This window comes from Triticum urartu, chromosome 3A (assembly GCF_056163025.1).
Source record: "Triticum urartu cultivar PI428250 chromosome 3A, HENAU_Tu73, whole genome shotgun sequence".
Classification (NCBI taxonomy): domain Eukaryota; kingdom Viridiplantae; phylum Streptophyta; class Magnoliopsida; order Poales; family Poaceae; genus Triticum; species Triticum urartu.
Genome location: NC_141875.1, coordinates 269,482,273 through 269,554,361, shown reverse-complemented (window position 1 = coordinate 269,554,361; position 72,089 = coordinate 269,482,273). Strand labels below are relative to the sequence as shown.

General features: G+C 47.1%; 1 protein-coding gene across 1 annotated transcript; it reads right to left on the bottom strand.

Moving 5' to 3' along the window:
• Positions 1 to 43,362: 43,362 nt before the first annotated feature.
• On the bottom strand, positions 43,363 to 45,958 carry LOC147979424 (uncharacterized). Its single transcript, XM_087515203.1, has 5 exons — positions 45,884 to 45,958; positions 44,875 to 45,006; positions 43,971 to 44,033; positions 43,691 to 43,805; positions 43,363 to 43,601 (listed from the first exon to the last, which is right to left on the bottom strand). Exons 1-5 carry the CDS (start codon positions 45,956 to 45,958, stop codon positions 43,363 to 43,365), a joined length of 624 nt encoding a protein of 207 aa, XP_087371329.1.
• Between the last annotated feature and the right edge of the window lie 26,131 nt (positions 45,959 to 72,089).

The following is a 72,089-nucleotide window of genomic DNA, read 5'->3' as shown; positions in this document are numbered from 1 at the left end:
CGACGTTGGGCGAAGAGACCACTATACACCTCTTTTGGGCCAGTCGCTCCTCGAGCTCCATAGGAAGCGTGGCCAGGCTTAGGCTGCGATACTCTGGAGTGGGCGATGGGGATCTGTGGAAAAGTGGGCGTTTGGCAGTTGTCATCTAAGAAACTCAGGGCGGGCTGCATATGGAGATCGGTGGGTAAGCTGCATGGGAAAACTGGCAGATGTTGACAATGGAGGCCTTGCGGCGGAGGCGGTGGCAGCATCGGCGGGGACCTTGCTAGGGTTTCGAGCGAGGGAGGGTGTGTGTGTGCGCGCACACACCCGAGGAGGTTTTGGTGTGTGCGTGGTGTGTGTGTGTGTGTGTGTGCGTGTGTGGAGGGGGCGCGGGGTGTTTGAGGAAATGACGCGGGTACTGAAAATTTTACTACGCGGGTAGTGAAATGCTGGGCTATTGAAAATTTTGATGATAGTGCATCGCACACGGTCTGGAGATAACAACCGTGTGTTATGAAATAGAAAAACCCTCGAGGCGGGCAAATATTTTCTAGGGATGCAGGCGGGATTGGGAAGAAGAAACCTCGCACATGGTCCGGAGATAACAACCGTGTGTTATGAAATAGAAAAACCCACAAGGCGGGTAGATATTTTCTAGGGATGCAGGTGGGATTGGGAACAAGAAACATCGCACACCGTCCGGAGATAACAACCGTGTGTTATAAAACAGAAAAACCCTCGAGGTAGGCAGATATTTTTTAGAGGGGGAGCCTCATGGAGCCCAATGTACTACGCGGATGTGTGGGTGACAGGGGCACCGGCGTGGCACACGGTTAGTTTGAGTGAACCGTGTTTGTTGCGTCATCCGACTTGTATAATATTCATAAATTTGGCGAAAAATGATGCGGGAGAGGGTCAGAGCATGAACACACTTGCATGTGGACCAAATTTATGTATCAAAAGGGTGGTTTGATTTTTAAATACCAAATACAACTTCGATGTGTCACCTCTCTCGCAAAGTGCACAGTATTGCTTGCCCCCACCCCCTCGTGTTGGCATGAATTGGGAATCCTAAGCTATGAATGCATGCCCCCTCCCCCCCAACTGAGGTTCACCTAGAAAAGTGTGAAGTAGCTAGTAGCCCCCTCCTCCCTCGTGTCGGCATGAAGGGAATCCTAAGCTATGAATGCATGCCCCCCCAACCGAGGTTCACCCTAGCAAAGTGCGAAGTAGCTAGCAGCCCCCTCCTTCGTGTCAGCACGAAGGGGATCCTAATCTATGAATTCATGCCCCCCAACCAAGGTTAACCTAGCAAAGTGCGAAGTAGCTAGCAGCCCCCCTCCCTCGTGTTGGCACGAAGGGAATCCTAAACTATGAATGCATGCCCCGCAACCGAGGTTCACCTAGGAATGTGTGAAGTAGCTAGAATCCCTCCCCCTTATGTCGGCACGAAGGGAATCCTAAGCTATGAATGCATGCCCCCCCCCCCCCAACCGAGGTTCACCTAGCAAAGTGCGAAGTAGCTAGCTACCCCCACCCCCACCCCTCGTGTCGCCACGAAGGGAATCCTAAGCGATGAGTGCATGACCTCAAGAGAGGTTCACCTAGCAAAGTGGGAAGTAGCAATCCTCTTCCCCACTTTCAGTCGGCGGGCCAGAGAGGCATATCTCACCAAGATGGATCATAAAACAGACCAAGAATAATCAACCTTGGCCGTACAACCTTTCTCTTGTTGTTGGTCAAAGTGATGGCCGTCCATGTGATCCCGGAGAAAGGCTAGCTTGCCAATAATCACGCAAGTAGCTAGTCCCTGAAGACAACCACTGCATGCGTGTGGCCCAAACATATGTATGGAGAGGTGTGTTTTTGAGTAATAATGGAACAACTTTGATGTGGCACCGTGATTTCGAACTAGAAATCCCCACACTGGGTGAGGGTTAGGTTGATGATGTAATATGTATGTTACACCACACTTCAAGCCAATGACGGGGATTCATGCATGCATGCATGCATAGTATATGCGCTCAAACTTAAGGTCTGAATCTCACCATGACCTATACTATGATAACACGAACCAAATGAAGAATCTGCCATGGTGACCTCTCTTGTTGTTGGTCAAGGTGATCATGGATGTCCAAGCGGGCCCACGAATATATAGGCTTGTCGCCGATAACCACGTGAGGGAGTGTACCGTTCGAAGGCAACCACTACATGCATATGTATGGAGGTGATGCATGCATGCATGTTTGAATACACAACATTGATGTGGTGCGTGCGTCAAAAATCTTACACTAGCTCCCCACACAGAGCGAGATCGGTTCATTATGTGTCGTTGTACTAGCCACTTTGACTCGATGGGACGGATTCATGCATACACATGCATGTGTGTGTGCTCAAACTGTATCATGCATGTCATCCCAGAGCAAAAATAATAATCCCCTCCTAAGTCAAATTAACCTTTCTTGTTGTCAGGCAAAAAGTAGTGATGGACCAAGCGGGCCCACAGATGGAAAGCATCGATATCGCTAATAACCGCTTAAGTGGGTGCGAGAGGACAACCACCACCACTTTGCATGTGGGCCAAACATATATATGTTGAATACCCAAAATGCACAACTTTGATGTGCGACATGCCTCAAAAACCGTAAACCATGCACCCACACAGAGCGAGGTTCATCAAGCGTACTACATATGATGGTCCCCTTACCCCTTTTTCACCGCATACTATATGCTCTTGCCGTAATATATGTACAACCCAAAAGAATCCTCATCGATGGTGAAATTAATTAACCTCTCCTGATGTAGGTCAAAGTGATGCATGCATGCATCGATGATGGCCTCGTGGGCCCACAGATGGAAGCGTCACATGGGAGTGTCCTAGCTAGGATATGCATGTGGCCCAAAAAGGTGTTGTGTGATGCTTGAATAGCCAATTTCACAATTTTGATGTGGCACGTGCCTCGGAAACCAAAAAGTCTCGACACTGAGTGAGGTGTACTTGTTCACGAACATGTACGTATAGTATATATGCTAGTCCCCTCCCACCTCTTCGACGCGTACTATATACCACCATAACACAAACAAAAAAGATTCTACCTTGCTGGTCAAATTAACCTCACTACCGGTTGTTCGTCAAAGTGATGGACGACGACCTCGCGGGCCCACAGAAAGTGTCACACGCGAGTATCGAGTGTCGTGTAGGACAACCATCGACTGCATGTGGCCAAAACATATATGTATGAAAGGGTTGTGTAATGTTTTAAATAATGATTTCACGACTCTGATGTGGCATCGGCCTACCTAACAAAACAGCCAACCCACACAGTGGCTCACAACTCTTAGTGTACTGCGAGCCACCCGCCACCCCCAGACGCACACACCCACACACACACCGCGAATACACCGCAACTACGATGCATGTTAAATTAATTATCCTGCGGTGAGCATATATATTACCAAAGGAGGGACGTTTTAATTTCAAAACAATCACAGAGATCATTAAGACGTTTTAGTACATTGATTGATTGATTTTCTACGGGTATTATGTGCAGAAATCAAATTTGAGCTACATGCACATGTGACAGTGCACCTAAATGGATTGCAAAAACACATGTGTCTCACTGGGTGCATGTTTATTCCCCATGCAACAAATTTCAAACATTGAGAATCTTGATTTTTAAATTCTACATCCAAAACTCGTTTGAAGTTCATGAAACTCATCATGTTGTCATATGGACACCAATACAAAGTGGCATTGTACTTTTTTGTCAAATTTGAGACCAGTTTTGATGTAATCCTTATCTAATTACAGATGGGAGATTATTAATAATTGGGAACCAATATCCCAAATGGATTATTTATTCGAACCGTGAGCGTTAGACCAACAATGGTTACATGCCATGCTTCAGTTAAGCAATAAAGCAGCAGCATTAATCATCCAAATAGAAAAACAATATATGTGCCGCCGCACGACCCGTGTGCCATGCGAGCAGGCGTGAGTTGACGGGACACATGCGAGCAGTCCGCCGCACAGGCAGACGGGGAGGCGTGCATGCAGGTGTGTGAATTGACGGAGGCGTGCTCACTGCGCAGTGTCATCGGGAGGCAAGCGAGTAGTTGTGTGAAACTTTGGTAGGCATGCCAGCAGTCTTGTGCGCAGGCTCACTGGGAGGCAAGCCATCGGTTTGACTATTGTCGGTGTCAAAACCGGCGGATCTCGGGTAGGGGGTCCCGAACTGTGCGTCTAAGGTCGATGGTAACAGGAGACAAGGGACACGATGTTTACCCAGGTTCAGGCCCTCTCTATGGAGGTAATACCCTACGTCCTGCTTGATTGATATTAATGAATATGAGTGTTACAAGAGTTGATCTACCTTGAGATCGTGATTACTAAACCCTAGAGGTCTAGCTTGTATGGCTTTGATAATGCGTGTCCTATCCGTACTAAGTCCTCCGGTTTATATAGACACCGGGATGATCTAGGGTTACACAAGGTCGGTTACAAGGAAGGGAATGTACATATCCGGTCGTCAAGCTTGCCTTCCACGCCAAGGAGAGTCCCATCCGGACTCAGGTGCAGTCTTCGGTCTTCGTATATTCACAGCCCATCAGTCCAGCCCATGGCTAACAGGACAGACGCACGAGGACCCCTTAGTCCAGGACTCCCTCGGTAGCCCCTGAACCTGGCTTGAATGACAGGGTATTCGGCGCATAGTGCTGTCTTCGGCATTGCAAGACGGGTTCCTCCTTCCGAACTCTAGAATAGTCTTCGGACGAATTGATCGTGTCCGGACATGTAACACACACCACACGCAACCGTAGAGAGAGTATAACAATACACAAGTCCAATCCGCTGACAACTTTTACAACATGACATCACGTCCATCCGGTCATAATTTCAAACCATTTTTTTGCCTGCCGCTCCACGTTTCGAGACGCGGTTGCCATTGGCACGTCTTATCGAAGCAGAGATCGTGTCACCTTATTACGGGATTCTCATCAATACGAGCGTGGGTAACCCAGCCATGCCATTTACACGGCCCTCAGGAGCAGGCGAATTTTGAGGCGAGTGGGGTGGCGTTCAATATTCATTGCCCTTATAAGGAGATAAGATTCCCCTTTCTTCTCCCACTCCTTCTCTCTTCTTATGCCTTTCCACTCTTGAGCTCCAGTGCCCAAGTTCTCATCTGTTTCCCACTCGAGAAAGCACTCAACCATGTCTGGATCCGGAGGTCAAGGCAAGTGGATGGCCACCTCCGTCAAGGAGGAGGACACCGACGAGAGGGTAGTGTTCCTCCCTCATTTCCTCTGCGGGCTAGGGTTTCCACTCCACCCCTTCGTCCGTGGGATAATGTTCTATTACGGGATAGACTTCCACGATCTATCACGAAACTCCTTCCTCAACATCTCGGCGTTTATCGTCGTGTGCTAGGCCTTCCTCCGCATCCATACCCACATCGGGCTATGACTCAAAACCTTTAACGTGAAGCCCAAGGTGGTGGACGGATGACACGCAGAGTGCGGGGGCACCATGGTGAGCAAGTTCACCAATGTCTCTTGGCCGAAAGGCACATTCGTGGAGTCTGTCAAGGAATGGCAGAAACAATGCTTCTACATCACCGAACCCTGCGGCGCCACATGGGCCGCAGCTGCTGCATTCAACTCTGGCACTCCTGTGCGACTTACCTCCTGGGTCGAGAAGAGCCCGAACTGGTGTTCGAGCTGATTGCGCTGCAAACGTGCATTCAAAGCATCATCGATAGGGACATCAAGCTCCCCGACATAATTCAAGTGATGCTGGTGCGCCTGATCCTCCCCTGCCAGAGCCGAAGCCGACCTCTATGGGATTTGAACCCGAAAAAGCACCACACCTTGGAAAGGCTCTTCGAAACAGCTCACGAAGATGCCTGGAAGTTGCTCTTCAAGGGCAACGAGATACTGCCGGCCACAGATTCGGACCATGACCACGACATAAATCACCTCCCCAATGAGGTATGTTATTTTCAACACATCCCCTACTTTCTTGTTTCAAGGGTGACATCTAAGATTTTATTATCATTGCTTTTTCAGTACTGGTTGAAGAAGGCAAAGCAGATCCGGTGTCCGGCTCCCCTGCCTGAAGAACCAGTCATCCCACGCTTAGCGAAGATGCTGGAGCCAGTGCCTTATAAGGCACCAGAGAAGAAGGCCACAGGAAACGCCAAGGGGGCCCGAAGTGGCCCCCGCCGTAAGGGCACTTCGGACGTGAAGTCCGGAGACAAGGCCCATTCCCCTACCGCCGAAGACGATGAGGATGAGGAGGAGGAGAAAAACGACTCTCCTCCCGATGAGGGGAGGAAGAAGAGGGAAGCCTCCACAACTCTGGAGGCGAAGGCGCTCAAGAAGGGGAAGGGCTCCATCGCGGATAACTCCGCCTGGGACGTCGACAATAGTCCGGAGAAACGCCCCCGCGCTAAGCCTCGGGCCGCATCGTAAGTACTAAGAATTGTATTCACCCTAAAGTTTCTCCTCTTTGCTGCAATTAAATGATTGTTTACGTTCTATTGTAGTCCGGCCCACAAAAGCTCCCCGCGATCCTCGTCGGGAGGGTCACTGGATTCCAAGGTGATGGCCAACGATTCGCCCCCAGCCGCTCACTCCCCCAAAGCCAAGGATGATGCAGAGGTGATGTCCCGAAGGACTGTTCAAGGCAGGGGAGAGGCTCGGGAGGCGCCAAAAGGTGAAAATCCCATCACCAGACACCAAGGGGAATCAATCACCATGGAGACTGGTGGGGAGGAGTTCGGCCCTCAGCCGGACTCAATTCCGGAGAACGACACTATTCCAGAACCCGACACGCGACCTCCTTCGGAAGAAGGGAGGATGCCCGTTCCCCCGGTGACCCCTGTCCAACTAGGGGCACCGGATAATCTGCTGGAATCGCTGCGAGGCGCTTCCATTGTGGATGAGCACCGTGTCCTTATGGGCATGGTAATTGAAAGGGTTCAGTCCACCAAGAGTGGACTAACCGAAGCCTGCAGCATCCTGTTAACAGGTTTTGAGGTAAGTGGCGCAAAAAAGGAGAAAATCCCAATATATATAGTAGCCCCTGAGACATGTCCGGTTTTTGAAAGGAAAAACTAGACTGAGGATCAATCTCCTATTAAAGGAAACTTACTAGATCTGTCTGAAATGTGTGCACAGGCGTCGATGTTGGCCGCGGCCTCGCATACTGCCAAAGTCTTTGGACTAAAGTAGAAACTAGCGAAGGCCGAGGAGGAGCTGGGCCAGGTGAAGAGGCAGCTCCACGAAAGACAAGGTAAGTAATAACCTACTATGGATTCGAAAAAAAGAAAAGGGGAAAATATATGCAATGATCGGAATACCATGATGTGAACAGAGGCGACGACCGAGGTCGAGGTACTGAAAGCGGCCCTGGTTGAAGCCGAGGGGAGGGCTGTCAAGGAGTAGGCTGCCCGTAAGAGGCTCAAGTCTCGGGCCAACGAAGTCCAACAGGAGCTCTAGGACGCGGTGACAAAGCCCAGGGCGCCCTCCATGAGATCCAGGAGGCCAGGAAGATCGCGGCGGGTAAGGCATTCAGTATGCAGAGTAGGAGTGTGAAGAGGAAATTTCTTTTACTAACCCGGCTTCGGAGTTCTCCAGGGGCCTTTGCTGATCTGCCGCGCAATGCGACCGACGCTGTTGAGTTCTTCCGAGCTGAAGAAGGGAGCTCCACGGAGAAGCTGTTCTGGTTGCAATATTGCGAGCCGGAACATCCGGTGCCCTTCAGCGATCAGCTGAGACAGCTGGTCGAGCTGCACAGGGTGGCTGAACTGGCCATGAAGGATATAATAGTCCGACTGTGGCCAGCCAAAGCTATTCCCAGCAGCTACTTCGGCCTCGTGAAGAATCTGGTAGATGCCTATCACCGGCTGGATGTCATCAAGCGGTCCGTCTGCATCGAGGGTGCTTATCTAGCCTTCTCTTATTGCAAGGTCTGGTGGGCGAAGCTGGACACTGTCAAGGTGGCGACCGGATGACCGCCGGAGGGCAAGGAGTACCGCACACCTGAGCGATACTTCAGTGATGTCTTAGAGGGGTCCCGCATTGTAGCGGATAATTGTGGGAAGGACACCATCTTTGAATGAATGTATTTCGAGCTCCCTCTGCCTTGTATGATGAAACAAAATGTTTATGCAATATATTGCTTGTTATGTTTTTAAATTTTTACTTCGTGTGCGGCCGTGTTGTATACAATCTGAGGGTTAACCAGTCGTCGGCGTCTGCCCCCACGTAGGTAGTACGGGGGTGTTCGGGATGGAATCTAAAAAATCTTGATCCAATTGGATGGTCCTTGAAGGAGTTGTTTAGCGCAACGAACCAGGCAACCAGACTATGCAGTTGTAACGCCCTCACTTAGCCATAGAAGTGCGCCAATAAAAACATGGGCGCAGCCCCAAGTATCCGAACTAGAGTGCTATAAGCGTCTGATCGGGAAGTACCAATCCTTCGTGTAATGCAGAAGTAATCTCTAACGATTTGCAACCTCCGAATAGCTGACCGACTCTCGCTGCATCATGATAGTCAGTTTGCGGCTTTCTCTACTAAGGTGCTCCTTTGGATAATCCAAGGCACAATCGCAGTAGTTCTCCCTTTACTACCTTATCCGTTGTAGCGGAATGTAAGGTAGCAAGCACAAGAGCTGGGCAACCCAACTATTGACCAAAGACATGATTCGGAGCTAATGCATATAAAGCTAAATTGGGATGCCGAACTATACTTATAAAAAGTGTTCGGACTTTTGTTGTCGTAATGTGGGGTGCTATGAAGCCCCTGGCAAGCATCGAGCGTACCAAAGTGTACGAGTGCTACCTGATAGGATTATCCACAGGGGAGCTGAAAAAAGGGAAAGAAGAAAGAAAATAGAGAAGGTAAAAAAAAGCTGGAGTCCTACAGCTCTAGCCGCAAAATGTTCTCATTGTAATTTAATTAGTACGTCAAGGCACATTGATACAGGTAGTGCGATAAGCAACAGGCTATTTGACATGCCGAAACCAAGGGAGAGCTGCATGTGGGTCCTGAAAAATAGGTAAGGTTATCGTTAACGAAATCACCTAAAAAGTCTCCCATACGTCTACGTTTCTCGCCATCTTGGTGTGTTTATCCTTCAAGAGGACCGAGGATCAGTCCATCAGATGGTGCCTGTGGGATTGAGACCTGAAAGAAAACAAATAAAAATGAAAGTATATGTGTATCCGACGTTGTTTGAGCCGTACTATGGACCACAAGCTAGCTATGCCTCCGTCGATGCCCATGGGATTTTGAGCACGTAGTTATGTATGCGCGGCACGAATGCCACCACTTGATCGGAACTGCGACGGAGGCCGAATTGCTAGTCGAGCTCCTGATGAGCCATGCTCTCCTGCTGTAGGGCAGTTCGGAACCTCTTAACGGTGTCTGTGGGCTCGGCAGCCGAGTTAAGGTTCTGCTTGAGAAGGCCGCTCTGTACTTCTGCTGCTAAGGCAGCTGTGTGCTCTTCTATACGGAGGGAGCGTTCCGTATTTCCCTTGACTGTTATGACACCGTGTGGACTGGGCATCTTGAGCTTGAGATAAGCGTAGTGTGGTACTGCGTTGAATCGAGCGAATGCAGTTCGTCCGAGTAGTGTGTGATAGCCGCTGCAGAATGGAACGATATCGAAGATTAACTCCTCGCTTCGGAAGCTGTCTGGAGATCCGAAGACAACCTTGTGTGTGATCGAGCCCGTACAGCGGGCCTCTACGCCTGGTATGACTCCTTTAAAGGTAGTCCTTGTAGGCTTGATCCTTGATGGGTTAATGCCCATTTTTCATGTTGTATCCTGATAGAGCAGATTAAGACTGCTACCTCCGTCCATGAGGACGTGAGTCAGGTGGAACCCATCAATTATTGGGTCTAAAACCAGTGCGGCTGAGCCACCGTGCCGGATACTGGTCGGATGGTCCCGGCGATCAAAAGTGATCGGGCATGACGACCATGGATTAAATTTTGGGGCGAGTGGCTCTATCACGTAGACGTCCCTGAGCGCACGCTTGCGCTCCCTCTTGAAGATGTGGGTAGCATATATCATGTTCACCATTTTGACTTGAGGGGGAAACTTCTTCTATCCCCCTGTGTTTGGTTGCTGGGGCTCTTCGTCATCGTCCTTGCTTTGCGATCCCTTTTCCCTATTCTCGGCGTTTAATTTGCCAGCCTGTTTAAAACCCCGGCAATCTCTATTTGTATGATTGGGTGGCTTGTTTGGCGTGCCATGAGTATGGCATGGACGATCGAGTATGCGGTCCAAGCTGGATGGGCCTGAATTGTTCTTTTGGAACGACTTCTTCCACTGACCGGACATAGGGCCTCTGAATCCGGAATTAACTGTCGTGTCCTTGATGTTATCACTGTTGTTTCGGCGCTTGTATCTGTTGCGTCGAGATTTTTTTTTGCTATTTTTAGCTTCAGGGGTGCCGGTGTCGCTTGCATTGTTTTTACTACGGGCCAACCAACTGTCCTCTCCCACATAAAAGCGGGTCATGAGTGTCGTGAGGGCTGCCATGGATTTTGGCTTTCCTTGGCCGAGGTGGCAAGCGAGCCATTCGTCGCGGATGCTGTGTTTGAAGGCTGCTAGGGCTTCGGCATTCGGACAGTCAATGATTTGGTTGTTTTTAGTTAAGAACCTAGTCCAGAATTTCCTGGCTTAAGTCATCAGCGTCCGGAGGTCGAACATATGTACCTTGGAAGTTATCGAGGAAAGCCTCTTCCAAGTCCTCCCAGCTGCCCATAGAATTTGCAGGCAGACTATTGAGCCAGTGCCGAGCTGGCCCTTTGAGTTTTGAAGGGAGGTAATTGATGGCGTGGAGGTCGTCGCCATGGGCCATATGAATGTGGAGGATGAATTCTTCGATCCACACCGCGGGGTCCGTGGTTTCATCGTATGATTCTATATTCACACGTTTGAACCCTTCTGGGAATTCATGATCCAGGACCTCATCAGTGAAGCAATGAGGGTGTGCGGCGCCTCAATATCGGGCTGTATTGCGACGTAGCTCGGATGGAGTCCATCTGCGGTTTTCGGCCCATGCGTGACTAATTTTGTCACGTCCGAATAGGTGGCCATCGTCGCGTTTCGTGGCATGCCATCGTGATCCGTAGATTGATCTAGTTTGTCCTGGTTTATTGTTCAGGGTTTGCCGGAGGTCATATGTATGCCCCTGGGCTGTTTTACCTCTGCCTGTGCGCTGGGGCGGGGCTGGCTAGTGTTCGGCATGAGTTGCCATTTTGTCTCGACCACGTGGTGGTCGGTCAGCCGCATTGTACGATGGAGGTATGTACTTCGGCGCCTCCTCGACAAACTGGGGTAGCAGTTTGCACTTTGGGTAGCTTCTGGTTGGGCGCTTGAGGCCGTACTCTTCGACTGCTAGGACATCGGTCCATTTATCATTTAGCAGATCTTGGTCAGCTTGAAGCTGCTGCTGCTTCTTTTTCAGGCTCCGTGCAGTGGCAATTAGCTGGCGCTTGAAGCGCTCCTGCTCAAGGGGTTCCTCAGGCACGATGAAATCCTCGGCGCTGAGCCTCACCTCATCCTCGGAGAGTGGAAGGTAATTATCGTCCTCTGAAACTTCGTGCGTTGCCTGTTTACCGGGGCTAACCTGCCCGCCTTCCCATTCATCTTGTTCATTAGTTGTATCGACAGGGTCTTAGTTGTCTTTGGCACCTTCTGGAGTGTTGTCTTCTCCTGTGCCGGTACTGCTATCTTTGCTGCGGCGTGACTTAGAACGGCACCGCTGACGCCGACGCTTGGACTGTATTTCAGAAGGTTTATCCTCAGCTGGATCTTCCTTGTCCTCGCCGCTGTTTTCCTTTGGTGCATCCACCATGTATACATCGTACGAGGAAGTGGTCGTCCAGCATCCAGTGAACGACGAGTTCTGGACCTTTTCTTCTCCGGCATCGTTGTCCATACCATCGATGTCCTCGGAGTCGTAGTCAAGCTCGTCGGTCAAATCCTCGACCGTGGCTATGAAGTGGGTGGCGGGTGGGAAACAAAATTCTCGCCTGTCAGCCCCTAGTTCGAGCCGGATATAGTTCGGTTGTGAGTCCTCTGTCGAGGACAGGTTTTTTAACGAGTTTAGCACATCGCCAAAAGGCGAGTGCTACAAGATGTCCGCGATGCTGAATTCAAAGATCGATAAACGATCAAGCTCGGCGTCCGTGGGCTCACGTGGTTCGGAACTTACGAACTGATAAGAGTCCGGAGTTCCGCTGACAGAGATGTCATGAGAGGTTAAGTCTGTATGCGGCTCCAACGTCATGGAATCTGTCGCCTCCGTGGTGGGGTTGATCCTCCCGGCCTTGGGTGGCGCAGCTTGCTCCGGATCTAGGGCCAGAGCGGTTACAGGAGCGGTCACCTAGACGCAGCCTGATGATAGATTTAGGTCATGATCATCGGGGTGGCTGGTAGCGGCTACCGTAGTCTCGAATCTGGCAAAGAACAAGTCTCCACGGATGTCTGCAACGTAGTTCAAGCTCCCAAATCTGACCTGATGGCCAAGAGCGTAGCTTTCGATCTGCTCCAGATGGCGAAGCGAATTAGCCCGCAGTGTTAATCCACCAAACATGAAGATCTGTCCGGGGAGGAAAGTTTCTCCTTGGACAGCGTCATTATGGACGATTGAAGGGGCCATCAAACCTTTTGGCCACAGCACAGTGGAACTCTCAATGGAAGCACCAATGTCGGTGTCAAAACCGGCGGATCTCGGGTAGGGGATCCCGAACTGTGCGTCTAAGGTCGATGGTAACAGGAGACAAGGGACACGATGTTTACCCAGGTTCGGGCCCTCTCTATGGAGGTAATACCCTACGTCCTGCTTGATTGATATTAATGAATATGAGTGTTACAAGAGTTGATCTACCTCGAGATCGTGATGACTAAACCCTAGAGGTCCAGCTTGTATGGCTATGATAATGAGTGTCCTATCCGGACTAAGTCCTGCGGTTTATATAGACACCGGGAGGATCTAGGGTTACACAAGGTCGGTTACAAGGAAGGGAATCTACATATCTGTTCGTCAAGATTGCCTTCCAAGCCAAGGAGAGTCCCATCCGGACTTAGGTGCAGTCTTCGGTCTTCATATGTTCACAGCCCATCAATCCGGCCCATGGCTAACAGGCCGGACGCCCGAGGACCCCTTAGTACAGGACTCCCTCAAATGCCGCCCGCTTCTCTCCCACAACTCCAACAACTCCATATTAATGGTGCGCCCGAGCGGCCGCACCCTCCATCCTCGCTACACACACACAATCCTCTCTCTCTGCTTGCATCCTCGATGCCACTCTCTGTCCTCAAAGCCGTCAGTGTATGAGGATGCCGCCGAAGCGCCCCATCAGAGGGAGTGGCGACGACGGGGCTGCTAAAGCACCGGAGCACGGCGTGGATATGGAGACAGAGGTTGCCGTCACTGCCGGCGAGTTATTGCTGCACCCTGACATTGTCGACGGCATCGAGCTTCCACAGCTGGAGGCGGAGTTCCACACCGACTCTGACGACCACTCTGGTGACGACTTCGGCAACGACGGACAGCTGATTAGTCATCTATACCCATTTATGTGTCAAATAGATCATAGGGTTTCTCTGGTTACTCCTGCCTCTCCCTTTTTGGAATAGAAATCATATGGTTATGTTCTCCTAATCCATGAAATCTGAGTAAGTTTCATTAGATCCATGTAGTGTATTGACTGTTTGAATGGTACAGGTCATAAGTGATTAGTTGTTTCATCTGTGCAAATGATTTCTGCTAGTAATCTGACTAGGGTTAGTGTTCATGCTAATAATTCCTAGCCAGGGCTTGACAATTGATTTGGAATGACCTACATATGTTTGTGCCATTATTTTCTTCAAGATTGGTCTGTACATAGACGACTGTGCTTAAAATCAAACTATAATATCTGGATATGTATAAATAAATAGCCATAAATTCCTAATCGTGCTTCACGACATGTAATCATTGATTTGATGCCAAATTTGTTTTACTATTTGTATAGCTTCATGACGTGTATTTAAGTGTTTTGGCGTATGCAGAGAGGACGGGCTGTTGGCCCCTTCAAAGAGAAGTATTCTCGCAGGGTGGCGCACGGCGCGTACGACGAGTACCTGGAGAAGCTTCAAGATCATGTCGGCCGCATGTGAGATGAGATGTGGGATGGATCAAATTATGTACGCTTGAGTATGCTTAATGCGGTTGAACTATGTACTTATGGTTGAACTATGCTTATGTACGTGTACGCTTATTATCTATGTCTGATTATGTTAAATATTTGGTCAAAATTTGGTAAAAATTACAAAGGGGGAACAATAAACCAGGACGGAGGTACTACGTCAATCACACACGGTTCCCAAAATTTGGACCATGTGCAATGACTTTCCTTTTGCCTGTTGCATCAATCACACATGGTTCGCTCTAGCAAACCGTCGCCCCCAAAATTCTTTGTGGGACAGAAAACCCTCACCACCCAATTCAAAAAAGAAAAAATAAAACCCTCACCAGCCCCACGTCACAAAACCCTCACCCAGCCCGCCACCCCTCGGCCCCTCCGGTACGTTCCCCATTCGCACCTGCACAAGCTCCTCCGCATCTATGCCATGGCACCGCCTATCATGGAGGTAAACACTTAGCTCGACACCTGCCGCTGCCGCCAGGCTGCCGGCAAAGCCCACCGCATTTCGCCACTTCTGCTTGTCACCACCTATCGCCATCGACTTTCTCGACGCTGCTCGCGGTCGACCCAAATCCGCTCGTTTGGGGAATCTACCGTACTAATGGTTCTTTCTCATGGAAGACAAGGTAACTAATTTAATGAGATATTATCTCATCTCTTATCCCAGTTCATCTGCCTCCTTTAATCACCCGGCTGAAATCGCCGTGAATTCATTTTTATTCGAGCTGATTTGAGGGTTTTCTTTCATTCATAGAATATATAGTGCGTCGACACTTCAGACCTTTGCGACCTCTGCCAGAGATTCCATCTCACCGTACCAGATAACTTGAGGACGTGCGCGGTATGTTCAATCCCACCCTAAATCGGTTGGCATGGCCTACTTTCCTAAATATATTCTAAATATTGCTACATTTGGATAAATTAAAGGTGCCACATGCACCATATACGTCAAAGGGAATTTTTCCCCTCTTCTTTCTATATTAAGCAAATTAATGATGCATTGTTCTTTCGATTAATCTCATATTTCGATGAAATCATCTTTACCCTATCTGTTTAATTATAGATTTTTGTCCTTCGATTTCAACTGTTGTACAGTTCTTTCAATTTGGGCCCATATTTGCATGTTACCATATTTTCTTTAACAATCCTTCCATTTTCTGCAGAACATCTCTTGCTATACAACAGATTATGTAGTGCACATTCTTCCCTTTACATAGATGAAGGCTCCACGGATGTCATACTACACACAAACCATGGATTTACAATCGTTGCTACTGTAAGACTTGATGAACATGGTGACTCCTATTTTGGCACTGGCTTTTGGAAAGAAATTGCAAAGTTTTATGTACTGAAAGCTTGCACTAAAATTGCACTGCAAAAAAAGGGCCTGGTCATGAGATATATGCTAACTTCCCCTACAAAATCATCCGACCAGACTTTGTTCAAAGTAATTTTTCTTTTCAACTATCTGCATGTTGACTTACCTAGCAATGTCAAATGAATTGTGTGGTGTTATTCCCTTTTCTTACTATATTCCTACCTAATAACTTCTAGTTACCAATAAACTTTTCTATTGCCCTGTTTTAACTAAGTATTCCCTGTACTCCCATTTCTATCAGAAAGCACCGCTGACAAGGAGACTCCAGAGGTGGAGAACGGGGCTGCCAACAAGCGGAGACAGGGCGTGCTAGAACTGCAAGCAACTCCAGCGGTTCTAAACTTCATCAGCAACCTCCCTGATGATATATTGAGAGTCATCATCTCCCTCCTCCCAATCAAATATGGGACATGGACAACCGTCCTTTCCGGGCGGTGGCGCCCCCTATGGAACTCCAGCCCTCTCGACCTCATCGACACCCACGAGCTCTGCCATGGCTATCGCAAAAGCTTGGATGCATTCTCCAAGATCCTCGACATTCACCTTGACCCAACCAAAGGCCTTAGAATGGGCAAGTTTCGTTCCAACAGCAAGGACCGAGCCAAGCCTGACGACTGGTTCCGATCCCCCGCCCTAGATTAGCTTGAGGAGCTCACTTTTGATGATGGGCATATGCGGTCACTGCCAACGTCCGCACTCTGCCTCGCGCCCACGCTGCGCGTCACCAAGTTCAGGAACTGCCATTCCCTCCCCCCTCTTAATGATGCGCCCGCTCTTATTCTACCATGACTGAAGCACCTCGAGCACATCGCCATCTGCCTGTCAAATGGTGACATGGAGTGCCTGCTCCATGGCTGTGCTGTAGTCGAGTACCTTCGTTTTCAGGCGATCAATGGGTTGAGTACCTTCCACATCACCTCCATGACTCTCCGGACTATTTATGTGTGTTGCTGGTGCGGCAGGAAGACAACACAAGATGTGTACCACGGTATGGTCATTGAGGACACACCTACACTTGAGATATTACTTGTAGTTGATCAAGAAGGTCCAACAAGAATCAATATCATTTCTGCGCTGAAATTGGCAGTGGTGGGCTACTCGTCTCACAAATACTTCGAACTTGTTATTGGTTCCACACCCGTTCAGGTACAACAGCCGCCTTCTACCTCTCAGATTAACATTATTTCGAATTTTGAAGATGTTTGTTCGTCTGTCATTCAGAAAATTATTCTGACAAGCTTGACCCCGAAACTGCGCACAGTGAAGAACTTGGCACTAGAATCTATCGGCCCCAACCTGGTGCAAGTTCTAAGTTTCCTGAGATGCTTTCCATGCCTGTAGAAGCTATATATTGAGGTGATGTTCCTTTCCTATTAAATTTTAACCATAAGGGAGTTCAAGTTTTCTTAGTGAACTTTTCATACACTCCAACCTATTGTGAATAAGGCTACATTTTTCTAGAATGTAATCAAATGCCCATGTTAATCATGTCAGATCGAAGATGGCATGTTAGTGCATTTTACAAATCCTGCAAACCAAACAGGCATGTAGTAATGTTCAAAACTGCATGTAGGCACTAATACATTTTCTTCTTTTGTAGATAAGATTAGGCCCAGTGGTTGATAATGTGACACAATATAACAATCGCATCGAATGCCTAGGTCTGCATCTCTCAAAAATTACTTTGAACTCCTACCGAGGGACCTTACTGGAGATTATATTTGCCAGGTTCTTTGTTTTCAGAGCAAGGGTGCTGAAGGAAATGAGTTTTTCCCTAAATTTATTTCACAAAAATGAATGGTTTGTTGATCAGCGCCGGCGCCTTCGGCAGAATGGAGTAGGCTCCAAAAATGCTGAATTTCATTTTGTAACTTCAGATGACAGAGTAATCGGAAGTCATCTTGTCAACCCCATACATGACTTCTCAGTGGCTGACCCCTTTGCAAAAATTGTGAGGTTTTGAAACCAGACTTAGAAGCGGTGATATTAATTTGAACCTGTCTGATATCCATGTTCATCGGATCAACGCGAGCATTTGCAGCTGATGAGCTGAATTTCATTTCTAATATCAGTTTGATCCTTGTAATCTTTGAATTTGATCCATATAACTCTGGAATTTGAACCTTGTAACATTTTGAGATTTTGTGGTACAATCGTTGAGATGACGTCGTATGAGACTCGTATATTGCCAACACTATTTTGTCCTTAATACGCAATGGTCTTAGATTTTATTAACCATTCTCGAATTAGTTTACCTTGTCGATCTCACAGCTCACAATCTGTATAGCTAACTCGACTGCGATCTTCGACATTATTGCACACAGTTGGTTTCTTCCACCATGTGCACTATAGAGCGTAGAATTAATTATTGCACTTGAGTATCCATCATCACCCTTCTGTGTAACTTTGACCTCATCACCCACGGGTAAACTTATAATTGATGTCATTCCACACACTTCGTTTTTACAAAGCTTTTTGCCAATAAACGCCCATGATTTGTCCCTCTTCTACCCTACGCATGGCCAAACTAGCTGGGCGGGAAGCTTGCGCGGTAAACAGCGCGGTAGCGCGGGAACAGGCTCACCAACGATACATTTGGCGCCTCTACGATCCCACACATGCGGTGCGGTGTTGTCAAGATGCACTGGAATACTCCGATATGAACGACGTGACAAGACGTGACGATTATAGGCCGACCGGCCCCCATTTATTATAGCGGCCATTTAACCCTTGTGTCTGTTCAACCTTTCGATCACGCCCCACCATTGCAAGAAGCACACCCACCACACGAAATTCTTAGAGGTATCATGCATCGCTCCAATAGTGCTCTGAGCAGCTGCCGACAACGAGCAGCAGTTCACCATGCGTGCCGTGGTGGACACCCACAGAAGGTTCATGGACCTCTCGGTGGTGTACACCAACGACCCGGTCTGGGTGGAGCACTCCATCCACATCATGGAGTTGTTGCTTGCCGTGGAGAAGTACAAGGTGGTCGGGTTCGACCTCGAGTACACCCGCGCTCATGTCAGGTCTTGTCCCAAGGTCGCTGTTGCCCAGATGTGCGTGCGCCACCACGTCCTCATCTACCACTACTGCCTGGCCACAAGGCCTTGCGAGCGTTTTGCCAGGCTTGTCAATAGCCCCCACTACATGTTTGCTACGGTGGACATCACCAACGATGTAAAGGCGCTTGAGAATTTGGGCATTGCCTGCCAGAATCTTGTCGACATCCAGGACCAATACAAGATCTGGGGCTGCAAGGAGCATGAGAAGGACTCACTGGTTCACCTTGCTGAGGACATCATCGACCCCTACTACAGAGACATAAAGGATTCATGCAACAAGGACAAGCGTGCCTGGAGCCACTACAACAGGAACCCCCCTTCGACAACATATCAATGCGTTGCCGTATGTCCATATATGCATTGGTAACGCCTACACCAACGGATTTGTATGTGTTGCCATAGGTGGCATTAGAAGGATCTACAACAACGTATATGCTTACGTTGGTAAACGGCGTGTAGAAGCGTTGTTGGGTAACAACATGTAAAGCTATAGCCCAACAACACTTGATATGCGTTGGTGGCAACCCTGTACAAAAGGATTTTCTAATGGACACTAAAAATAATTGGAACTACTAAAAGCTTTGATAGATAGCATGAACAATTGATTATATTTTATATATTGCTGTCCATAATTATTAGGTCAATGCCAGTACTGCATAGGAGCCAGAATATAACAAACAGAAAGATATCATATATTATATCACTATGTTGCATTACAAAAAACATGATCCAAAGACTACAGGAGGTTAAACTATATCTTGTAGTGGCCCAATTCTTGACCTTGCAATCAACTATAATGTTTGAAACATTAATCCTAAAATTGGCATTCTAATTATCTTGTAGTAGCTCCAATTCTTAACCTTGCAATCAACATCTGAGCCATGCATCATCATTTTATCTTGGTGACCTACAACAACAATATGAGATGAGTAACTTATAATAGAGAAAATCCGGCTAATAGAGAAGTAAAATTTAAATGAGCACCATAGAAATGTCTGCACACGTTTTGAATATCCATGGCTCATTGAGATAAGAATCAGCATAGAAAAATAGACACCTTTGATGAATCAGATCTGGCTGTTCATTATGAATAACTATCAGCTTGTATTTACTACAAAAAATATCCAAACAATATATTATAATAACTACGAGATGACTTCAGCAACTGAATAATGACAACCAATAGTATCAACTATTACAAAATGGAACATCTCCATTGTAAAGAGGTCTGCACATTACTCCCGTACTACTCATCTTGGGATGATTCATTAGACATTCTTTCTATGGTGTATAAGAAGAAATCTCATTGCCAACAACTTGAAAATCTTTAAATAATCTGCATCATGCAAAATTTCGTAATTACCTGAAAATTACAAAGTCACAAATTATAATTTCCTGATCCATGAATAAAATTCTCAAAACCCGCAGAAGCAACAACACAAAAAAAAGCATCACCAAATTCGGGATAATTTGAGTTATCAACTGATGGCTACATGTTCTCTCCAATAAGACATGGCAAGATGCAACCAAACTGAAATCCTGAACAGAAAGAAAAGTAGATCACCACCCTATCTAATCTAGTGCAGACAACTCTGTATACTATGTTATCTCATAGCTAGGAGATTTCATCTCAACTCTAGCCAAATTTAAGCAAACGATGATACATCTAAACTATTTTCGATAACCAAGGCAATGCCTATGTAATACTGAATGCTTAAACCAAGCCATGTGACACACATAGTTCCCAAATAGCATGCAACATCAAGGGTATTGTTACGTACCGGCTTATTACCCCGCACTAGAAAGTAGCACATGGCTCCATGGACACAACCATGTAGTCATTTCAAAGAAATATTAGGCATACGTGGTTTATAGAATGGTCTGGAGTGCGCGTACAATTAGACGTCTAATATCCAATTGTCGGAAGTGGACAATCTAGATACCAAATATGTAGTTACTCACTAAAACAAAAATTGTGAAAAGCATTAGTGTATTATACAACACATTTCCAAAAAAATACCACGTGTACAATCAAAGGTAGGTGAGCCGTGAGCCAAACACAGATACCATGATTTATTTGTTACAATGCAAGAGGGACAATATCTCCCTATTACAAATATCAATGCAATGAGGCGTGCACATACTGGTCCACATGTGGTTCAAGTTCAACGAGGAAATAAAAGGAGATATAGAATAAAGAAATAAATTAGAGGTAAGACGAAAACAATTGAAAGAACAAAAACTGAAATATCACATATACCTCATTCTATATCCTCTTGTTATAATTTTAAAGAGCGCCTGAAATCAATGAGCTGAGGTAAAGTTATCACATAGGAAAATGAAGAAGCAAAACTGTACGTACAAACTGTAATTAATGGCACTTACGAATTGTTCCATTCCCAATTTAAGTTGCTAGCTCCACATGAATTAGCATGAGTAGGAGGCAAAACAGGGACGTAAATTTTGTGAGGAATCAATTGCTGGGGGCAAAACATTAGAAGATTAGCCCACCAATTATGAAAAAGATGGAAGAGAATCGTTGGTTGGCACTTTGAACCTTCATGAGGACAAGATGGGAGGAAGTACATGTCGGTGAGAGGTTTCAGGGGCTGGGGGCAAGGACATGATTGTGTAGTTGCTGCCGGTGATGCTAGCTTGGGCAAGCGCTTGTAGAGGCTAGAGGGTCTTCTCCTTGTGTTAGACATTCATGCATGGAAATAAGATGTGGATTGGACAGGAACATAGTGCTGTGAGGCTGCACTGCAAGGCAGATGTGATAGGGATGGGGCGGCTATCTCTCCGGCGGTAGCGACGACGACGCAGTGGCCATTTGCTTCTTCTCTCCGGTTCGTCTCCCTTATCTTGCTTCTTCTCTTCTTAAGTTGTAGGCGAGGGTTAGATTGAGACAGTTCCTGATCCCTGTTTCCTGCTACATCCTATCTAGGGCTGTATTGTGAAATTCTCCTCACCGACTAATAGTTGCTGTGGGCATGGATTTGGTTTTTCTGTTTTCAGATTTCTGAAATCGACTTAGTATTGATCAGAGTTGATAACCACACATACTTATTAAGAGTATACTCTGCTTATTAGTAACTATGTAATGCCTTTCCATTGAAGATTTAAATAGGGAAGCAACAAGCAAATAAGCTTTTGCTTTATTATTAAAATAGTCATGGCAAACAAACATGTAGTTGTCTAGTAAAAGCAATGTGATGATGCATTATTGGGATCTAGACGTACACTGGTGCTTGAAAACTGTTGATGATAGGAGACCTGCTTGAAATCTCTGTGTTTTGTTATCTACAATCATGATATAATAATCAATCCCTCTCAAACCTTATATATAACTGACAATATTTATATCAAGGGGAATAGTTGATGCAAGGGATTCAATACCAAAACAGATCTGAGTGAGATGCAGGAATCCACTCAATCCCTGTGTTAATTGGTTCCCTTTGGGGAATAAATCAAACTGAACAAAGCCTTAAGGGATACCAGTAAAGAATTGCAGATGCGGGAGGACAGAATAAGACCTGTTGAACTGCTACAGTTTAGGATGACAGGTGCGTTAGTACGTGCTTCATTCCTAGCTATGCGGACGAACAACGACAACGGTTGCATCTCTGGTCACGCGAAGGAACGACGGCTGGGACGCCTTCTCCGACGCAGGAGGATGGGCGGCGGCAGCGCCTTCCCCGGCATAGGAGGATGGGCGGCCGCGACGCCTTCCCTGGCGCGGGAGGATGGGCAGCCGCGACGCCTTCCCCAGCGCAGGAGGATGGGCAGCGACACAGTCTATTTCACCAGCGAGCGGAGAAAGTGGCGACGGAGGAGGCGGAGGGCGAGGGGGCGGCGGTGGTGGTGGGAACCCTGGCTGCTGGGTGTGTCACCTAATTTTTTCAGAGAGATGTGTCAAGGAAAAAAATGAAGGAATGGATATTTTAGATGTGCGAGATAGAGGGAGGTGGTGGTACAGGGAGGTTAGCGCTAAGTGGGGAGGGTGCGTTCAACCAAACAACACATTGTGTTAACATCGTTGCAAGACATCTATTGTTGTAGGGGGGGTTTTGTTGTAGTGGGCACTCGGTCTGGATGGGGAAACTCAATAAAGCTCACATCGTGTACGCGGCCAAGGAGGCGTACACGTGCTACGACATGTACATGCGGATCATTGACATGAGGAAGTGCCTGCTTCCCCAAAACGACCAGGGATCCAGCCGGAAGCAGAGCAATGGCAAGCGTCGTTGCAACAATAAGTAGATGATTAGATCCTCATTTCTCCTACTTTTGTATGCATGTAATTGCTTACTTTGGTGTGTGAAAATGTTATGTGTGTAGTCACTTGTGTAATTGTATGCTTAATCTGGTTATGAAATGCTGTCTTTTTAAGTATGTATGTTGATGCTCCGTAGAGAGAGCATAGATGTTGTGCGGACAAAGAAAATCACATCGCACACGGACTAAACAATGGAACCCGTCGGTGATGTTTTCATCAATCACTCACAGTTGTATACCAACAATCATTTTCTCATGACACACACGGCTTGTTAGCAGTAATCGTCTGTGCTGTTATCGGTCTTCGCACACATTTCCGATTACAGACCTGTTTGCCTCGTATCACACACATCTTGTTCATTTGAACCATTTCTGCTCTCATTTCTCAATGCAAACTGTTCATCCGAGTGAACCGCATGCCGTATATCACACACACATTTGATCTGGCTGACTATTTCTTTTATGTTGCCTAATCACAAACAGTTCATTCGAGTGAACTGTATGCTGTACATCGCACACACCTTCACCTGGTTGCCCATTTCTTTTGTTCCTCCTCATCGCAAACAGTTAATTGAGCTGAACCGTATGCCCTACATCGCACACGCAAGTAAAATCTGAACCGTGTTTGATGCATCCTCCATCGCAAATGTTTTCCACCTTTTTGACGGTTTTTTACACCACTGTTTGCGATTATGGCATTGCACACAGTTTCGTCGAAGGGTCTCTGATCATAGTGTCGCGTTAGCAGCAACCTGCAGTAGTGTGTAGCTTCACATTTCTCAAGTTATGTTGATTTTCGGAGTGCAAGTGCCTTCGTATTTTTTAAGTTAAATTTCGCCCCGGGTAACTTGAATTTGTGGATCTGCCACTACACACAAATCATACACGTAGGTCAGTACTAATTAAATAAAATGCAGGGACTTACGCTAGCTTGCCGTACAAGCTCACTACAGCTCTGCTTGCACTTGGGATGTTCCATGTACAAGTCCATGTTACCACTTTCTTAGATGTGCAGGCATTGTGCTCCTTGCATCCCCCTCTACCTTTTTTACATAACGAATGGTTGATCAAATGAGAGGAATCTACCTTGCTGTTGTATGGGAGGGAAAGTAGTTACAAGGTTATACCGGTGTGCAGGATGTGTACCAGATCCCGTAACACCGTCATGCTTCGCTAAAAACTGGTTTTGCTTGTTCTAGATGATATCTCCAGAAGAAATAAGAGTTAAAGTCGGAGTTGCATAGCCTGTAGGCTAAGATAGCAGTAGAAGGATATCCAAACATCGTCGGAACAGTGCACAAGGGAGTGATATGTCGATACCTAGTTTGGGTCGGTGTTTGGGCATGCTCACCTAGCTAGAGTGCGGGTCACTTCAGAGCTATTGAGGGTGATGCGCTGGCATTGGTTGTCCATGTACAAATGCAGATCTCGAGCGGCAGCGGAGCACTATGATGCGGTGGACGAGGCCATTGATGAAGCACCAACGGCGTCAGGGGGTGGAGGTGCAACGATGTTCTCAGTGAAGTAGCCCCGGTAAGGTGGGAGACGACATCGGTGAAGTGCACCTAATGTGGTGGCAGTCGGTGTTCGTGAGGCACGTCGGTTGCGGTGGCCGACGTTGTGGGTGGACCACCCAGTGCGGTGGATGAGGGGGTAGATGAGGTAGCTCCGGTGCAGTGGTGAACCACGACAATGGTCTTCGTCATCGTCCGACACAGAGGTGGGGAAAGAGACAATACGAAGGGCGATTCAAATTTTGCTTGGGTTGGTGGCGAATTAGGGATTTGAGAGCTCTAGGCACGGAAGGGGACGGGGGAGAAAGGAGATTTTGCAGGGCTGTAATTAGGGCCGCCAAATATTTCAATCCAAAACGTCGAAGCGTGAAATTTTTTGTCGTCGTTATTTTTTGCGGGGAGGGGGTGGGTGCTAGCATCCGTACGACACACGCGACCACCACGACATGACCCTGGTCTCTACATTTGAGAATGCAAACGAATCTTCTTTCATTGGCAAACAAATCTTGTACTATGTATTACCATGCCCGTGTTTTCCTTACAAATGATTGGTCCTTCGAAACGAGATACTATGAATTAATTAATGAGGAGTTCTTTGAATTAGATTGTGTTTGTCACATAGCGATCTCCCATTCTAACGTGGATTTCGCATTTCACGGTATCCGTGCTACTTTTTTAATACAAATTCATATATGTATAAATGAACACCATGGTAGTGAGAAAACTTTGGATGGATTCAAGCATATGACCACATACATACAAAATACCACAACAATCAAGTCAATATCAACTTTTCCAAACCTAGTATGGCACGAATTCGAAATAAATACGGAAGCCATATGCATGGTCCTCAATTCAAATCTTACAATGTACACTAAATTGAAATGTCAATATTAAGTCTAGTATTATCTACATTCAAATGTTGTTTTTAGGCCCCCCCTTGGCACACACACTACATACTTCCTCTATTGATAATCCTCCTCTCCTAACCACCTTACAAAGCTATTGGTTTCCGCATGTTCATTCTTTCTCTCCATGTTTTGATCTCTAACTCTCACACACCCACCATTGCACTCCATGCCGAGCTCTCTCTCTCTCTCCCCCTCCCACCCTCTCTCGGTAGATACATGCATTGCCTGTCTAGACCCCCCTCCCTCTCATGCGCACGCACACACATTATCTATCTAGGTCACTCTCAATAGACCGTCTCACTCTTTCTTCTGCACAGCGGCCCACATTCTCTTAATCTCTCTCCCTCTTTTTCTAAGTCTCGATTAACCTTGCTTTATCTCACACACAAACGATATATCACCCTATTCGGGCCTTGATCGGCACACTCTATACTCTCTCACGCAGATTGTCTAACTAGATCAGCCTCTGCAAGCCGTTCCACTCTTTCGACCTCATGGCGGCCCACGCTTGCTCAATCTCTCTCTCTCTCTATGCATGTCTCGATTGACCTCGCTCTTGCTCACGCACAAACGATATATCTCCATGTTTGGGCCTAATTCAACATATTCATAGTGTATACTCTCTCACGCACATTGTCTATCTAGGTCACTCTCTCCAACCTATTTCACTCTTTCGATCGCATGACAACCCACACTCACTCAATCGCTCTCTCTCTTTATCTATGTATCGATTGACCTTGCTTCCTACCACGCACAAATGATATCTGTACCTATCTGTGACTGGATCATCTCTCAAGCTCTCTCTTACGGCCCTCACCCTTCCCAAAAGCTCAATCGGACAATATCTATCCACAACATATATAGCTTTTCAACGAATGTCGGGGCACAATCACTTTGTCTCTCTATCTATGTCTTGGTTGACCTCTCTTACGTCTCTTCCACACATTGAAGCTACCTCTCCATCCCTTGCAGAGCTAGAGCTATTTACATTGCAAGGGGGACTCCAACCTTCGATTAATTTGTGAAGGCATTTATTTCGGTGGATTTAGATTATATTTTTGTAGCATTCGCTCCACAACTACTCCAAACACCATTACAACCCCTGCCCCTCCCCCAATTCTTTTCCCTCTGGTTCGGTTACCTCTCTCTTGTATGCCCTTTCTAACCTTCCACGTCGCACCATGGTATTTTTGCAAAAAAAAACTCTGGTGTTCTCTTTAATTATTACAAACAAGCAACAAACTACACACCCGGAGTCCACCTGTAATGGAACAAATTTTGACCAAGAAATTAAAGTGCTACAAACTACACACCGGGGGAGGGGGGGCAACTGTCATGGAGCAAATTTGGACCCATATCTACACCCCTATATAGTGTGCAAATAACTTTGAAAGATGGTCGTTGGATGAAGCCAATCCGATGGTGCAGAGATGGCAAATCTAAGCACCACTGGCCGTTGTATATCTTGTACATTCCACCATATTCTGCCACATGTACAATCTAGAAGACTACATGGTTGAACTTAAGCATAATGCACAGACCTCAGAACACAAGCACTTCTCCTTTATTCTAGAATCTTCTTTATCATAATTGCCCAATTTTTTTCTAAATGAATTGCCATTATTTGTTTTTACTTTATGCTCTACAATGCACAATTCCATGAATCTTAAAATAGATTAACTTTTTTACAAAACTTATTGATTTTGAATGAGATGAAGTATAAGAATTAAACGAACATCTACATCATGCATATATGAATCAAAGCTTACATCCTATGGTGTGGTATTTATTTATAATTTGGTTGCCAAATCTCATGCGTGCAATGCACGTGTACCTTACTAGTATAAATTAAAAATGGGAAAGGACGAGGATCAAACATGCGACAAGGGCATTCAAGCCGCACGTCAATGGGCAAGATAGTAGCAACGTTTGTTGTACCCCCCTTTGTTGATATAATGTTTTTATATTAGCACATCCTATTTAACATGTTTTATATTAACTATAGTATATTAGTGGGAGCGGCTCGTGAGCACGTACTATTCCACTTCACTTACTGGTGGGTTCCATGTCTGCTCTCTCTCTCTCCTCCCCTTCTACGTTTAGATGCACAGGCAAACACGAAGAACGCGCGGGCAGTGTGGCCGTTGACCGTATCTGGACGCGTTCACAAGTTACGGCACCTTTTTCATGTAATACTAGTACTAGTATTATATGTAACAAGTTTAGGAAGAAAAGTGACCGTGACGGACAAGTTATGCTAGTAGTATCTACTAACAATTAAATGTGTGGATAAATAAATGTATCGCCTAGTGCTCGAACAAGGGGACTGCTTGCGCCCTACAAGTATTTGGAACTGACTTCCCTAAAAAATGGAATTGACATGGTATTTAATATGAAATATTTGCGATGAGAAGGAATACATGTCGCTTGATGACGTTTTATATTTAATTTGATGTGGCTCTAGCAGAACATTCATTTGATAAAACCATAGATTTCATTCAGTATGACTATGACTTTACATTCATACCATGATCGAACTAAAATAAAAGCAAATGATAAATCCCAAACATTCGGATTTCCAGCATGGAAATACGAACATTTTTCATGGCATATTTAGATCACGTGGCGGTGGCGGAGGCGTCTTGGAGCGGGAAGTGGCTCCTCCGATGATGTAGGGTGGAACCCTAGATGGCCGATCTTTCACAAAAGGAGCGGATCCCTCAAAGAACACGAGGGGAAACACTAGAGAATCACTCAAACCAACAAGAGCAATCACACATATGCTAGATCCGAGTACACATAGAGATCACACGATCCAAAGTCAACACGGGACGATACAAAGGGTAACCGGTTCTTCTCCGTGAGGAGGTCTTGATGGGGGTCTTCTCCGCGAGGAGGTCTTGAATCCAACATGGATCTTCTCCGAAGAGGGGCCGCGGTCTCTCTCAAGGAGTAGATCCATATGGATGAGCAAAGCTCTATCTCACGTATGAGCTAAACAAATGCTAACCCTAGAAAGAGGGAGGAGGAGTATATATAGTCTAGGTGGGCGAAGGGGTACACGGGCCTTGGCCCTTACACTATGCGCAGACAAGGGATGCCAGATGTCCAGGCGTCGGGCCGGATTTGCAGGCTTTCATGAGGGGCTGGATGTCCCGGCAGGGGCGGCCGGATGTGCTGGCTGGAGGGGCTCGCCTTGATGCTCTCTGGATGGAGGGTGCCAGATTTTTGGGCTTCGGGCCGGATATCTGGGCTGGGCTGAATGTTCGGGCTGGGGCCGAATGTCCGGGGCCTGTAGGTACTTGGCGTCTGGGCGGCTATTGCTCCAGGGCCGGATGTCCGGGGTCATGGCCGGATGTCCAGGGCTTGGAAGTTGTTCCTGACTCCTTCCATTGGTTCTCTTCATCCGTGAATGTGGCGACTTGTCCGTCTTCACCTGCATCTTCGGGAGGGTCCTCTTGGTACCTGATCATGCACAACATTCCAAACTTAGGTAGTAGCCGTGTCTCGAGAGGTCATATGTGATACACTAAGGAAGGGAGTCACCTCGGTCTTGAGAGTTTAGTAGGTTGCTTGCTTGAGGAGTTGGAGTTTCTTGAAGAGGTCGCGGTTGTAGTAGGTTGGCATGAAGCGTGTTCTCATGACATCCTTCATTTGCGCCCAAGTAGTGATGGGTGGTTCACCTCTTGCCACTCGGCGCTCAATGACTTGTTCCCACCAAATGAGGACGTAGTCTTGGAACTCAAGGGATGCCATAGCCATCTTCTTCTCTTCCTCATAGTTGTGCAAGCGGAAGATTTTGTCAACCTTCAATGCCCATGATAGGTACTCCTCGGGATCATTACTTCCATTGAACTTGGGCATGGTGAACTTAAGGTTGTCGTATCTTTGCTCTTCATTCTGTTGGGGTCGGGGATGGTGATGTCCTTGACGAGGAGGACCGTCTCTCTCAACTTGCTCTTGTCATGGAGGATTTCCCATGCCTTCTTGCTCTTGTGAACTTGGGGTTCTTGACGAGGAGGTCATGGAACTTGACGATGCACTCGAGCTTGATAGTTCCTCTCTTGAACTTCTTCACGAAGCGCTTCTTGTTGTTAACGCGCTTGTCGATTGCGCATGGCTACGGCTCGACTTGATTCTCGGAGGGCTTGTTACGCCTCAAGTGCTTGAGCTTCTCGCAATTGTTGTTCTTGACGTTGTGCCTCGGCAGCTTGTGCATCTTGATGTTGTCTCGCTCGTTCTTTCTCTTCTTGATGGCGTAGGCGTTGCCGTTCCCGTGCTTGCGTGAAAGTAGCTTGGTTTTGATGATGTCGCTGTTCTTGAGAGTTGTTGTCCTGTAGAGGGTTGCGGTTTGCTTGACGATCTTGGCGCCCAGCACGTCGAAGAGTATTCGATGTCGTTGTACTTGAGTCGGAGATGGTGTAGTCGGAGTGTCGACTTGAGCGGCTCCTTCTTGAGCAGGACGAAGTGGAAGAAGAGAGGTTGAGCAACAAAGCATGGATATCGTCCATTCTTGCGTCTTTCTCTTGCTTGTGGTCGTCGAGCTTCTTGTCGAAATAGTCTCTTGTAAGTTTCTCAGAGAGTCGCAAGTCGGTAGCGAGGTTGTCGATGCATTCACTCATTGCTTGTTGCTCTTGATGCAAAGCACGTTGTGCACCAAAGAGGTGGCTCTTTGTGACATAGGAGGTCATGTCATCGTCTTGCTCGATGAAGAGTGGGTTGGTAGAAGTACTTGGCCTTTCCATCATTCCAAGCAAATATGTGAGTGGGAGAAGGAGAAGAACCTATACCAAATGTACCTTGACCGATGTTGAAGATGGATCAATGATCACTCAAGTGTGGAACAAGGAAATAGCACAATTGGTACCAATTCTTGTCGGTTTCTCACACCTACACAAGTAAAAGCTTATGGCGGAGATCAGTTAGGATGGTGGCAAAAAATTTGATGCAATTGTTAGTGCGCTTCAATAATGTTGGAAAAGATTCGCAAATTTGCAATGAAATAAGTAGACCAATAGCAAAATATGGTACACGGAAACACACACGTAAAGAGATAAATGGGGTCGTGCAACCAAGGAATGAGCAAAAATGTGGAATCCACGAAAATGCTCTTATTGCATAACACTAGAGAGACGCTAGCATGATTGCACAATAGGCGGATACAAAGACTTGTTCAGAACCTACTAAGCAAAAATGCAACGGCTACTATCCCAAGTATGCTCTATGTATGGTATTCTGATGATATGATCCAAGATGATCTAGTATGACAATCTTAATGTAGTATGATGCTATGGTTCTTGCTTTAAAGCTCTTTGCTTATCTTTCCCTTTTGCTTACAAGCTTGTTTGGCTCTTTCTCGTTTCAGCTCTTTTCTCATGCAATGCTTCACGAACCAACATAGCAATTGTGTATGCGATGAAAACTTTGTGACACAAAAGATGATACCAAGATATGGACCAATGATATGATATGTATGCAATGCGAAGTATGGTCACTAATGTGCAGAAGTGACATTGCGGGCAATACTCAAAGGCTAGTCTCGATGGGTAAGATACGCAAAAATTGGGCTATGGTGGCTATCAAAGTAATGGCAAGAATGATGTATCACGATACCAAGATGAGGTTACTGTTTCTTGCTTACGGTATGGTGTCAAAATGGTGGAGTGGTTGTTGTTGATGATGCATCCGCGGCGTAGATGAGCGGCGGTGATGTTGATGTTGAACCGTACCTAAATAGTCATAACAAAATAGGACACGGAACCGCAACTTAAATGCTCAAGGCAAAACGTGTCAAAATTGTCGAAATTTGTAATGTGTAAGCGATGGTGGTGTATGTGGGAAATGGTGGTGCTATGCGGAAGTGGTGGTGGTATGCGGAAGTACATGTGGGCACCGAGACAAAATTTGACGAGATTTGGACGGAAAACGGGGCGGTGGATGGAAGTGATGCTGTTAGGGGCCGGATCTCCGAGCTTGGGGGCCGGATGTCCAGGATGGCCAGATGTCCGAGGGGTTCGGGCCGGATGTCCGGGTGGCCAGATGTCCGAGGGGTTCGGGCCGGATGTCCGAGCTCTGGATCCGTGGATGAACTCGAGGGACTCCGCGTGGAAGAGGCAAAATCGGGGCAAATTTCATGAGATTTTGTGGATGGAAACTGGGGAAAAGATGGGGGAAAGCTAGATCTACCTGCAACACATGAAATCCGCGGATGAAATCCATCAAAACTTCATCTCACCAACAAATCACAAAAAATTTGGGGGCTATTTTTGTGGGGATTTTTTGAATTAGGGACAAAATCAACAAAACAATGCTAGAAAACACACGGGGAGGCTCCGAAATCGTGATCAATATGGCTCTGATACCAAGATGATGTAGGGTGGAACCCTAGATGGCCGACTTTCATGAAAGAAGCGGATCCCACGAAGAACACGAGGGGAAAGACGAGAGAATCACTCAAACCAACAAGAACGATCACACATATGCTAGATCCGAGTACACATAGAGATCACACGATCCAAAGTCAACAACGGACGATACAAAGGGTAACAAGTTCTTCTCTGTGAGGAGGTCTTGATGGGGGCCTTCTCTGCGAGGAGGTCTTGAATCCAACATGGATCTTCTCCGAAGAGGGGCCGCGGTCTCTCTCAAGGAGTAGATCCATATGGATGAGCAAACCTCTATCTCAACTATGAGCTAAACCAATGCTAACCCTAGAAAGAGGGAGGAGGAGGAGTACATATAGTCTAGGTGGGCGTAGGGGTACACGGGCCTCGGCCCTTACACTGTGCGCAGACAAGGGAGGCCGGATGTCCAGGCGTCGGGTCAGATGTCTGGGCTTTCTTGAGGGGTCGGATGTGTGGGCAGGGGTGGCTGGATGTCCGGGCTGGAGGGGCTGGCCTTGATGCTCTCTGGATGGAGGGTGATGGATTTTCGGGCTTCGGGCCGGATATCCGGGCTGGGGCCGAATGTCCGGGGCCTGTAGGTACTTGGCGGCTGGGCGGCTGCTACTCCAGGGGCCGGATGTCCGGGGCCCGTAAGACATTCTTGAGTCCTTCCGTTGGTTCTCTTCATCCGTGAACTTGGGGACTTGTCCGTCTTCACGTGCATCTTCGGGAGGGTCCTCTTAGTACCTGATCATGAACAACATTCCGAGCTTAGGTAGTAGCCATGTCTCGATAGGATCATATGTGATATCACTAAGAAGGAAGTCACCTCGGTCTCGAGAGCTCTAGCTCTAGCTCGTGTCATAGGTCCTCTTGGCACTTCGTGAGATGATGGTAGGTCGATGGGGATAACCGTAGGATGCTCTGCATCATGTGTTGTGCTCTATGTGTCGTTGGGACACTAACCGATGGCGGTGGTGGCATCTTGCGCCATTGTTGTAGTACTCCTAGACGTTGGCCCTAGCTTCAGGGAAGGCCGGAATGTTCTAGACTTTGGTCTCCAGGAGCTAGTCAACTGGCGGGAGGAGGCGACTAGCATTGGTGCAAGGAAGCGGTCGAAGGCGGTGATCCATGCCGCTGAGGTGGGCACTGGCACCGGGGTGGTGACAAGCGCTGGCAACGGCATAGTGGAGACATTCGTGTGCACAGGCACCGGCACGGGCGCCCTCTTTAGTGCATGCGCAAGCGCATGCGCTGGCAGGTGCATGGGCGCGCGCGTCAGTGCACGCGCAGGCGCATGCACTGGTAGGTGCACGGGCGCGTGAAAGTCGGCGGGGACCTCATGGAACCCCGTGGCTTCAAGCTCGACGACAATGTGCAGTTCCCGGGCCATCAATACCACGGGGATGGGTGTTGGGGCTGTCGGGGCAACGGGAGATGGAACGGGAGCGGGGACAGGCGTGGCATCTTCCCGCAAGTTCAGTTCAAGCTCGTCCCAAAGTGCCTTATGTTCTTGATACTCCGGCTGGGTGTCTTCCTCAGGAAACTAGAAGACTAAGGGTAGACCATTGTGATGCGGCATGGCGTATGGTAAGGTCGGGCTGGTTGGAGGTAGATGACAGGAGAATCTGAGAGGAAGAGAGAAGATTGTAGCAAGATCGGGGAGTGCGGGGGTGATTTAAACTGCGGCGCGAGCGCCGTGAAAATGGGGGCAGTTGGGAGGAAGGTAGGCGGGGGAGCTTGGTCAAAGGGCCTGCCTCCCAGTGAGCCTGCGCAGCGGCCTGCTCACACGTCTCCCGGTCAGCCAGCGCAGCGATCTGCTTGCATGCCTCCCGTCGACACGCACTCTTGCTCGGACGGCACCTACCGATGAGAAGCGGGACTCGTGGCAGCACATAGGTCTAACGCACATGGTTTGAATAGTGAAATTGTTCATGTTAATGTGACATGTCTCTATTCCAAAATACCTTGGCTCTTCATTTGTTCAACTTTTCATAAGCAGCTTGTCTCAAATTGAACAAAAAAATACGACAACCTATTTGTGCCATATCACGTGACCATGCTTAGTTTCATGAATTTTACGTCAAATTTGGATTTTCTGGAATTTAAAATACAGGATTCAAAACAATATCATAGCCTACATCATGAAACAAATTTTCAAGCCATACATCTTTACTGTTGTAGATGTTAATATTTCTTAAGAAAGGATTTGGTCAAACAGTTTTCGTAGTTAGACTTCAAGAAAGCTATATATGCAGAGTAAAAAGATAACCCCCCTGTACCAATGCATTGCCTAATATAGTAACTCAAGTAGGCAAGAATGACGCACGAACAAAATCAACAAATGGCGCTCCATTCTGTGCTCATCATGGTGTAGTACTATTAGTATTAGGCAATGGAGTTGACGGGTGACCTTGGGTAGCGGCGACCAAGGTAATTGAACCGTTCTCGGCATGGTAGGTAATGTGGGGTAGTTACTAAAGCATCCCTCCATTGTTCATCGGTTGTCATATGGACCAGGGACATGAGGGGAATTTCCTAGGGCTAGAATTCTGGCTGCCAGATATTTCGACTTGAAACATGGAGGATCGAGTGGAAGCACAAAGTTTAATATCGTGGTCATTCTGGTTGGGTTTGGCTAATGTGCGTACCACGCACGCCACTAGTAGGACACGAGCCTGGGTCTGGCTGGTACGCCGTCGGGTGCTACCAATCAAGACTGCGAAAGGAATCTTTTTTTAATTCCCGAACGAATCTATATGTATTACAATGCTCGTATTTTCCCTGCAAATAACTAGTCATTCCAAAAGGCACGGTAATTGATTTATGACGAGTTCTTGAATTAGAGTGAGTTTGTGATATAGTGATCTCAACATGGATGTATGACCATGCATTTATGACACGAATTCAAAAATAAAATATAAGCCATGCATGGTCCTCAATTCAATATTTCAAATGCACAATAAATTGTAATGTGAATATTAAGTCTAGTACTATGTACATGCAAATATAAGCCATGCATGGTCTGGTTGGTACACCGTTGGGTGCTACTATTCAAGAATGCGAAAGGAATCTTTTTTTAATTCCCGAACTAATCTATATGTATTACAATGCCCGTATTCTCCCTGCAAATAACTAGTCATTCCAAAAGGCACGGTAATTGATTTATGACGAGTTCTTGAATTAGAGTGAGTTTGTGATATAGGTATCTCAATGTGGATGTATGACCATGCATGTATGACACGAATTCAAACATAAAATATAAGCCTTGCATGGTCCTCAATTCAATATTTAAAATGCACAATAAATTGTAACATGAATATTAAGTCTAGTACTATGTACATGCAAATGGTGTGTTTAGGTCTCTCCATCGACACCCCCACCATCACACATACTTCATGTATCGATCGGTCTTCATTTTGTTGATACTCCTAGTTGATGTGAGACTATCTCCTTCTTTTTTGTCTTCTCCACAACCACTGTCTATTCCACCTATAGTGTTATGTCCATGGCTCACGCTCATGTATTGCGTGAAAGTTGAAAAGATTTGAGAACATCAAAAGTATGAAACAATTGCTTGGCTTGTCATCGGGGTTGTGCATGATTTGAATATTTTGTGTGATGAAGATGGAGCATAGCCAGACTATATGATTTTGTAGGGATAAGCTTTCTTTGGCCATGTTATTTTGAGAAGACATAATTATTTTGTTCGTATGCTTGAAGTATTATTGTTTTTACGTCAATATTAAACTTTTGTCTTGAATCCTACGGATCTGAACATTAGTGCCACAATAAAGAGAATTACATGGATAAATATGTCAGGTAGCATTCCACAATAAAAATTCTGTTTTTTATCATTTACCTACTCGAGGTCGTGCAGAAATTAAGCTTGGGGATTCTTGATACGTCTCCAACGTATCTATAATTTTTGATTGTTCCATGCAATTATATTATTTGTTTTGGATGTTTTATATGCATTAATATGCTATTTTATATGATTTTTGGGACTAACCTATTAACCTAGAGCCCAGTGCCAGTTTCTGTTTTTTCCTTGTTTTAGAGTTTCGCGGAAAAGCAATACCAAACAGAGTCAAACGGAATAAAACTTTCATGATGATTTTTCTTGGACCAGAAGCCACCCAGGGGACTTGGAGTGCAAGTCAGAAGAGCCGCGGGGTGGCCACAAGGGTGGAGGGTGTGCCCCCCAACCTTGTGGGGCCCTCGGTGACCCCTTGACCAAGATCGTCCTCCTATATATTTTCATATGTCCCGAAAACTTCCAAGGGAGCCACGAAACCACTTTTCCACCACTACAACCTTTTGTACCCGTGCGATCCCATCTTGGGGCCTTTTTCGGCATCCTGCTAGAGGGGGATTTGATCACGGAGGGCATCTACATCAACACCACTGCCTCTCCGATGAAGTGTGAATAGTTTACCACAGACCTATGGGTCCATATTTAGTAGCTATATGGCTTCTTCTCTCTCTTTGATTCTCAATACAAAGTTCTCATCGATGTTCTTGGAGATCTATTCGATGTAATACTCTTTTCTGGTGTGTTTGCCGAGATCCGATGAGTTGTGGATTTATGATCAGCTTATCTATGAATATTATTTGAATGTCCTCTGAATTCTTTTATGCATGATTTGATATCTTTGCAAGTCTCTTTGAACTATCGATTTGGTTAGGCCAACTAGATTGGTTTTTCTTGCAATGGGAGAAGTGCTTAGCTTTGGGTTCAATCTTGCGATGCTCGATCCAAGTGACAGAAAGGGAACTAACACGTATTGTATTGTTTCCATCGAGGTTAAAAAGATGGGGGTTTCATCATATTGTTTGAGTTACTTCCTCTACATCATGTCATCTTGCTTAAGGCATTACTCCGTTCTTTACAAACTTAATACTCTAGATGCATGCTGGATAGAGGTCAATGTGTGGAGTAATAGTAGTAGATGCAGAATCATTTCGGTCTACTTGACACGGACGTGATGCCTATATTCATGATCATTGCCTTAGATATCATCATAACTTTGTGCTTTTCTATCAATTGCTCGGCAGTAATTTGTTCACCCACCATAATAATTTCTATCTTGAGAGAAGCCTCTAGTGAAACTTATGGCCCCTGGTCTATTTTGCATCATATAATTTTCCGATCTACAATTCTAGTTTCCTATTTACTTTCTTTCGCAATCTTATAATTTCTGTTCCATAAACCAAAAATATTACTTTACTGTTTATCCATCTCTATCAGATCTCACGTTGCAAATACCCATGAAGGGACTAACAACCCCTTTTATCGTGTTGGGTGCAAGGTTGGTGTTTGTTTGTGCAGGTATTCGGTGGCTTGCGCATTGTCTTCTACTAGATAGATACATTGGTTCTCAAAACTGAGGGAAATACTTACGCTACTTTGCTGCATCACCCTTTCCTCTTCATGGGAAAAACCAATGCAAGCTCAAGACGTAGCATGGTGATACAAGCTCCTCTGAGCAGATGGATCTGAGATCCAATGACTCCTTGGTGGTTCAAATATTTTTGCAAAAAAGCCCCCAAAGAGTTTGGGCACATCCCACAAGCACAAAAACTACTCAGATGCCATTGGATCTCAGATCGAACGACCTCGAAGCTTGTATCACTGTAGCATCCAGGATGCGATAGCACCTGATATTTTCTCACACAGGGGAATATGAGGTGCTCCCACACCGTAGATTCTATGGTGATACGACTTCCCGAGAGATTTAACGGCTCGCAGTAGGAGTGAGGGAGTCATGGACTAAGGGGTCCTCGGGGCGTCGGCCCATCGTATATGGGCCGAACTGGTGAGGCCGTACAGCGACAGGAGATCTATGAAGCCATGGTGTTCCCTCCAAGTCAAGGATAGATGGGATTTCTTTTTTCCTTATTGTAATGTATCTCCGATAAGCCTAACCCTATAGGTGTCAATATAAACCAAGGGGTGTGGTCTTTAGGGGGATATCTATATTCCTCATCTTATCGCCTTAGGATTTAGCTCATGCTGATCTCGAGGTAGATCTACTCTATAAACCATACTATACATCCAATATAATAAAGCATGACGTATGGTATTACCACTTTGAGAGGGCCCAAACCTGGGTACACACCGTGTTCATCGTCCCTTGTTCCCCATCGATCTCAGATCTACAGTTCGGATCCCCTACCCCAAGGTCTACTGGTTTTGACACAAACATTGGTGCTTTCATTGAGAGTTCCACTGCAGGGTCACCCAAAGGATCGATGGCTCACCTGATCGTAAGAGAAGGCATCAGATCCAGGGACTTCTTTGTCCTTGGTCAACTCTTCGTGTTCAGCAGCATCGTGCTGCACGCCGATTCGACTGGTCGTTTGGGTCAGATCGACAACTTCGCTCCTGAACACCAAATTCTATTCAGCAATATGAAATACATTACGAACACATGGGGCGATCTGGTCTTCACCGGATTCACTGCCCCTTCCCGCACCCTCACAGGCCTCGCCGCGCCCACTCAGGAGTCCCCCTCCGATCCATCTACAGATTGGCACCCGCCCTCCGAACAGCTTCAAGCCAGGAAGGCTCCGCTTAAAGCGGGGGCCAGACTCCACCTTTGGCCAGATCTGTCATGTCTGCGGAGGGCCTATCCTCGGCCTTTGAGGCAAAAATCAGGAGGCGAAGGCCAAGAGTTAACCTCGGCCGAACCTTTCCATCACAACACCCCTCTGGCCTCGAGCCCTTACGATGAGCCGGCAACTGATTGCCAGGGGTCACCCCCGGCCCAAAATGGCTCGATCTCAAATCCCGGTGTGGAAACCACACACAAAAACCAAAGCCCATCCTTAGTCCCCAGTGACAATCTGGATCCCCTCAAGGATCCGGCACCGTACCCCGAGTCCAGCTCGGCCCGTGGAAACCAAGGACCGGCCAGTGCACTGACTGCCCCCACCCCGCTACAACAGAGTTTGGCCTAGAGACCTCAAATTCGACGACCCTCGCTATGTTAAACAAGGCGCTACACTGAATCAAAAAAATGACCATCCAGGAGGACCTGCCCTCCGCCCACAACCATCAATCCTTCGAGGCGTACCACGGGGAATTTTGTGACCCACCCACCACCCTCTTGGTAGCCACTATTGATGATTTAACCGATATGCTATATTATAATTCGGAAAATGCCGAATACATGGACGAGGATAGGGGAGCCATGGCTAATACCGATGTCGCCCCCCCCCCTCGTCACCGGCTGCTGGTCAGCCAAGTCCACCTATGATATTTACACGGTGGGCACCCCCAAGGACGGCGATGACACTACTAACCAAGACCAAGACAAGCCCGGAGATGAGTTTCCCAAGCGTCGAAGAGAGCGTCGTTAATCAAAGCCACATCGAAACCGTGCGAGCAACATGGAATTTGTAGAGAACGGTACCATGAATAATACAGATGATATCGCAGGAGCCGTAGCTAACGACCATCATCGAGATGACCCCGCGGGGTAGGAAAACCCGTTCAACTCGGCAAACCTCGATGACTCGAAGACAGCAACTACCTCCCATCTTCCGAGGAGGAGGCCAGTCTCGAGGATGACGATTTCATCGCCCCCAAAGGCCTGTTGGAGTAGCAATGGTTTAAATGGAGGCTTCTATCCACCACATGCAGTATGAAGAAACAAAAACACAGAATCAAGCCGAACAGGACAACCTCAATGATCGGTGGACTAAAGTCCTAGCCGCCGAAGAAGGGTACGACCATAAACAACCGATCAAAAGTTACCCCAAGCGAAGATTGCTCCCACAGTTTGACGACGAGGCCATAAGCCCACACGTCTGACATATACACGCGCCGAACAACCCGACCGCCCCCTAGAGGGCGGGACAAAGAAGCTGACAAGGCCGAGCACCCCGCTGCTCCACCTCGCCATTATGGCAAGGATCAAGTGCGGCCCACAAACAAGTACGACATCCGCCATTACCTAGACGCTCGAGGAGTCCGTACCAGGTCCACCTATGGACCCAGAAAAGATCTACCCACTCAACGGGAAGGATATCACGATTGGCCGAACCGAAACGATAGTGTCTGGGAATAGGAACAGACTCAGATGTCCGAAAACCTCTGACACAATGTAGCCCAAGTTCGGGGCGCCGCACACCCCCTGTGCTTCACAGAGAGGGTAATGCAACAGCAATTCCCAGAAGGCTTCAAGCATGTGAACATCGAACCATACGATGGAACTACAGACCCAGCCGTATGGATAGTGGATTTCCTCCTCCACATTCACATGGCGCGAGGAGATGACCTCCACGCCATTAAATATTTGCCACTAAAGCTTAAGGGACCAACTCGACACTGGTTGAATAGCCTTCCCGAAGACTCCATAGGCTGTTGGGAAGAGCTCGAGGAAGCTTTTCGAGTGAACTTTCAGGGCACCTATGTCCGGCCTCCGGACGCGGATGACCTGAACCGCATCACACAACAGCCCGGAGAATCTGTCCGGCAGCTTTGGAACCAATTCCTAACCAATAAGAACCAAATTGTCGACTGCCCGGATGCCGAAGCCATGGCCTCTTTCCAGCATAGCATCAAGGACGAATGGCTCATAAGACAGCTCGGCTAGGATAAACCAATAACTATGGCAGCCCTTACTTCTCTCATGACTGACTTTTACGCGGGCGAAGACAGTTGGCTCGCTCAAAAATACCAACCCCGACACACCCGGTACCTCTGAGGTTCGGGACTCTAATGGAAAGCCGCGACATAGAAAGAGTAAACATCACCACAATGACGACGAAGGAAAGGATACGGCAGTAAATGCCCGGTTCAGAAACACCCTGAAAGGAAGCCCCTAAAGGCAATGGCGACGGCCCATCCAGACTAGATGCAATTCTGGACAGGACTTGCCAGATCCACGGCACGCCGGAGAAGCCTACCAACCACTCCAACTGTAATTGTTCGGTGATAAAGCAGGAGGCGAAGACTCAGGCAAAAGCCCACGGAGCGAGCACGATGACAAGCCCCGCAGGCCGAATAGTGGAGGTCAGAAGCCCTTCCCTTCCGAGGTAAAGACGGTTAACATGATCTATGCAACCCACATACCAAAGAAGGAGAAGAAGTGAGCGCTGTGAGACATATATTCTGTCGAGCCCGTAGCGCCAAAGTTCAACCCGTGGTCGGCCTACCCGATCACTTCCAATCGCAGGGATCACCCGACCAGCATACGCCACGGAGGATACGCAGCCTTGGTACTCAACCCCATCATTGACGGATTCCACCTCACTAGAGTCCTAATTGATGGGGGCAGTAGCCTCAGCCTCATATACGAAGACACTATGAGAAAGATGGGGATCAACCCGTCAAGGATCAAACTCAGTAACACCACCTTCAAGGTGGTCATTCCAGGAGTGGAGGCCCACTGCGCAGGCACTATGATGCTTGAAGTAGTGTTCGGCTCTGCAGACAACTTCTAAAGCGAGGACTTGATCTTCGATGTTGCACCTTTTTGTAGCGGCTATCACGCCCTCCTCGGCCGTACAATGTTCGCTAAATTCAATGTCGTCACGCATTACGCGTACCTCAAGTTGAAGATGCCCAGTCCTTCGGGCGTCATAACTATCAATGGCAATATAGAACGCTCACTTCGGACCGAAGAGTACACTACGGCCCTAGCAGCCGAAGACCAAACCGGTCCACACAGGTCCCATTACCGGCCCGCCGTACAGGCTGACGACAATAGTAAATGGGCCCGAACTTGCTCCCCGTCGTGGGAACCCACAAATAGGGATGCGTGCCCCACGACATGCCCACATTCTTTGCGCTCCATGTGCCTCGTCAGCACAATTTTGCACTCAAAATACCATGGGCAGTCGTGAGGCATATATCAATAAATCTGAAACATGTGTTCGTCTAACCCAAACTTCGGAGTCACCTTGTCTTCGGATGACCCGGGGGCCAATTCCGACCCCCCCCCCAATCATAAAGCTTCGTCGGCAGGATCCTCGCCCCTCAAGGTTTCATTGAAGGTCCACCTCTCAGAAGCAAAAGGCGTAGACATGCAGTAGGGCACAGTTGAGGCTTCGACTCACGCATCAAGGCCCTGCGTAAACCTTTACTCTGTAAAAAATTTCTTTCTTTTTCAATAAATGTCTTGGCAGTTCAAATTGTATGGTTAGACGTCTTGAGCCTATGAAAAAATAATAAACACCCTTTTATGGTATCTGGATATCCGCATCTTGCGATTGTCTCCTTCCTTCCGGATCCCCCTCTCGCTCTTCGAACAGCCCGACATGGTGATATAATTCAACCTCTAGGAGCTTGATTCGTCATCAGCTCCTCATACCAAGTCCGACACCGCTTCCCATGGAGTGTTCGGCATCTCAGATATTGCTCTATATGCATCAGTTCCGAACTATGTCTTGGGTCTATAGTTGGGTTGCCTGCCTCTTGTGTTTAGCCCTTATGTTCCGCACGTCCGTCTAAGAGGGTAAAGGGAGAACCCCTGCGGTTGTGCTTCTGGCCAGCCCAGTAAAGCACCTCAGGAGGAGAAAGACGAAAACTAACAATCATAGTAAGCACGAACTGGTCAGTGATCCGGTGACAAGGTTTGACTCTAAAAATCGTTGGCGATTTCACCACGTCACATGAAGGGTTCTTCTTAACACAAACCATGTGATCGGAAAGGACAAGTATTGGCCCCCAAGTACGTCACAAGCCACCGAAGGTTACTCACTAGCCCCCACAATCAAGCTCCTAATGGTTAAGTGAAAGCAATAAAATCGAATAGTTCGATTGCCTAGTTTTTCCCACACAATACCGCCTCCGGGTTCCAAGACGTTGGCTAAGGGCAACAGTGCGGAAATAAAACAACCCTCATGATATTCACTCGCGGCACCGAAGCCGCCGACTGGTATCTTTCAGAACGAACGTACAACCACACATGAGTCAAAATTAATCCATGGTAAAATAAAATCATACGACCGCATTGTAAAGCATAAGGTCCATATCATAAAACTCAATACAGTCACTCAATAATTACATATTTCAAACACTCGGCCTCTATTGCCCGCGCGCCATTCATCACCTGCGCAAAATACTGCCCAGGGCGGCGATGCTCCTTTCCCTTAGGCGGAGGACCAGTGGCCATGTCCATTTGATTGATCTTCGGCCAATGCATCATGGTCTTTGCAAACGCCAGCCTTGCTGCCTCGAGGCATGTCGACCGCTTCATGGTGTCAATCCAAAGCGGCACCTCCTGCAACCTCTACACAAGGCCAAAGTAGCTCCCCGGAATTGGCTTGGCCTCCATAGATTGACACATAGATCCTTCAGCGCCAGTTCAGACATCCAATGCAGTTCCATCAGCCGCTTCATCCGGTTGCTGATGAGGGGAGGATGCTCGGAGGCCGAAAACTACGACTAGAACAACCGCTGCTCGGAGTCCTCCTCATGAGCAGCATAGTGCTTCATGACGGCTGCCACATTCTTTGGGAGATCGGCGAAGACGCATGCGGAGTGCCAGACCGAGTCAGCAAGGCAAATCTGTTGCCTCCGAACACACTCTGCAGCAAGTATTTCTTACCATTTGCAATTTGCCCGACTTGGCGGAGCTCTTCCCGGACACCTCGCGCTTCGGTCCTGGCCTCCCGGAGCTCCGTCTACGCCTTGGACAGCTGGGAGGATCGCTTCTGCTGCTCCTTCTCAAGGACCTCTAGCTTCTTGGTGGCATCCAGGAGCTCCACTTGCACTTCGGCTACTCGAGCCTCGTGCTGCTCACCAGCGAGCTTCGCCTTCTTGAGCTGGGCCACCGCCTCGTCAGCGGCCATTTTCTTTGCGGCCGCCTCAGCCTCGGCTTTCTTCAGGGCCTCTCTCAAGCCCTCAACCTCGGCGGCGGCAGCTGCAAGATCATCACGATAAAGATTAGCATACAGTCTAGATCGTCAATATCTAGCATCAAGAAAATACACATCTTATCAAAGAGCTTACCTTGCGCCTCGTCAAGACATTTGTTGACAAGGTCAAGCTCTTTATCAGAAAGCTTGAGCTTCTGATCCATCTCCTCTAGTGCCGAAGCAATAGCAGCCGCGGCCTCGGAAGATGCCTACGTAAGAGAAAGAAGTGTCGACATTGTTAATCGGCCTAACAAATTAGATCCTCTATAGGTTTCTCCAAAGTCCTTGCAGAGTCTCGGGTGCTGCTATGTACACGGCCTACCCAAACTAAATATTAAAGCCGCTTTAGAAGGTAAGAGCATTACTTGACTTACCTCAAAGCCTATTAGCAGGCCTTGGACAATGTCATTCAGTCCTAAATGAATGGACCGAACAACCTATATAACCGCACCCATAAGAATGACATGTTCTGCGACGATGACAGAGTTGCTCACCAACTTCGCCAGCGCATCTGGCCAGCCCGTCGCTGCCCGAATGGAGGCATTCGGCGAGGGCATCGGGCCCTCAGCACCTTCCTCACCGGAAGGAGGAATTGGCTCCCTCGAGGGCCTTGGGAGCTCGGGAGCTGGATGTTGTAGGGGGTTCGGATGATCCGAATCCCCTCCCGCATCATCCAGGAGAGATGCATGCCACTGGTCTTCAATGATCGAGGCGTTGGCCTCGGCCATGGTGGCATCAACCTTCTCCCCTTAGTTCAGAGTTGGAGGGGTCTTTTGCGACAACACCTCCCCAACCTCTTCGTGGATGGGAGGAGGTGCGGAACATGAGCCACTGTCCGCCAGTTTGGCAGGCGGGGCCATCCCCTCCAAGATCTCTTCAGCGGGGTGGCCATGCAGATGACTGCACCACCAAGGAAAAACAATCAATCTATGTTCTACTAGGTACTTCTACAGAATACGGCAATTGGAAAGGCCATGATATATACCTGGTTACATGGGACCTGAGCCTAGGTCCCTTTTTCAGGAGCTCCTCGGACGCTTTGGACTCCTCGTCTGAGCTGTCAGAAAGGACCAGCTTGGGCCAGCACCGCCTCTTCGGGGCCGGAGAAGGTTGAACCTCCTTGATGTGACTAGACGTCACCCTATTTTTAGAGTGTGAGGAGGCGCTTTCCTCCTCGTCGTCATCCTAGTTCCCATCCTATACGGATGAGGAAGCAGCATCCTCGGACCAGTTTCCCGGCCGAGCCATGAGGCGGAGGCCCTCCCTAGCCCCCGGTACCTCCGTCTTCTTGCCCTTCTTGGTGGGCGCCTTGTAAGGCACCAAGACCAACAGCTTCTCCAGTTGTTCAGACCGGGACCTCTCTGGCAGCGGCGCCGAGCCGCTGATCTTCTCGGCCTTGGTAAGCCAGCCCTGCAAAATCCACACAAAGAGGTTCGATCGAATTGCACGATACAAATATTCGAATTCATGTTAAAGCCAAGTGCCTCTCACCTTCCTCGGAGGGTTTGCAGCATGGAGGCCGATGTCCTCCCCCTCGGCTAGCCAATCCTTCTACGGTTTGAATACCAGACTCCACATTTTCTTGTGGGTCATGCCGAAGAGGTGTTACACAGTGACCGGATCCTTAGGATCATACCCCCACATCGGCTTGGCCCTCTCTTGACATGAGAGGAGTCGGCGATGGATCATGATCTGAATGACGTTGACCAGCCTCGTGCCGGTCTCCATTACACTGACAATGCGCTTCTTCAGTGCCTTCAAGTCATCAGCAGACCCCCAGTCCAAGATCTTGGTGGTCTAGGAGGCTAGCCTGGTAGGGGGTCCAGATATGAATGCGGGAGCCGCCATCCAGCTAGCTCCCCTTGGCTTGGTGATATAAAACCATTCCTTCTGCCATATTTTGACGGTGTTGACAAAGTGGCCCATCGGCCACTGGACCCGCGTTAGTTGGCTAGTCATGGCCCCGCCGCACTCTGCATGGTCGCCGCCAACTACCTTGGGCTTGACGTTGAACACCTTTAGCCACAGGCATAAGTGTGGCTGGACTCGGTGGAAGGCCTGACAGAAGATGATGAAGGAAGAGATGTGGAGAAGGGAGTTGGAGGCTAGACCATGAAAATCTAGCCCGTAGAAGAACATCAACCCCCCTCACAAAGGGGTGAAGGGGATATCCAAGCCCCCTAAGGAAATGAGGGAGGAATACGGCCCTTTCACCCAGCTGGGGCGTAGGGATGATCTGGCCCTCTTCGGGGGCCCGATGAGCAATGTTGGCCGACAATTAGCCGGCCTGCCTCAGCTTCACTATGTCACCCTCGGTGACGATGGAGGCCTCCCATTTCCGGTTGGCGCCAAATCCGACCATGGCTGAAGGAGACAGGTTGGGATTTTCCTAGGAAGCAGAGAAAAGGGGCACTGGAGCTCTGAGTATCTGCGTGGGCGGAAGGTGGAAGAAGGTGTGGGATGCTAACTGTTGTAGCCCCCCTTTATAGGCCGTTGACAAGCCATGGGTTCCTTTTTCCACGCCATTGGCTTCTCCACTTCCGGATACGCTCGCAACATTATGTGCGGGGAGGGGAATCAAAATTATTTATCATATCCCCTGAAAGGCGGGGCATGATCCCCACCTTGATGAGACATGCCCGACGTGGCATCGGCTTCGAGCCGCGCTTCGAGAAACAGTAACCGCTCGGCTTTATGACTGGGTGCAACTCTTCGTTGAAAGAGGAAAAGTTGTCAAGCGAAGGCACTGTTTACACTTGAATGGTTTTTTATTCTTGCCTTCGTTGCTAAGGAAGACTATTGTTTCGGATTCCGGACACCCCTTGGCTCCGAACATGAACGGAAAAAATTAGAGATCTCACCTCGCAAGCCGAATACTGTTAGGAGAGTAGATGCCGGACACAAGAGTTGGCGTTGGAGGCAAGTTCGGAGTCTACTGAGGCAGTCATGGACTAAGGGGTCCTCGGGGCGTCGGCCCATCGTATATGGGCCGGACTGGTGAAGCCGTACAGCGATAGGAGATCTATGAAGCCGTGGTGTGCCCTCCAAGTCTAGGATAGACGAGATTTCTTTTTTCCTTATTGTAATCTATCTTCGGTAATCCTAACCCTATCAGTGTCTATATAAACTGAGGGGTGTAGTATTTAGGGGGAGAGCTATATTGGTCACCTCATCGCCTTAGGGTTTTGCTCATGCTGATCTCGAGGTAGATCTACATTGTAAACCATACTATACATCTGATATAATCAAGAGGGACGTAGGGTATTACCTCTTCGAGAGGGCCCGAACCTGGGTAAACACCGTGTTCATCGTCCCTTGTTCCCCATCGGTCTCAGATCCACAGTTCGGGACCCCTACCCCGAGGTCTGCCGGTTTTGACACCAAGAAGGAGGTTTGAATGTTTTTGCAATATAGGCCTCAAAGAGTTTGGGAATTGCGCAGAAAGTACAAATACTATGCACATGGCATTGGATCTCAGATCCAACGACCTAGATGCTTGTATCACCGTAGCAGCTAATTAAGCTATGGGGAGCACCTAATATGAGCTACCGGGAGCCATTGGATCGAAGATCTAGCGGCTCACACGAGGCTTGAATGTTTTTTTTGCAAAAAACTCTTGGAGAGTTTGGTAATTGCGCATAATTACAAAGACTACTCCCAAGCCATTGGATCTCAGATCCAACGACGTAAAATCTCGTATCACCATAGGATTTAAGCTGCGGGGAGCATGTGATATTCTATGCCGCTGTCATTTTTGTTCCTAAACTTGCAAAATACGTGTAACATGTGCCGTAAGTTGTTTAACCGTGCAAATTGTTTGTGAAAAAAAACCATCCCACACTGAAATAGCGGAACAACACACGGGAGGCCCACTTGTCATTGATCAAATTTGGACCACAAACTAACAAATCTGAAGGATGATATTCAGACCGGCAACCTAGAGTACAAAGCGTACATCGATAGCCAGAAACCGAAAGGGTTGTTGGCTTTGTCGTATAACTTGATTTTATACAGTATTATATTGATTAGAGTAGAGGGAGTGGCTCACTAACATGTGCATGAACGTTGACTGACTTACTGGTGGGTCCCATGTCTGCCATCTCTCTCTCCTCTCCATCTAGTAGTACAACCTTTAGACGCACGGGCACACACGAAGAGTGGCATGAGCTTGCCGTGGTGTTATTATAACTAAAAAATGCTTGGAAAATAGATGAATCGCCTAGAACAAGAGACGTGCACGCATATTTTCTTCCTTGCCGAGACGTGGTACGCCCTACCGCACGTTTTATGGGTCCTCCTCGGTCGTAGCGCCGAAGCAAGTAAATGAGTCATCAAATCACAAAAGCCCACCTTTTCCGTCGAGTACATGAGTGAAGCATGGTGGCTAGCTAGTTGGGCTAGTGCGACCGATTAGATAGGCCACCACCACATTTGTTTTTTCACCCCTTTTTTCCTCTCCTTGCCGGTAAGTGAATTTAAATATCCACCGCTGCGTCGCACTGGTCTTTGGGTGCGTCAGGCATGGCAGGATTTTTATTTTTTTATTGACGGGAGCAGGCGTGGTAGCAATTAGTCATGATGACTTCGCCTGTAAAACACACTGCTCCCTGAAGTGAAAAGTCGTCGACTGGTGTTTTCCCATGGTGAAAACCAAAAGATTCACCCCGCTCCTCAGCTAGCTCCCTCTGCCTTCCTGTAGATTCCATTGCCTTTCAGCCGTTCGCCCCCTTTGCTTCCTCTCCCCATTGGCAGCATACTAGATGACGGACTCTGAGGTGAGGCGCCTGACACAGGATCTCCATGCCAAGGATGCGGAGCTCCGTGAGCTCAAGGAGATGAGGAGCGCCATGCTCCTCCTTTATGCGTAGGAGTTCACGGAGCTTCAAAAGCGGCAGGCGTTCACCACAAAGAAGCTCGAGGCGCTGGCAGCGTTGTTGCAGAAAGAGGGAGATACAATAGGCGGTCAGGCGAGCTGGCTAGAGCATGAGCGGGCCCATCGTTACAAGGACTAGGATCACCTCAACCACTTGCTGGATCATGTTGCCACGCACGTGTTCTGGCTACGCGATGCCAACCGTCGTGCCAGATCGACCATGTCGGCCGTCGGACAAAACCCGTTCAACCAACCCATCCACTTCAACGAGTTGCGCCTTCCTAACCTAGTCTCCTTCTTCACCTATATCTCCGAGGAGCTGAGTCGTCTCTCCACGATGGTGGGTGATGTCTACTACACAACTTGTTCTTGTAGACTCATGTTGGGCCTCCAAGCACAGAGTTTTGTAGGACAATAGAAATTTTCCTAAAGTGGATGACCTAAGGTTTATCAATCCATGGGAGCTATAGGATGAAGATGGTCTCTCTCAAACAACCCTATGACCAAATAACAAAAAGTCTCTTGTGTCCCCAACACACCAAATACAATGGAAATTTGTATAGGTGCACTAGTTCGGCGAAGAGATGCTGATAGAAGTGTAGTAATAATAGTAGATATTGATTTTTGTAATAGGAACAATAAAAAACACCAAGGTAGCAATTGATAAAACGGAGCACAAACAGTATTGCAATGCTTAAAAATGAGACCTAGGGTCCGTACTTTCACTAGTGCAATCCCTCAACAAAGTTAATCTAATTGGATCATATAACCATCCCTCAAAGTGCGATGAAGAATCACTCGAAAGTTCCTATCTAGCAGAGACCATAAGAAGAAATTGTTTGTAGCTATTCTTTCCGATTGATCTATCAAGAGTTCGTACTAAAATAACACTAAGTTATTCTTTCTAATCGATCTATCAAGAGTTCGTACTAAAATAACACTAATGCAAATTCAGATTCATCATACTCAATCCAACACAAAGAACCTCAAAGAGTGCCCCAAGATTTCTACCGGCAACAAAAGACGAGAACGTGCATCAACCCCTATGCATAGATTGCCTCAATGTCATCTCAGGAATCTGCGAGTTGAGTGCCAAAACACATATAATGTGAAGCAATATGATACCCCATTGTCACCATGGGTATTCATAGCAAGACATCATCAAGTGTTCTCAAATCCATAAAAGTACTCAATCCGATAAGAACGAAATCTCAAAAGGGAAAACTCAATTCATCAAAACAAGATAGAGAGGGGAAAACACCATATGATCCAACTATATTAACAAAACCCATGATACATCAAGATCGTGACATCTCAAGAACATGAGAGAGAGAGAGAGATTAAACACATAGCTACTGGTACAAACCCTCAGCCCCGAGGATGGACTACTCCCTCCTCATCATGGAGACCATAGGGATGATGAACATGGCCTCCGGTGATGATCTCCCCCTCTGGCAGGGTGCCGGAATGGGCTCCCGATTGGTTTTTCGTGGCTACATAGGCTTACGGCGGCTGAACGTCTGATCTAGAGTTACCCCGAGGGTTTTTGGAATATTTGGGAATTTATAGGGCGAAGAGGGGGTGCGGGAGGTCACCGAGGTGGGCACAACCCACCCGGGCATGCCTGGGGGGTGGGTTGTGCCCCCCTCGGGGCACCCCCAGGTGCTTCTCTGGCCCACTAGTGGTCTTCTGGTCCATAAAAAAATCCTCAAAACGTTTCGTGGTCTTTGGATTCCGTTTGATATTGATTTCCTACAATGTAAAAAACAAGCAAAAAACAACAACTGACACTGGGCACTAGGTCAATAGGTTAGTCCCAAAAAATGATCTAAAGTTGCTATAAAATGTTTGTAAAACATCTAAGAATGGTAATATAACAGCATGGAACAATAAAAAATTATAGATATGTTGGAGACGTATCAGCATCCCCAAGCTTAATTCATGCTCGTCCTCGAGTAGGTAAATGATAAAAACAAAATTTTTCATGTGGAATGATGCCTAACATGTCATCTCATATTCTTTTATTTGTATCATGGACATTTGAACTTTTATATGGTTCAAAGCAATAGTCTAGTTTTGACATCAGAACTTAAATACTCAAGCATATGAACAAGCAACCATGTCTTTCAAAATATCAACGATAAATTAAGTTATCCCTAGCCCATCATGCTCAATCATTGATCCATTCATGAAACACACTCGCATATTAGCTACACCCAATGCTCAAGTACGATCATAGTGCCCCCTAATTGGTGCTTTTATAAGAGAAGATGGAGACTCAAATTAATTTTTTTTGCATAATGTAAAAAAAGGCCCTTCGCGGAGGGAAGTAGGGATTTGTAGAGGTGCCAGAGCTCAAAGAGAAAATTGAGAGATAAAAACATTTTGAGAGGCATACTTTTCCTGCCAACAAAAACGACTTAGAGATCCCAACACTTTCCATGCTAGATATATCATAGGCGGTTCCCAAACAGAAAATAATTTTTGTTCCTTTTTCAACCATACTTTCACTTTCCATGGCTAACCGTATCCACGGGTGCCCGCCATACCAACACTTTCCAAGGAATTTATTATTTGACAACATAAAGTAAATTCATTTTTCATTTTGGGACTGGGCATCCCTGATACATTTGCCTTACTCTCGTGCAATGACAAGTGGATAAACACTCATTGTGACAATAACACATCTAGCATGGAAAATATCGGCCACCCCTCACTGCCTCGCGAGCGGGTACGAGCACACAACAGAGAAATTTATTTTGAAAATTAGAGATGGCACATATAAATTTGCTTAGAACGGCAAAAGAATACCGCATATAGGTAGGTATGGTGGACTCATGTGGCAAAACTGGTTTAAAGATTTTGGATGCACAAGTAGTGATCATACTTAGTGCAAAATGAAGGCTAGCAAAAGATTGAGAAGCGACCACCCAAGAAACGAACAATCTCATAAGCGAGCATTGAGCATAATTAACACCGAATAATGCACCACAAGTAGGATGTAATTTCATTGCACAACTATTGACTTTCGTGCTTGCATAGGGAATCACAAACCTTAACACCAATATTCTTATTAAAGCATAATTACCCATCAACATGGCTCACATATCACATCATCATATCTCAAAACTCTTACGAGGAATCAAGTTTATTTTGTCCAATGATCTTCATGAAAGTTTTTATTATATTCTTCTTGGATATCTATCAATTTGGAACTAATTTTCATGTATTGCTTTTGATAAGCGCAAACAAATATAAGTGAAGATCATGAGCATAATATTTCTTTCTCTCAAATTAATTTAAGTACTAAAAACTTTCAAAAAGATATAAGTGAAGGAAAGCGAGTAGTGAAGGTAAATCAAGAGAGAAGGAAGGTCAAGCAAGAGAGAATTCCTTTAAAAGTACTAAAGCACATTGTGCTCAAAAATATATAAGTGAAGCACTAGAGAAAATGACAAGCTACTCCAAAAAGATATAAGTGAAGGTCAAGCGAGTAGTTAAGTAAATAGGTAGCTATTTCAGTACTCTCTCCTATTCAAAATCTTTCAGATCTAAGAGTTTTTATTAAAACAGCAAGCAAAACAAAATAAAATGACATTGCAAGAATAGCACACATCATGTGAAGAGGCAAAAACTTAGGCTTAACCGATACTAGCCGATAATTGTTGAAGAAGAAAGGTGGGATGCCTAACGGGGCATCCCCAAGCTTAGATGCTCGAGACTTATTGAAATATTATCTTGGGATGCCTTGGGAATCCCCAAGCTTGAGATTTTGTGTCTCCTTAATTCTTCTCATATTACGGTTTTCCTGAATCTCAAAAGCTTCATCCCACATAAAATTCAACAAGAACACGTAAGATAAGTTAGTATAAACCAATGCAAAAATCTTATCATTCTCTACTGTAGAAAATCACTAAAATTATTATTCAACATTGCGTAATAAATTCCTCTGCATATTTAATGCTCCTATCCTCAAATAGAATCATTAAACAAGCAAACATATGCAAACATAACAGCAATCTGCCAAAACAGTACATTGTGTAAAGAATGCAAGAGTATCAATACTTCTTAAACTCGAAAGATTATGAAAATTTACCAGACCATAGAAAATTTATCAGAGCTTATTTTGAAAAAGTTTTCAACATTTTATCACATTATGACTTTTCTAGGTAATTTTGGCAACATCGATAAACTTTCTGTTTTCAAACAAAAACATGTATACTTGCAAAAAAAGCATGGCAAAGGCTATACTTGACTTTTTTTATTGAAGTAAAAGATGCAAAAAATTATTATAGATAGTAGCAAGCAAATCAAAACAAAATAAAATGACGCTCCAAGCAAAACTCATATCATGTGACGAATGAAAATATAGCTCCAAGTGAGGTTACCGATAATGTTGAAGACGAAAGAGGGGATGCCTCCCGGGGCATCCCCAAGCTTAGTTGCTTGGATCTTCCTTAGATATTAACTTGGGGTGCCTTGGTAATCCCCAAGATTAGGGTCTTGACACTCCTTAGTCTCCTCATATCGACAAATCACCCAAAACTTGAAAACTTCAATCACACAAAACTTAACGGAACTTCGTGAAATAGGTTAGTATGATAAAGAGCAAACCATTCACTTTGGTACTGTCAAAGACAAGATTCATAATTGTTCTCACACAATGCTTATTGTACCCTATCATTTCTACAATTTATATAGAGCAATATAAGCCATAGAAACTAGATAACAAGCAAACTATGCATTGGAAACAGAATATGTCTAAAACAGAACAGTCTGTAGTAATTTGAACTCCAACCATATTTCTGATACTCAAAAAATTCTGAAAATTTTGGAAAACCTAGGTAATTTGTCTATTAATCTTCTTCAAAAACAATCAGCATTTTATCACGCTTCTGTTAGAAATGAGAATTGTTTTCCTGAGTGCAAAAGTTTCTTTTTTTCAGCAAGATCAAATGAACTATCACCGTAAGCCATCCCAAAGGTCTTACTTGGCACTTTATTGAAACAAAAGCAATAAAGCATGACTACTACAGTAGCATAATCATGTTAACACACAAAAACAGTAGGTAAAAGTTTTGGGTTGTCTCCCAACAAGCGCTTCTCTTTAATGCCTTTTAGCTAGGCATGATGATTTCAATGATGCTCGCATAAAAGATAAGAATTGAAACACAAAGAGAGCATCATGAAGCACATGACAAGCACATTTAAGCCTAACATACTTCCTATGCATAGGGATTTTGTGAGCAAACAATTTATGGTAGAAATAATGAACTAGCATAGGAAGGTAAAACAAGCACAACTTCAAAACTTTCAGCATAAAGAGAGGAAACTTGATATTATTGCAATTCCTACAAGCATAAGTTCCTCCCTCATAATAATTTTCAGTAGCATCATGAAGAAATTCAACAATATAACCATCACATAAAGCATTCCTTTCATGACACAAAAGCCTAGAGAAATTATTACTCTCCACGTAAGCAAATTTCTTCTCATCAATAGTAGTGGGAGCAAACTCAATAAAAAATAACAATCATGAGAGTGAAAATTAAAATCATGATAACAAGTTTCATGGTTATCATTATTCTTTATAGCTTACATGGCATCACCATAATCATCATAGGTAGCAACTTTGTTATCATAGTCAATTGAAGCCTCATCCAAAATGGCAGATTCATCACTAAATAAAGTCACGACCTCTCCAAATCCACTTTCCTCATTATAATCATCATAAATAGGAGGCATGCATTCATTATAACAAATTTGCACATAAAATCTTGGGGGCCTAAAAATATCATCTTCATCAAACATAGCAACCCCAAGCTTATGGCTTTGCATATCATTAGCATCATGGATATTCAAAGAATTCATACTAACCACATTACAATCATGCTCATCATTTATACCAAAAATTCTATTGAATTATTCTTCTATCAATTGAGCACAATTTTCCTTTCCATCATTTTCACGAAAAACATTATAAAGATGAATAATATGATGTAACCTCAATTCCTTTTTTTGTAGTTTTCTTTTATAAACCAAACTAGTGACAAACAAGAAACTAAAAGATTCGATTGCAAGATCTAAAGATATACCTTCAAGCACTCACCTCCCCGGCAACAGCGCCAGAAAAGAGCTTCGTTGACAGGATGTGAGTGCCACTTACCAGCCTCCCTAGCAACGGCGCCAGAAAAGAGCTTGATGTCTACTACGAAACTTGTTCTTGTAGACTCGTGTTGGGCCTCCAAGCGTAGAGTTTTGTAGGACAGTAGCAATTTTCCCTCAATTGGATGACCTAAGGTTTATCAATCCGTGGGAGGTGTAGGATGAAGATGGTCTCTCTCAAACAACCCTGCGACCAAATAAAAAAAGTCTCTTGTGTCCCCAACACACCAAATACAATGGAAAATTGTATGGGTGTACTAGTTTGGCGAAGAGATGGTGATAAAAGTGTAGTAATAATAGTAGATATTGATTTTTGTAATAGGAACAATAAAAACAGTAAGGTAGCAATTGATAAAACAGAGCACAAATAGTATTGCAATGCTTAAAAATGAGGCCTAGGGTCCGTACTTTCGCTAGTGCAATCCCTCAACAATGTTAATCTAATTGGATCATATAACCATCCCTTAAAGTGCGACGAAGAATCACTCCAAAGTTCCTATCTAGCGGGGAACATAAGAAGAAATTGTTTGTAGCTATTCTTTCCGATCGATCTATCAAGAGTTCATACTAAAGTAACACTAAGTTACTCTTTCTGATCAATCTATCAAGAGTTTGTACTAAAATAACACTAAAGCAAATTCAGATTCATCATACTCAATCAAACACAAAGAACCTCAAAGAGTGCCCCAAGATTTCTACCAGAGAAACAAAAGACGAGAACATGCATCAACCCCTATGCATAGATTACCCGAATGTCCCTCGGGAATCCATGAGTTGAGTGCCAAAACACATATCAACTGAATCAATATGATACCCCATTGTCACCACATGTATTCATACCAAGACATACACCAAGTGTTCTCAAATCCATAAAAGTATTCAATCCGACAAGAATGAAATTTCAAAGGGAAAACTCAATTCATCATCACAAGATAGAGAGGGGAAAACACTATATGATCCAACTATATTAACAAAGCCAATGATTCATCAAGATTGTGACATCTCAAGAACATGAGAGAGAGAGGGAGAGAGAGAGGGAGAGAGAGATAGAGAGAGAGAGATTAAACACATAGCTGCTGGTACAAACCCTCAACCCCGAGGGTTGTCTACCCCATCCTCATCATGGGGACAATAGGGATGATGAAGATGGCCTCCGGTGATGATCTGCCTCTCCGACGGGGTACCTGAACGGGCTCCCGATTGGTTTTTTGTGGCTACATAGGCTTGCAGTGGTGGAACTTCCTATCTAGGGTTACCCCGAGGGTTTTTGGTATATTTGGGAATTTATAGGGCGAAAAGGGGGTGTGGGAGGCCATCGAGGTGGGCACAACCCACCAGGCGCGCCCTGGTGGGTTGTACCCCCCCCCCCTCAGTGGCCTCCCTAGGTGCTTCTCTGGCCCACTAGTGGTCTTTTGGTTCATAAAAAATCCTCAAAAAGTTTCGCGGTGTTTGGACTCCGTTTGATATCGATTTCCTATGATGTAAAAAATAACCAAAAAATAACAACTGGCACTGGGCACTGGGTTAATAGGTTAGTCCCAAAAAATGATATAAAGTTGATATAAAATGATTGTTAAACATCCAAGAATGATAATATAACAGCATGGAAAAATAAAAAATTATAGATATGTTGGAGACATATCAGTGGGGGCGGAGCTGGACAAGGAGGGGTTGCGGGCGGCCGTCGGCATTGCCGGCCGAATCCTCTTTGGGTTCCGTCCCCGAAATCCATTCTTTCCATTGGACGCCGTCTTTGAAGAGCTGGCTTGATGCGGAGCATCCTATGGTCATCCCCATGGACCTACCATCGTCTCACGAAGTGCCAACAGGACCCATGACTCGAGCTAGAGCTAGAGCTCTCGAGACCGAGGTGACTTCTCTCCTTAGTGATATTACATATGATCCTCGCGAGACATGCTACTACCTAAGTACGAGACGTTGTGCATGATTATGTACCAAGAGGACCCTCCTGAAGATGCACGTGAAGACGGGCAAGCCGCCAACTCCATGGATGAAGTGGAACGCCGAAAGGAGAAGAAGGCATCTCCAGGGCCCAAACATCCGGCCCCGAGCCAGGACATCCGGCCGTTGCAGATATCAGCTACACCAGTCTTCCAGCCGCTAGACATCTACACACCCCGGACATCCGGCCCCGGCCCGGAAATCTGGCCTCTCGCCTGGATATCCGGACAAGCTGCAATGGAGAACAGAAGGGAACCCCCGCCAGCCCAGACATCTGGCCTTCCGCGAACGCCCGGACATTCGGCCCGATGCCCGGACATCCGGCCCGATGCCCGGACATCCGGCCTCCCCTATCTGCGCACAGTGTAAGGGCCCGAGGCCCGTGTACCCCTTCTCCCACCTAGACTATATATACTCCTCTCCTACCTACGTTTTAGGGTTAGCAAAGTAGTGGCTCATTTGAGATAGAGCTTTGCTCATCCACATCGGATCTACTCCATGAGAGAGACCGCGATCCCTCTTCGGAGAAGATCCCTTTGGATTCAATACCTCCTCACGGAGAAGACATCAATACCTCCTCACGGAGAAGATCGTGCTACTTGTATCATCTTTAGTTGTCCGTGGATCTTGTATCTTCCTTTGTGTTCATGGATCTAGCATATGTGTGACTATTTCTTGTTGGTTTAGTGATCCTCTTGTGTTTCCCCTCATGTTTTCCCTCGTGTTCTTCGCGGGATCTGCTCCTTTCATGAAAGATTGGCCCCTAGGGTTCCTACCCTACATCATCTTGGTATCTAGATCCATGTTGATCAGTATTTCGAAGCCTCCCCGTTGTGTTTCTAGCCTTGTTTTTGTTTTTTTGTCCCTAATTTGAAAATTTCCCCAAAAAAATATCCCCCAGTTTTTTTCTATGATTTGTTGGTGTGATGAAGTTTTGTTGGATTTGATCCGCGAATTTTGTGTGTTGCGGGTAGATCTAGCTTTCCATCCACTTTTCCCCAATTTCCATCCACAAATTCCTCCGAATTTTTCCCGGATTTGCCACCTTCCATGCAGAGTTCGTCCGGATCCAGAGCCCGGACATCCGGACCGACAGCCCGGACATCCGGTCCCTGGCAGCAACATCTCCATCCACCGCCCCATTTTTTGTCCATATTTTGCCAAATTTTGTTCCGGTGCCCACATACACTTCCGCATACCACCACCACTTCCGCATAGCACCGCCATATACCACATACACCACCATCGATTACCACTACCAATTCCGACAATTTTGACACGTTTTTCTTTGAGAATTTGAGTTGCGTTCTATGCCCTATTGTGTTTCGGCTATTTAGGTATGGTTCGACATCAACATCACCGCCGCTCATCTTCGCCACGAACGCATGATCGACAACAACCACTACACCCTTTTGACACCATACCGTAAGCAAGAACGGTGTCATAGCCTTACTCTTTTGCATCACTTACCCATCGAGACTAGCCTTTGATTATTGCCGGCAACGTGACTTGTGCACATTAGTGATCATACTTCCCATACCGTACATACATCATTGGTGCATATCTTGGTACCATCTCTTGTGTCACAAGGTTGTCATCGCATACACAATTGCTATCTTGGTTCATGAAGCATTGCATGAGAAAAGAGCTCAAACAACAAAGAGCCAAACAAGCGTTTAAGCAAAAGGGGTAGATAAGCAAAGAGCTTTTAAGCAAGAACCATAGCATCATACAACATTAAGATTGTCATACTAGATCATCTTGGATCATATCATCGGAACACCATACATAGAGCATACTTGGGATAGAAGTTGTTGCATTTTTGCTTAGTAGATTGTGCACAGGTCTTCGTATCCGCCAATTATGCAATCGTGCTAGTGTCTCTCTAGTGTTGTGCAACAAGAGCATTTTCGTGGACTCCACATTTTGGCTCATCCCTGGTTGCACGACCCCACTTATCTCTTTGAGCGTGTGTTTCCGAGTACCTTATATTGCTTGGTCTACTTGTTGCATTGCAAACTTGCCAATCTTTTCCAACATTATTGAAGCTCACTAACAATTGCATAAAATTTTGTGCCACCATCCTAACCAAGCTCCACCATGAGCTTTTACTTGTGTAGGTGTGAGAAACCGACAAGAAGTGGTACCAATTGTGCTATTTCCTTGTTCCACATTGGAGTGATCATTGATCCACCTTCAACTTTGGTCAAGGTACATTTGGTATATGTTATTCTCTTTCTCCCACTCACATATTTCTCTTGGAGTGATGGATAGGCCAAGTACTTCTACCAACCCTGTCGTGGGGTTGTCATGGCAGATGCCCTTGTGAAAGGACTTAGTCATGGAGACATTGCAACAGGTTAGCTTAAAGGGGTTAAACCGGACAAGGGACACGAGGATTTTTATACTAGTTCGGTCCCTTCGATGAAGGTAAAGCCTACGTCTAGTTGTGTTGGTATTGCTAGGGTTTCGATGACCAGGGAACGAATCCGCTTTGCCTGGTTCTCGAGTTGTTGTCTGTCGTCCCTGAACCGCTGCCGGGTCGTCCCTTTATATACATAGGTTGACGCCTGCCGGCTTATAGAGTCCCGAGGCCGGATCATGAACGTGTCCGGCTCGGTCTCTATCCTTCCTATCTTACAATCCAAGTTACATGAGAAAGTCGGTTTTCATCTACAGGCCTTAATTCGCCTTTGGCCCTTGGGCCTTCGTAAAGCGCCACCATCCTTACGTCTTCATGGCCTTCTAATCTTCTTGGAGTTAATCCGGCTACTCCTGGCCGGTTTACATCCAGTAGTAATATCCCCAACATTAGGCCCTGGATTTCTTTGAACTTGTTCATGTCAATCTTCAACACTTAGAAAAATTCTTCTCTTGCACCCTCACCTTGATCTTGTAAACCGCCGTGACATCATACTCCAGGATCATGTTAAATTGCCATGACGTCATCTTGTTATTAAAAAATGGTAAATCTCACCCTCAGTTAATGAGCCTCCGACAATCGAGGTGACCGCTCCTGTTAGGTATCCAATATTCCGACCCCTTGATTCTCGCACCTGTTACCTCCCCCCTTTACCTTATAAATAGCGACACGGGTCATTTCCTTTTTTTCCTCCGTCTCTTTGCTTCTTCTTCCTCCTCGCGACGCCTCTGCACCTGAGCGCCGCCGCCATCGCCGAGCTTCGCTTCCGCCTCCCCGTTGGCCGCTGCATCGACCTGTTTGCACCAAAGAGCCGCAGAATACCTCCTTTGTAGATCTACCTAGGGTTTCATTGTTCATCGAAGTTCATGAAAGCTCCGGCACTGTTCTTCCCTGTTCCTCCTTAGCCCATGGATCAAAACCTTTAGCTTGATGTATTCCGTGTAACAGCTACAACATTCCTTATCTTCTACTATCACAACAAACCCTTATGCTCATAAAAACTAACCTGGACCTTTGTGAACCACTTCGGGAAAAACCTTTTTAGGTCTAAACCTTTTTACTTTTCCTGTCTTACGATAGATCCAAAATTTCCATGTAATCTTGTGAAACTTGTTTTACCTTATTTAGTCGTTCTTGCCATAAACCGGTAGAAAGCAATCTATCACATACCATTAGTCCCCTTGTAAACCAGCAATCCCTTTATCTCCATTGCCATACTTCGGTTTAGCAGTATGCGTATACCTTTGTTCCGTTTACCGCTTTGGCATTCATCATTGTATCAGCCTCCAGTTTACGAAGTTTACATACTTGGATTTCTTTATCCCGTTGCACCTTATGCACTACCATGAATGAATTGTAAACCGGTATTTCTTTTCAGCTTTTCACTTGAAATGGCCTAGCAGTTTTATTCCTGCAACTGGGCTTCCTCCCGGGTTACCGAGGAGCAACTTAATGGAATGGTCAAAATTGGTACCTTACCAAAAAAGAATGAGATCCGATGGCGAGTTCCTGGATCGGAGAACCCTCCCACTCCCAAGTAGGGTGAAGTGGTGGTGTTTGTTGATCACATAGGCCGTGGCTTCAAACTACCTGGGTCAAAGTTTTTTCGGGATGTGCTTGCCAGCTTTCAACTTCACCCTCAAGATATTGGACCCAACTCGGTATCCAATATATGCAACTTTCAAGTTTTCTGTGAAGCGTACCTCCAAGAAGAGCCAATTGTGGAGCTGTTCCAGGATTTCTTCCATCTGAACCAGCACACTGAATTTGTAGACGGACCCAATACTGAACTTGGTGGCATCTCCATTCAAAAAAGAAAAGAGGTTGAATTTCCTCATGCCAAGCTGCATAGTCACCCCAAAGACTGGAATCAAACTTGATTCTACTGTAAAGACACCTCCCTTGAAGATGAGAATCCTCTACCAGGTTATCGTGCCCACCGGCTTGCCAACACTCATCCACTTCCACAGCGGCTAAGTGCTCAAGAACGGGCCCCGTATGCACCTCAACTCGCCAAGCTGAGAGCCTTCCTGGCCAACGGTTTAACAGGTGTAGACTTTGTCCGTTGTTGGATATCTTGGAGCATCTTTCCATTAAGTCGCAGCTCCGGCTTAATGTGCGAGTATACTAGTGAAGTAGAGGACTCCCAATGTCATATCAACATTCAGCTAACCGATGAAGAGGTCACCGAAGCCGTCAAGAAGATATTGAACGAATCAGAAGCTGTCTATCGCCAAACCGAACTAGACCCTTTTTACACGCAGAACAAACCGCCTGTTGTGAGTATTGTTCCTCCGCTTTACACTTGATATCCTTAGACTGTACAATCCTTGAATACCCTTCTTTTTACCTTTAAACAGGGTGATGATCCGTTTTGGAAGAAGAAACCTCAAGAGAAAGCGGCAAAAACTGCCCGCCCTAGAACCAAAGCCGTCAAGAAAACCAGAAAGCGGAAAGCACCTGAACGCATCAGTATGGAACTGGACGACGACCCGGATGAACCGGAAGTTGAGATAGAACTGGATTCACTTGGTTCCCTTTTCATGCATCTCATTGACAATGTTACTTATCAGGAGGACGTGGAGGGCAGCCAAGCTGACAATGTAGAGGTAATTATCCTTTCCTTCGGTTCAGACTCTATGCCAACACAAAAAATCCATCAAGCGGTCCGAAAAGTAAGCCCTTCTCATCCTCTTGCTCACTTGGATGCAACATTTATTTTGAAGACGCAACAGCACTCGCTGCACAACCTGGCACAGCGGCCAAAAGGTCACTTCGGCCGGTTTACCTGACACCCCGGTTCGAAAGCGCCGATCTGAGGTCTCACCCACTTCTAACAATTCTTATCCGAAGGCAGGCTATTTCCGACAACCACATAATCCGTCCGATTCGAATTATCAGGTGACACCTCCTTCATCCTCTGGCGAGTCAACAGCGACCCAACTTCCTCCTCTCAAAACTGTAGCTGGGTAAGTACTTCAATCCCTTCTTTTCATGTTTTCATACTTTATATACTATGCTTAATTTTCACATTTTTTCTGTTTTAGAGCCAAAGCCGGACCCAGCAAAAAGGCTGAGGTGAACAATCCGCCCGAAGACCAGGTGGTTCTTGAACCGGAGCAAACGGCTGAACCGGAGGGTCCAAATCCAAATCCTGAAGTTACCTTTGATGAACCACCCCCTCAAGATCACAATACTGATGAACAACCAGAAGTTCACACTACTGTACCTGATGATGAACCGGCAAATCCCATCCGGGCTGACGATAGACCTTCTAATCCGGTGAAAGCTACTGACACCCCATCAACTCCAGAAAAAACTGCTGGAGACAAAGAAGGCGAAGTTATCATTATCGGTATGAGCCACAGCTCCCCTAGCCATCCTGTTATATTGGAAAAACATAGTGCCAAAGAAGAGCGTGCTGCCATGGAAAAAGGCAAATGGAGCACCGACTTGTCAAGCTACGCCCATCTCAGCGCTCAAGAACTCCACTCCAGTTTTCTAAACCGTCTGCACTCAAACCGTGATTATGATGCCGGTTTGGTGAACCTGATGAAGGAATGCTATGAGGTATTTTCATCACTTTTCCTTTCTTAAATCCAAAGTACAAGTATCATCCCAAGTAGCCCCCAAGGGCTGGTTTATGACGGCAATCATAAACCAGGACTTTGTAATATCTTAATCCTTGCATGCTGATCCTCCATATGTCAATTGATCTTTGGAAATAAACCGGCACTTTAACATTGTATTCCTGTAGTTTTCATCGGTGTAGCCCCCAAGGGCCGGTTTAGCTTTGCAAGGTAAACCGGGTCTTGAATCAATGCGTCAACTTTGAACAGATGCACATTAGCCCCCAAGTGTTAATGATAATGCTTGCATTGTACTTGAGACTTGTGAAAAATATATGGATGATTGAGTAAATAGGAATTAGCCCCCAAGTACAAAGTGCATAACTTGTTATACGCTTGGTACTTCATAACCTCTGTTTATGATATATCTCACCTTTGTAGGCTGAGCTAAATAAGAAGGATGCTCAAACCGTGGACCTTCAAGAGAACGTTAAATCTCAACAAGCATAGGCTTGCAAAGCCAAAGAAGAGCTGACCAATGCCTTAGCATCTATGGAGAAGCTGAAAGAAACCTTTGACAAAAAAGCGTGCAGACTGGGAGACGGAAAAGGCCGTTTTAACAAAGAAGGCCGAGGACACAGAGGCAGCCCGGAAGCCGGTGGTTGACGAACTGACCGGCTTGAAGCGGTAGATTAACGCCATGACTTCTGCTGTGTTTGGTAAGTACCTTCTCGTGCAGTTTGTCTAATTCATAAGATCTTATCAATGACCGGTTTACTGATGTTGAACCATGACAGGGACCCGCATTGCTCATCTGGGCTCTGACATGCGGATGAAACTTAATGCGGCCTACACCTTGATAGAACAGCTGTTCTCTGGATCCCAGCGAGCCATATGCACTGCAGCTTATAACAAGCCTCCGCCATCGCTGATAAAAGAAAGTATTGAAAAGCTGGCCATGCTACCTTCCCGGATCAATGAACTGAAGAGAGCAGCCGCCAGATTAGGAGCGCTAACCGCGCTAATCCGGGCCAAGGCATGGATTCCGGATCTTGAACCGGCAGATATCATCAAAGGGTATCCTGGCGTGAAAGAAGACGGCTCAGACTTCAATAACGACGATCTTCGAAGGCTGACAAAGGAGATGTGGCCAATAGAAAGCAAACTTGCGGACGACACAGATTTATCTCATTTCCAACCGGTTTATGATGCTGAGGGAAAAAGACAGTCTGCATTGATCCATAATGTTGAATATCTTGTGCCACCAATCCGTAAGCATACTTACGCTCCTGACATTGACCCCTCCAATCTTATCCATGAAGAGGCCGTTTTTCAAGCCTTAACCGAAATCGATTGGTCAACGGTTGATTTCCAGTGTCTGGGGAGGGATGAAGAGAATGTGACCGCGCAAGATGACCCTCAATCGTCAAGCCGTCCCGATGAAGAATCCTAAACCGGTGGTCGGTTTACCAGTTGCAGTCTTCCACTCTTTGAAAACAATTATTCAATTTGGGTTGTTTAAAGCGCCTTGTAATAGGATAGCATGAACACCTTTATCTGCCTTGCCATCGAGCATGTTTGTTTTGTTTGATACCTGAAAACTTGTTCCGCCTTTGGGATCTATTTATGCATAGTCCATTATGATTTGTGTTCCTGCATATAAGAACTTGAAAGTGTCCTAGTGGTTTACCACTGGATGGGTCATGATGCCCAAAAATATATATATAACTTGGATGGATAACCAAGATTTGCATTAACCAGATAAAATAAATGATACATGTGACATACCTCGTTGGCTGACCAACTACTTGTATAGTAAGGGTGAAAAACACCAATCCGAAGTGTTGATGACTCCTTGCCCTCTTGCTGGTTCATATAAAAACCATACCGGGCTATAATAGCCGCTGATTTGTTCGTATAATGCTGGTGACATCTAGTCAAAACCAGATCGGAGCAACGTACTACCAGTTTAAAACTGATCATGTACTGACAACTAAGGGTTGAAAGTCACGCCGGTTTGTAATGAACACCGGTTTATTAGAAAATATTCATAAATCCCTTATTAAAAGATTATAAAAATAGCAAAGACAAAAGAAATTGCAAGGTTTTTCATGGGCTGTCAGGCCCTAAATCTAGGCTTTTCATGGGCTGCCAGGCCACTGAGTTACACCATTTAGCAAAGCCTTTTAAGATGAACCTCAATCTTTAACCAATCACCGTTTTAACTTTGAAAAGTTCAGGGTCTATGAGATTGACTTGTCAAACGTTCGATGGGTCATACCAGGTTTACCTGGACAAAGTGGCTTACTTAAAGAGGCGGGATAACCCGGGATTTTAGGTGAATACACCTGGCTTCCAAGCCTGGCTTGATAGCCTATTACAAGGGTGCAAGCTCGTTGTTCTTTGAGAAGCAAAGAGCCCCCATGTAATATTTGAGCTATGCTCAGTGGTTATCCATGTTTGAGTTGTTCTTGATGCAACAAACTCTCTTGAGTCCCACATAATTTCCTTTTGGCTTTAATCCTATCAAGAGGTGTAGCTATGGTGTGAAGACAACCAAGCCCCCTAGTGATATCCCTTTTTGGTTTTATACCGATCAACAAGTGTAGCTATGGTTCGAATACGACCAAGCCCCCTAGTGATTCCCTTTATATCTGTGTGGACTTATGGACCGGGTTAATAAAACGCCGCTTTGTCTGTAGAAGCCCCCATGGAACCACACATGATGTAAAAAAGGACAGAGACCCCGCTTTAGCCGAGGTTCTGGTTTATTATATAATATATACATTGTCATAAGTATGTACATGAGAAGAGCCTGTGGCTCTGTATAATAAAGCCGAAGAAGGGCTATATTCCACGGCTGCTTGGTCTCCTCCTCCGATTTACGTGAGTCTTTGTGCTCTCGAACATCAATGAGGTAGTATGACCCGTTGTGCAGATTTTTGCTGACCAAAAAAGGTCCTTCCCAAGGTGGGGATAACTTGTGCATATCAGTCTGATCCTGGATGAGCTGGAGCACCAGATCGCCTTCTTGAAAAGTTCTAGTCTTAACCCGGCAGCTGTGATAACGTCGGAGATCTTGTTGATAAATCGCCGAACGTGTTGCCGCTAAATCACGCTCCTCATCTACCAGGTCTAGTGAGTCCTGACGTGCTTTCTTATTCTCAGCTTCAACATAAGCCGTCACACGGGGTGAGTCATGATGGATGTCACTAGGGAGAACCACCTCTGCTCCGTAAACCATGAAGAAAGGCGTGTAGCCGGTAGATCTGTTAGGTGTGGTGTTGATACTCCATAACACAGAAGGTAACTCCTCCACCCAACAACCCGGTGTCCGCTTTAAAGGAGCCATTAGCCGGGGTTTTATACCTCTCAAAATTGTAGCCCTCTCTGCTTGACCATTAGACTGGGGGTGAGCCACTGACGCTACATCAAGCTTGATGTGCTCACGTTGGCAAAATTCCTCCATCTCACCCTTCGACAGATTAGTACCATTATCAGTTATAATACTGTGTGGAAAACCTAACCAGAATATTGTGATGCCCCCGATTCAATCGTACACTAATCATACACGCAAACGTGTACGGTCAAGACAGGGACTCACGGGAAGATATGACAACACAACTCTACAGATAAAAATAAGTCATACAAGCATCATATTACAAGCCAGGGGCCTCGAAGGCTCGAATACAAGAGCTCGATCATAGACGAGTCAGTGAAAGCAACAATATCTGATTACAGACATAAGTTAAACAAGTTTGCCTTAAGAAGGCTATCACAAACTAGGATAAAGATCGAAAGAGGCGCATGCCTCCTGCCTCGGATCCTCCTAAACTACTCTTGGTCATCGTCAGTGGGCTGCACGTAGTACTAGGCACCTCCTGAGTAGTAGTAGTTGTCATCGACGGTGGCGTATGGCTCCTGGGCTCCAACATCTGGTCGCAGCAATCGGGTATAGAAAGGGGGAAAAGAGGAAGGAAAGCAACCGTAAGTACTCATCCAAAGTACTCGCAAGCAAGGAGCTACACTACATATGTATGCATTGGTGTCGGTGTACAAAAAGAGGGGTACATTTTTTGTACCCCTATAACTGTGCACGGGCAGTCTGAGCCGCGGATACCACCACACCAAGCAAGGCAAGTGAGTTAAGCCCGGGTAAGACCGAAGCTCAAGAGAACTAGAACGACGCCAAGGCCAAGACCACGAAGAGCAAAGGGGACGAAGCGGACTCCCCCGGCAAGATCCTTGCCGGGAGATAATTCTAGCAGCCCCGGCAAGACCCTTCCCACGGCAACTCGTCCCGCCTATGGAGCAAACCACCCTTGAGTCCACTGCCCCCAAAGGGCAAGGATTCGGGAGACATCCCCGTGGCGGCATGCAGATCTTTGTGAAGACATTCAAGATCAGATACGCACTAAGGAGACGACAACCCTTGGCGGGATCCCAGCCGAGGAAGACCACAAGGCCCCCGGCAACCGCCTTGCCGGGGATGACAGCAGGTGCCTCGGCAAGACCCTTGCCGGGGCCCCGGCAAGGCCCTTACCGAGGACACCTGCAGGGCCACCATCAAGCCCACACTGACTAAACCTCCACCACCGCATGCATGCAGCTGCCGACCCAACCAGCTGGGCAGGCACCTGCGTGGCGGCATGCAGATCTTCGTGAAGACCCACCACTGCGCCACCTCGGCTGCCTGCCTACGTACGTGGTATCGCAGGCGTCGCTGGCCAGGGCGCGTGTCGACACAAGAAGGAGCGGCGACGGACGAGACAGGTTTCTCCCTCGTCCCCGATAAAGCAAGGACACCTAAGCAAGACGCATTAAATGCGCCTTGTCTTGTAATGCAAGGGATAACCTCGCATCACTGTACCCTTTCCACCTCCTGTGTGCCACTGTGGCAATCCCTTTTCTATAAAAGGAGGCCCAAGGCGACCAGAGGAAGGATTCAGCTTTTTGGAGCTCCTCACGCCCCATAGCTAGCTCAAGAACACAGATATACAATCCACCAAAGCAGGAGTAGGGTTTTACGCATCCTCGCGGCCCGAACCTGGATAAACGAACCGTGTGCTATCAGCTTGATCGGCTCTTCTCACGACCCCGTGCCCCGCCAACCACAGTAGGGATTCTTGTGATCCCATAGGTGTCGTTCCCACCGACATCTCTGGCGCGCCAGGTAGGGGGCGCAGTTGTGAGAATCGGCTTTAGCAGTTAGATCGGCGCTTCTTCATCATCATGGCGCCCAAGAAGAAGACGACGGTGGCGGTTGGCTAGTTGGAAGGCAGACAGACCGTCCCGACACGGGCGAGCAGCGGACCAGTCGCAGAAAGGACCCCGAGCGCTGCTCGTGAACACCAACACCTTCCCAGCATCCGGAGTTTGGGTGGCGGCGATGTTTGTGCGCCTGGTAACGGGCCACACGTCGCCAAATCCAAAGGCGGAGCCAAGCCCTTCGCTAGTGGAGCGGGGCCTTCCAGGGTCATCACCGCCCCACCCGAAGGCGACACAAGGGCATCCAAGACTCCCACGCCGGCGCCAACAGCGCGCTCCTCCCAGGCAGCGCGCGACGAATGGCGTAATCACGCCAAAGATCCCAGGCGTCGCCGCAGGATGAGCCCCGAGCGCCACTCCCGAGACGTAGAAGACCTGCCCACTCGCCGAGGCGCTGGTGAAAACAGCATGCGACCGCAGGGTCGTGATAGAGCTCCTTCTGACATGGTCAGAAGTCGAAGCGCGTCACGATCCGTGCAGGTTTCGCTGCCACCGACGCCAGCAGAGGCCCTGGCACGCGCGTAGTTGCTCCTCGACTTTCCTCCCACTACGGGGAAACTCGACGAATGGAGAGCCACTATCCGAAGCCTTGTTGCGGTGGCCAACAAAGATGAACCAAGTCCGGTGGGGCCCCTGGGTCGACGCTCCGATGGAGTCCCGCGGACCAGTGGCGGAAAAGCTGGCAGCGCCGCGACCATGGTGCATTCACCTCTTCCCCATCCGGTACCACGGACGCCGGCTCGTCGCGACGTCGCGGGCGACGACATCTTCATAGCATCGTCCGACCCGCGGACCCACTCTGACCAGCGTCAAGTTCTTCGGGAACGAGCCCATGAAGACGCTCGAACCACTATCGAGTGCCGGCACGGAGCGCGCCACCAGTCAGACAGGCGAGCAGGGCCTGCTGTGAACCACCCGGCCCCGGAGAGCCCTGGAGGCCTACCTTACGAGGTAGGCTGTCCGGCTTTTACCCGTGAGCTGCGGCAGTTCCAGTGGCCCACTCACCGCGCCTTCAAACCTGACATTGGCGAAAAGTACAACAGCAGCACTCACCCGTCTGAGTTCCTCAGCATCTACACCATTGCGATGCAAGCCGCCGGAGCCCGCGACGATAAGATGCTTGCGAATTACTTTCCATTGGCTCTTAAACCCAATGCCATGTCGTGGTTGATGCACTTGCCGGTAGACTCTATTTCCTCCTGGTCGGATTTGTGCCATGAGTTTGTGGGCTCCTTTATTGGAGGTCACCAAGCCCATGGCCAAGCAAATGACCTTCATGTCATTCCCCAGAAGGGAGGCGAAAGTCTGCGCAAGTATATACAGAGGTTCAGCCGGGTACAGTACAATATCCCTGATGTTCACCCTGCCGCCATCGTCAGTGCGTTCCATCAGAACGTGCGTAACCGCAAGATGCGCGAAGAACTGGCAATGAACAAGGTGAAAGATGTGGCAGAACTCTATGTTCTTGCTGACAGATGTGCCCGAGCTGAAGAGGGAAGGAAGTACCCCGGCGAAGATGCCGGCGTGGAAACCGACTCCTCAGATGAGGATACTGCCGCCCCGGCGAAGAAAGGCCGGCGACGCAACAGGAAGCGCAAAGGTAAAGCTGTGCTTGCCGTCGAGGGATCTGACGATGCTGGCTCCACCAAGGAAACCAAGGCAAATGACCCCGGCAAGGAAATTGCCGGATGTGTCGCCTGCTGGGCCTTGGCGGCTGCAGAGAAGCCAGGAAACTCCGACAAGCAATACTGCAAGATCCATCGCACCAAAGGCCATGATCTCCAGAACTGCCGACAGGTTGAGCTCCTTGCTGAGAAGCAGAGGGCTGAATATGAGAGGCGGGACAAGGAGAAAGGCCAGGACGGTGTTGAGGGGTCCGGCAAGAAGCGTGACGGCCAGGCGGGCCATCGCGGCAAAGATAAACAGTGGGAGAGGCCCGCCCGGGGCCGTGACAAAAAGCCAGAAGACGATGATCACGAAGAGGACGATGAGTCTGGTGACCAAGAATTTTAGGAAGCTACAGAGGCCATGTGCGTCGATGGCGGCGCCTCGCTGCATACCTCTCACCGCCAGCTTAAACAGTGGGCGCGTGAGATTACAGCGGCGGAACCGTCGTTTGATGCCCAAAGGCCGCTGAAGTGGTCCAGCACACCTATCATTTTTGACACTGAGGATCACCCTGATCACACTACTGCAGTCGGGTGCTTGCCATTGTTGGTTTCACCAACAATACGCAACCTCAAGGTGACAAAGATGCTAGTCGATGGCGGGGCCGGTCTGAACTTAGTCTCGCCTGCCGTGATCGAGAAATTGCAGATTCCTGATGAAGACCTCGAAAAGACGGGCACGTTTCAGGGGGTCAACCCGGGAAGAAGTCAACCAAAGGGAAAGGTCACATTGCCCGTGACTTTTGGGAGTGATCTGAACTACAGGACAGAAAGGATTGTGTTCGACGTTGCCAAGATCCCCTTGCCTTACAACGGGATCCTTGGCCGCCCAGCGCTGGCCAAGTTCATGGCGGCGTCACATAACGCCTACAACGCCCTGAAGATGCCGGGGCCTGTGACGATCATCACCGTCCCGTCAGACAAGAAGGATGCGCTAATTTGCGCTGACCAACTCTACCAACAAGCAGTTGTAGTAGCCGCCACTGCTAAGGCGCTTGCTCCTGCCACTGGATCCCCGGGAAGGCAAAAGAAGAAGACCGGTGAGACCTCAGGCACCCACTCCGGCAAGCGCATCTCTTTGGAGTGTAGCGCTCCCGTCAAGGACGTGCCAGAGAGCTCCGCCGACAGAAACAAGAAGTCCAGGGCCACACCGCCGGGAACCAAGAAGGTTTCTGTCAAGGAGGACGGCACGGGAGGAGCTTTTACCATAAGCTCCACCCTTGACGACAAATAGGAAGACGCGGTCGTCACCTTCCCGCGGGCGAATGTCGATGTGTTTGCATGGCAAGCATCCGACATCCCCGGCGTTCCCAGGGAGGTGATTGAGCACCACCTTGCTGTTTGTCCTGATGCGCGGCCCCTCAAGCAGAAGGTCAGAAAGCAAGCTTTGGAACGACAAGAGTTCATCATAGAGGAGATCCGGAAATTGGAAGCAGCAGGTTTGGTAAGAGGAGTGCTCCATCCAACGTGGTTGGCCAATCCGGTGGTAGTGCGCAAGGCAAATGGGAAGTGGAGGCTGTGTATTGATTACACAGATATTAATAAGGCTTGTCCCAAAGACCCCTTCCCGTTGCCGCGCATCGACCAGATTGTTGACTCCACAGCTGGGTGTGATCTGTTGTCATTCCTCGATGCCTACTCCGGCTACCACCAGATCTTCATGATAAGGGAGGATGAAGAGAAAACGACATTCATCACCCCATGTGGTACGTATTGCCTTATACGGATGCCTTTCGGGTTGAAGAGTGCTGGTTCAACGTTTGCAAGGGCGGTCCAAATTGGTTTTGAACCCCGGCTCCATAGAAATATGGAAGCTTATATGGATGATATAGTGGTCAAAACCAAGAACAGGGCAACCCTCATATAAGATTTACAAGAAACATTTGCAAACCTACGCAAGATCAATCTCAAGCTGAACCCTGAGAAGTGCGTCTTCGGCGTCCCGTCTGGCAAGCTTCTTGGGTTCTTTGTGTCACAGCGTGGGATAGAGGCCAATCCGGACAAGATCAAAGCTATAGAGCAGATTGAAGTGCCCAAGCGAGTCAAGGATGTGCGTCGGCTTGCTGGTTGCGTTGCCGCCATGAGCAGGTTCATTTCCAAGTCCGCCGAGCGCGCCCTTCCCTTTTTCACAATTTTGAAAAATGCGGGCCCGATGGAGTGGATGCCAGAAGCCGAAGCAAGATTGCAAGATTTGAAGAGGTACCTCTCCTCCGCGCCAATACTAGTTGCGCCTAGGCCACAGGAACCGTTGCCGCTGTACCTGGCGGCAACGAACCAGGTGGTCAGCGCCGCACTAGTGGCGCAGAGAGAAATTGATGATGAGGTAATAGCAGCGACGGAGCCTGATGCCACCGATGCCGAGACGACACAGCCAATGGAAGTGCCACCGAAGAAGAAAATGATGCATCACCCGGTCTGCTTTGTTAGTTCCCTCCTGCAGGGGGCTAGATCGAGGTACTCCGGTGTGCAGAAACTGCTCTTCGGCCTGCTTATGGCCTCGAGGAAGCTGCGTCACTACTTCTAGGTGCACGAAATCACTGTCATCACTCGCCTCCCTCTGCAACGGA

What these genes read in the sequence shown, in the direction of transcription:
- LOC147979424 (XM_087515203.1), bottom strand. Translation starts at nt 45,958, where the DNA reads ATGGTCGGATTTGGCGCCAACCGGAAATGGGAGGCCTCCATCGTCACC. An exon ending in AGAAGGGCAAGAAGACGGAG is followed by an intron (nt 44,034 to 44,874) that starts GTACCGGGGGCT and finishes GCGGTTATATAG; the next exon opens with GTTGTTCGGTCCATTCATTT. An exon ending in ATGTCTTGACGAGGCGCAAG is followed by an intron (nt 43,602 to 43,690) that starts GTAAGCTCTTTG and finishes ATGATCTTGCAG; the next exon opens with CTGCCGCCGCCGAGGTTGAG.